General features: G+C 36.0%; 1 protein-coding gene across 1 annotated transcript; it reads left to right on the top strand.

The window, feature by feature from the left end:
* The first annotated feature begins 6,031 nt into the window (after positions 1 to 6,031).
* On the top strand, positions 6,032 to 48,300 carry SLC17A6 (solute carrier family 17 member 6). The gene is made up of 12 exons (XM_017525928.2): positions 6,032 to 6,996; positions 9,798 to 10,050; positions 11,520 to 11,638; positions 29,101 to 29,215; positions 31,635 to 31,722; positions 33,443 to 33,529; positions 36,224 to 36,366; positions 40,807 to 40,956; positions 45,904 to 46,036; positions 46,478 to 46,588; positions 47,046 to 47,173; positions 47,906 to 48,300. The coding sequence occupies exons 1-12, from the start codon at positions 6,911 to 6,913 to the stop codon at positions 48,239 to 48,241; spliced, it is 1,749 nt and encodes a 582-aa protein (XP_017381417.1). The 5' UTR covers positions 6,032 to 6,910; the 3' UTR covers positions 48,242 to 48,300.
* Positions 48,301 to 72,089: the final 23,789 nt, after the last annotated feature.

Consider the following 72,089-nt stretch of genomic DNA (forward strand, 5'->3'; position numbering starts at 1 on the left):
GAATTGGCAGTCAATATCAAAAGAGTTTAAATGAACAATCAAAAATTATTCATGCTACACAATAAGATCTCCACACTATGCTTCTCGCCACAGTATAGTGGTGTTTTTACCATTATTATAAGCCCACAAGCAGGCACAAAAGAATAAATGGTGGCACGCTTTTTCAATTATTTATCAGCAATCCTTTCTTCTTTATGCTAGGAAAAAAAGCCCACATATAATGTTAATATCATGGAAAGCATGTATACCCACAGACTTTCAAATAATTTAAATCAATGTTGTAGGTCTGCCTCTTAACTCAAATAAGTATTTTTCATTTTTACCACTAGTGGGCAGCAGCTAGAAAATATTAATAGTGACTACTGTTGTATTTTTTTTTTCCTTTTTCAAAATTATTATAAGCTTATGCTTACAGCAGTCAAATGTTCTGGACCTTAAATATTCTGTTCTATTATAAAACTATGTATTCAAATTTTTTGCTTTGGAAAATTTTACTCTAAATATTACAGAAGTAGAAACCATCCCACCCTCTGCCTCTGGTAGCTTAAGTAACTTAGAAAATAGTGTGAAATTAAACAGAAACTTCCTAGATACTAATAGCCAAATGGGAAATTTCAATAATTTTAGAAGTGTTCCCTCAAAGAAGATGATATTTCACAGTCTGTGATGAGAAAACGTGTGACAGCCAAAAGAAGACAATCAGTAACCTAGGATAATAAAAGTGAAATAGGATTCCTATGGGACTTAGATGAAGAGATATTTCAATTAGGTATGTTTTTTCATGTTATTCAATTTATTTATTTATCTGTAAAACACCGTAAGGCCTGGCAGTCTCCACTTGATCGCCTTCATATTGAAGTGTATATTTCTTGTATTCTCTTTACAGATTTGCATTTCTTTTCTTTTGTTACTTTTTTCCTCAATATTTCCTTATACAATTAAATCTTTTACTTTAAGAAATTTTTTTAGAGTTAAAGACGTCAATGCTTTCAAAGTCCTTCTGTATTTATCATGTTACTCGAGGTGTATATTGTAGAATTCAAATTAGAAATACTTCCCTGGCATTAGAGGAGCAGTATTTGGTCTCCATTTACTTTAAAAACTTAATTTTTCCCAAGGCACAATGGCCTTTAGTGAATTCAGACTTTTTCCCCCATGAATGCAGAAAGAAAAAGGTAGAATACATTTTTAAATGAGAAAAGATATGTACATTTTTTCTCATGGTAAATTATAAATACAGAGTATATGCACACAAAAAAGGAAGCATTGCATATATGACTACATAAGTATGTTTTACTACATACACGTGTAAATAAAATATGTGTTTAAGGTAACAACATAGGCTCATTTAAAACTTCCTATTTCTGGTTTTAATCAGAGAAATCAAAAGATATTTTATACTAGGCCACTAACTATAGCAGTGTAAAGCATTGGGATGTGTTCGCAGAAGTGGTTTTTAAGACAAACTGAATTATTTCTTCTATTTGCAGCTCTAAGGAAATTATATAATGATAATTTCTTAGAAATTGTCTCTGAGGCTAACACTGCCAAGTAAAATCAAATAAAGCTGAACTAAAAATTGTCTACTTAAAAACCCTTGGTAAGAAAAAAGTCACAGATGAATTCTAGAGCTTATTTGTATAGCTCTGACCTGAAAGAAGTGCGTAATTATTGGACTGAACATTTACTTAGGAATTCAAAGTCAAATAAAGCCATACTGTAAAAAAGCTTTTTGAAGCATTTTTATCTTTAGGAATGTGCACTCTCTACACATTATAAAAATATAATATAAATTTTTATATTAAAAAAGCTATAAAACTGTGTTGAGTTCACAGATTTACTATATCCCAGAAAAGGACCTAGCCCTCAGTATGTACAAATATCTGTTGAGTGAATATTTTTTGAAATAATAAACAGAAGATGTTGCATTCAAAATAGTCTCAGACTCAGTCATCTTAAAGGTTTTCTCTTTTTGAGGTGAGGTCTGGCTATGTTTCCCAGGCTAACTTCAAACTTCTGGGGTCCAGCAAATCCTCTTGCATCTGCCTTCCCAGTAACTGGAACTACAGAGGCATACCACCACCTTGAGTTATTTTTTGAAATAAATTTGCCCTAAAAATACTCCAGAAATAGTTTTCGAATGACCTTAAAGATAATGCCTTTAGAATATATTTGTATTTTTGGTAATAGCGAAATATCAAATTTATATTACTATTTCAAAATATTTATAAAATTATCACAATTGATTCTACTGGGATTAGAAAATGTATGCCATTTTTACCTGCGTGATTATCATACCATTATTCAATCTTAACCTGTGTGATTATCATACCATTATTCAATCTTAACCTGTGTGATTATCATACCATTATTCAATCTTAATACAGTAAAGCTTCCTTTAGTACTAGCTTTTTGGTTAACTGAGAGATTCTCAGATAATCAACTTATTTCTAAATATATTTTGTAGTAAAACAATGGCAAATGTGTTGCCCACAAAAAGACTTTATAGTTATAGATGTAGATTTAATTTAACAAATACTCAAAAGAGGAAAGAAAGAAAGAGAGAGAGAGAAAAGAAAGTGTAATTACGTAATTAAGGACCACAATTGTCTCTAAAATATTAACATATCCTTCCACCAGAGGGCAACATTTGCAAGATATTTAAATTATTTCTCAAAAGTATTTCCTCACACATTTGTTTATTTCCACACAGGGATATAAACAAATGGAAATCTATTACATTGCTGTTGGCTAATACCTTATGTGAATCTTAAAAAATACTATAACTTCAATTATTTAAACAATTGCATATAAAATTCAACATATACAGTAAAACAACAAAGTTTTATTTAAATATGTAAGAAGGTAGAACTTTCAGAAATGAGTACATTTCTCTATATTAGTATTTTTTCAGTTTATTATTAACCATTTAACTCAAATATAATAGAAAAACCTTAGGATGGAAGAAACAAAAGAAAAGTAGTTTTACATCAGTTAATAAAGTTATGAAAAGGCATAAAATTTTACAAGCAGAACGGATGATAGAAATCACCCAATACAAGCCTTCATTTGTGCCAGTAAGAAAACTGGTTTATTAGTGTTTGATGATTGATACAAAATTGGAGAGATGATAATCAGTAGAATCAGGGCCCACTCAGGTAAACTGATTTCACATTTCATACTCTGAACTGTTGATGTTCAAAGTGTGATTCTTGGGCAAGTAGTCCTGGAAACATGTTACAATTGCTGAATCTTGGGCTTTCGTCTAGACCTACTGAATCAGAACCTGTATTTTAACAAGACCTTAAACTGTGAGAAGCTACTCTAACCTGTGCTGTTTTCTCATCACCAGTTACATTGCTTCAGACAATTATTAAATCTCACTTTCTTCCTCAGTAACATGGAAATACAACTATTTTAGTCTAAGGAATAATTATAAGGAATAAATGAGATTATCGTGTAAATAAAAGCTACTCATAAATTATAATATGCTACCCTACATTAGTTATATTCAGTGAAAACCTCTCCTTTTATTGTTCACAGTTCTTGGCAAGAGGGACATTTCTTCCTCTAGAAATGAAGTTGTCTAATGATGCAATTTAGAGCTTGTTAAAATTGGGTATAAGGTATTGGGGATAAAGGAGGGTGTCAAGAGAAAGGAAGTCATTTTTGATATGCTTAAGTTAATATCCTACATATAACTACTAGTGCATCTTTACATAAAGATGAAACTGATTAATTTAGGGTTGCGAAAGTACATGTTCAGTGTTTCCAGTTCCATGAAGAAAATCTGTTGTGTTAGCAAATGGTGTCTGAATATATGTTTCATACATTGGGAGCTGCTATGAGTTTAAAGATAGCCTAAATGGCATTCTTAAGTCCCAGGTGGCCTAGTAACATTTCTTGTAATTTTCCACATGCAATATTTTTCATTGTTTATGGAAATACCATTAAATATACCCCTCTGGCTGTAGTGCTATCCAAATAACACCCCTCCACCCTGCCAAACTCCACTGGGCTGCCATTGTCTTTGTAGAACTACATTTCCTTTAACTATTAAGACAGACAAGAAAACATTGTCTCCTGAAATACATTCTGTACATTTTAACTCCCAGGATGAGTTATTTAACTTGTATAATTTCATTCATAATTATTTGTAATTGTATTTATGTGTCTATTTCCCATGTAGCTTGTGAGATTTCAGGGAGAATTCCCAGATCTAGTATTATTCTTGGCACTCAATGAATATTTTTAGAATGAATAAATCAATATTAGCAGTTATTCTGATTCGGTTGCTCATGCTATTTATTATCAAGAGAGTGGAAGACAGAGGCAGATGACATTCATTTCAATAAAAGTGAATGTAATTGTTTTACCCTAGAAACAATGCTTTTATGTTGGATTTATATTTCTTAGTTTCCCCTCATATTTGCATAATTGCGACCTAGCTATCATACTTATTGATGGTTTAGATACATCTCTAGTTATCCGAGGTTCAACTTAAGACGGAATGTTTAGGAAAATCATTTCTGCATTATCACCTGAGCTTCACAAACATTTGTTGTAAATTCTATTTTTTAAATAACTTTCCAAAATTTCAAAATCATTAATATCCCTAAATAAATATAATTTAATGAACTTAGTTACTAAAAATTTGAAAAATATGGATATTTAGAAAACACCTAGATAAGTCAAGTCCTGAGTAGCTTGAATCTTTTAATCTTTTTGTTTGTTTGTTTTTTAGCAAGGAAGTAGTTTCGTCTCTTTATACTTGATCTTGAGAAATAGATATTATTCTAAGCCATTCCAGAGTGCTAGAGAAAAACCAAATTCACTGTTTTACTGAGGATATATATTTTAGACAAATTTATCCAAAAGAAGAGAAAAATTTCTTTATTATCCTTTTCTTTATCATATTTCAAAATGGAATATAATTTGACAACTATCAAACTTAATAATGGTAGGCGGTTTTAGATATTTTTGAATTTTTTTTCCAGGTATCCATTCAGTGAATACAGAGCCATTATACCATTTGAACTATTCGGGGAATATTCTTACTTGATTCTGAATTTAGATCCCTACTTTTGAGATATTTTTCCAGCATCTTAATTAAAATCGACTCCCCCTGTTGACTTATATGACATCCAAGGTTTTGACCTTGAAAATCTGCTTCAAGGCCAATCTGTTTTATAAGCATTGGCCTGAATCATACATAAGAAGTTTGTGATTCATGTAAAAGAGATTAATAGTTTACCTTAATCTAGCACAGTTTGCTTGCTTTGCTTAATGAAATAAATTCATTGATACTGTACTTATATACATAAAACCAAAAGTATTACATGAATGTCTTTCAAAACGTATGCTTTAGGAGAAGGTGATACAAAGAAAAAATATATATATAAGTTTTGAATGGAATATATGTAAATTAAAATAAATCTTTAAATCATCATCATCATAATTTGTCGGCAAGCACAAGGTATAGACACATATTTCATCAGTATACTGGCATTTGAGTAGTGTACTGTAAATTCTTTAAACAAAGATGCTTAAAATTCCAAGGAATTTATCTTAAACTTCCTGTCTTTTATTTAACCTCGTTCACTGAGTTTACAGCTATTCTTTTATTTTCTCCTCTCCCTACCTCGCACCTCTTTTTCTTTATTCTTCCCTTCCTCCATTCTTCTTTCCTTCTCTCCCTTTCTTTTTTTATTTCTTTCATTCATCTTTTTCCTGTCAAGGGTTAAAACAAGCATATGAGTAATGTAATTATGCATTTTGTGTGCATAGATTTTACATTCAAGGGAGCCTAGGTGTCTTGGAACATCACAAGCATAAGTGAAATATGTTGAAATCTTTCTTCCCTGCAATATTGGCATCAGTGTGCTGGACAAAACGTAGCAAACTGGAAGTAACTTGTCAATTTTTAATAAAGTTGTCTTCCCTAGCAGAGTTAAATGCACCATTCTCCCTGCAAACTCTGGAGATGATGACATCTTCCTACATGGTTTCCATAGCATCCATTCCTGAAGAGCCCCAGTATGGTCCTTGGTCAGGGCGATCCGCCCAGCCCCCCCTAGAAAGTTGGCAACCTAGCTAGCCAAAAGAAGCTTCCCCTTTTCCTGAAACTTACTCTGTCCGTGGTGCTGAACCATTCTATCGAGACCCGCCCAGACGGGTGCTGTCAGCCGCTGAAAAAAAATCTTCCCTGAGGCTGCCCAAATCAGAACTGTGTATCTTTTATTTACTCACGTCCTCAAAGAGCAGCAAGCCTTCTCCATCTTAATTTGACTCTACCGCAAAGCACAGTTACGCTGGCGTGATGGGAGGAGATCATGGGCAGAGAGGAAAAACTAATAGCAGCACTGCTCACCTGAGACCTGAGGTGCTACCATGAGTTTTGAATATGCTCTGCTCTTTACAGCAAATACACCATTTTTAAAAGTACTATTCTTTTGACTTTGCTGTTACCCAAGGGTTCTGTGATATTCCGGCCCCTCCGTTTAAAAGCCAGCAGACTTGAGAGCAGTAAGTCTTCAAAACCGGGAATTTGCATTGTTTTTCAGCTGACCGACTTCCAGGACAAGGACTCAACCGCATCTACTCAAATACCATGGCACTGCTTGCACCCTTTGCCACCGGATCCTCCCCTTCCAATGAGACTTTCTGATTGTGTCTACCAACTCTCCTATTAGGAAACCCGTGGGTTGCATGCAGCTATTCTGTTGTATTCTCATTCTCACTCTCCCTCCCTTCTCTCACTCTCACTCTTGCTGGAGGCAAGCCACTACCATTCTGCTAAGAAGGAAAAGCCCACAACTGCCTTAAGAGATTAAGACAGTATGTGCAATCCTCGCCTTTCCTAGCAATCACTGTTTAAATCTGGCAAGAGCTGACAACAGTCTTTGAAAGAATGGAATCGGTAAAACAAAGGATTTTGGCCCCAGGAAAAGAGGGGCTAAAGAATTTTGCTGGAAAATCCCTCGGCCAGATCTACAGGTAAGACAAAGCAAATCCTTGCTTACCTGGGGCTCAGCATGAAAAAACCTGCAGGGCCATTTCCGCAAACCATGGTGGCTCAGGAACATTGTAATATGATCGGAAAGTCTTTTTGTTGCCCATTGCTTGGAGCAGGGGTGCTCTGGAAACCTGCTTATTAATGCAGGAATGTTGCACTAAATGAACCTGTCTGGGGTGTGTGTGTGTGTGTGTGTGTGTGTGTGTGTGTGTGTGATTTTGGTATCTGCAGAGTTTTATTCTTTACTACATAGGATTTATCTTCTTTACAATTTAGAAATGACCAGCACCTGCTCAAACAGTCATTCTTTTAGTGCTTATAGATAACCCGAATTAAACTCCTTTGATGCAGACAAACGAATATAAAGCACAACCCTCTAAAAATTAGCCAAGAAATTCCAAAGAATAATGGTTTTAATATATATACATACAAGTAAGAGAGAGAGATCTCAGCTTCAAAAGCATAGTAGAGAATCCCCTAGTGGAATCTTTCTTCTCTATTGAATAAAGAAGAATCAAAATATATCAATAATTGATAGTTGAAGCAATTCCTTTCTCTGAGCCTGAAACAATGTATATGCATTTTTAATTATTTTCAGTCTCCTAGAGTCTATTTCTTGCATAGGAAATGTCACAATGCCCGGAAGAACAGCCATAAAAATAACAAGCAACATTGCTTTGAAAGTCCTAGAAATGATTTAATTTTTTAATCCTTCTGTAGTCACTATACTAATTATGCTGCAATCTGCAAAACTTTAAATCATTTCAGGTATGCTACATGGATACAGCTTTTTAAAAATAATTAGAGCAAAATAAAGAAGACAGGGAAGACATAAAAGAAAAAACAATTCCAAAGGAGCATTAATTTTAATATTTGGGAAATTGAGGTCTCTGTAAATGCATGAGAAATATAAGGAAAATGACCAAACCACTCCCAAATTTTCCAAATCTTTTTAGGTTTGGCGGGCTTTATGTAGGCACGATTATGCACCTATGCGGCAGTAGATACCGCAAGGGCCCTGCAGTCCCACAGCTACCCTGTAAAGGGCTGTTCTTTCCCGGTACAACTGTCATCCTGTGCAGAGTTCAACGTTGTATATTTGGGCACACAAAGCCAATGCAAAAAAAAAAAAGAAGAAGAAAGAAAGAAAAGAAAGAGAGAAAGAAAAAACACATCAGCTGATTTTTTTCTCCCAGTGAAAATAAACTGCAATGTTTTCTAACATTATGATCAGGCTTTAAGAATAAACATTAACCTAGCCACAAATACCTTTAAGACCTATTGTCCAGGTACTATTTTATAGAATTCGGAAGTCTGACATTTTTTTCTGGTAGCCTCAAACTGCTTGACAGCAATATCCCAAGCTATGCATATTTGAAATTAAATTAAAATTTTCACTTGCTTCACCCTTGTGTGGTAAAACAATTGGGTGTGCACATAGCATTCAAAACGGCACAGGTCAAAATTACATGGTAGTTTGGAAAAATATTTGCAAATTGTAAACGGAGAGGCTCTTTGTTTAAATATCAAAAGTATCAATCCCAAGGGGCTACATACAGAGATGTTGCCGTATGCATTCCTTTTGTTTGTTTGGTTGGTTTTTGTTAATAGAAATTTCATGAACTTGTTGTAGACTAGAACACCACCAACTTTTAGTGAAACCATTCCTTTTCTCCGCGTTCCCCTTTTCGTTTGGCCCTTCTCCCAAGGACCAAAGCCAGAAATGAATTGATTCAAATGGGTGAAATCTTATGAAACAGTATGCAAAAACAAATTTTTACATGAGATCTTCCACTTTGATGTGGAATATCTTACAAAAGTTGATTTGGGGACTCGTTTGTATATCTGGGAGTCACATTTTGTGTCTCGGGAGATGGACTCTTGACATTTTTCGGTGTTTGTAAGAGAGAGAGTAATGACGCAAGATTGTGAATAATTAATTATTCATGTTCTGTCAGTAGGAAGCTTAGGTGTCGCCCATATGCTGTGGAGGTCTTTGTCTCCAACTCGAGTAAAAAGAAAAAAAAAAAATAGTATGAGGTGTAACGGGATTAAGCATTGAACCAGAGCCCTGGGGGCGGGATGAAGGGGAAGGAGAGTGTTTGACACTCTCAGCGAGAGTTCTCAGGCCTTCTCTTCAGGCACAGGCAATGGCCTAGAGAGGCCTTAGTCTCAGGGGTGCCCCAGGCTCAGCTGGGGGGTGGGGTGGGGAGGGGGTTTGGAATACTAGCATCCTCAACCTGCAAAGCTTCCGCTTGCCAAAAACGGAAAAGGCAGCACGGGTGGAAAAGGCTCTCTGGTTGGGCCCGCCTGCAGCGGAGCAGCCCTCGGGCGCTGGATTGCAGGAGCACAGGGTAGCCAGGGGAAAGCCCTGGGGAGCGCAGGTCGGCAGGGGAGGCGCCTACACAGGTGCGGAGGAGGCTCTGGTAACCCCTGTCCTCACAAAATGCAGACCCTGCAAGAAAGTTAGACCCAAGCAGCCCGTGTTTCTGAATCAAAGCTTCCAGAGGTGGATCCCGAGATGGGGACTCGCTGCCTTAGGCCTAAAGGTGTTAAAGTTGAAGGGACGCTGCCGCTGAGGCAAGGAGCAAGGGCAGAATGCGTGAGAGCCTGGGAGGTCTTGCAGTTTGGTGTCACGCCACCAGCCTAATACCTGAGGGAGGGCTGAGGTCGACGGCCCTCCTGCCAACCCCTATGGATCCTGAAATATGGGAATGGGTCAGAGTCAGGGGTGCCTGAGCTGCCACGCACGTCCTTGACTCGCCCCTGCTCTGCCGCGCAGGGTGCTGGAGAAGAAGCAAGACACCGGGGAGACTATCGAGCTGACAGAAGATGGGAAGCCCCTAGAGGTGCCTGAGAGGAAGGCGCCGCTGTGCGACTGCACGTGCTTTGGTCTGCCGCGCCGCTACATCATCGCCATCATGAGCGGCCTGGGCTTCTGCATCTCCTTCGGCATCCGCTGCAACCTGGGCGTGGCCATCGTGGACATGGTCAACAACAGCACCATCCACCGCGGGGGCAAGGTCATCAAGGAGGTGGGCAACGGGTGGCCACCCTGGCTCCCGCCCTTCAGCCATGTGGCCTTGCAAAGCTGCATCTCCTGTTTGAGCCCCATTTCCCCCCTCAATGGAAAGGAAGGCTTGGGTGCTCCCTAAGTTCCTCTCTAGCTCTGCCCTTCTAGAATGGACTCCAATAGTGTTATCACCTCCTTTTCCGCTCTGCGGTCCAGGCCTTCCCTTCCCCATCTGCAAAGTGGAAAAGAGCGTCTAGCTCACTAGGCTTTGTGAACTGTTGGTGACTAGCAATGTCCACTAAATCTAAATAGAAATGTATTTGTTTTATTTGAATGAATAGTGTAGCATATTAATTATAGTTTTCCCGTGACTTTATTCGGCCCCTCCGAAACATTCTTAATAATCAAAATGAAACAAACTAGAAAACAAATAAAATCAGCTGTGTTCATATTAGCAGGTTTGGCTGAGGAGTCTATCGGAAGGTTTATGTCTCCGCAGGAGGAGCTGCAACGCTGGAGGGTCCCAGGGTGGCAGGGAATCGAGCCCAGAGAGGGGAGGGTCACGTCAAGGTCACAGAACCCCTGGGTCCCTACTTAGAAACTCCAGCTGCGGTAGAGGAGACAAAGCAGGAATTGAGAGGAGAAACTGGGGAAGGATCTTGGAATCCGGGAGACCTTGAAAAAGTCCGCTGTGTGTCAAAATATTATTCGAAGGAGAAAAAGGGTTCCCAGTTACCTGACAGGAAAAGTAGACTCCTATCTTTCGGAACTTAACATTTGCGCCCCAGTTTACTTTGAGGCTCCCTTGGGGAGTCACCCAGGCTGACCAGGGCAGAATTAGACCTCTACCTTCAGAAATACCCCTGCCCCGTTTTATTGCAACCCCTGAGCAATGCCCCCCACTCCCTTTACTCCCCCCAATTCACGGATGACTCCAAACCCTTCAGGCCCATATCCGTCTCCATTTGTGAGGACACCCTTTCTCCTGGCCACTCTGAGCCCTGCACCTTTCATCCTTCGCTCCCCACCTTCCTTTCCCAGGACTTCCCTATTTACGTCTCCAGGGTTGGATTCCGTTCTTAAAGTCACTACACTACTGCATTCGCATTGGCCGGATCCGTTAAGTGGATCCCTGCCAGGAGTCTCCATCTGGCTAACAAATCTCTTCATGGGGAGTTCGAATTTCCAAGACTGGGGCCCTCTAGATTCCTAGCTCATTCAGAGGATCCGATCTGCCTACCATCAGTCGAGGAGGAAAGCCAGTGCTCCCGGTCTCACTGTTAATCACAAAATATTTCGTTAATGAGCAAGGTTTTTCCGTTGCAAGAGGCAATTTTGTTAGGAAACGAAAATGAAGCCACCCTTATCCCCAGAATGCGTGAAGTGTCCAAGCACTGGGGGCTGTTTGGCTTGTGAACCACTGAAAGTGAGCCTTTGGCACTGACTCTATCTACTCTTTCCCTTCACCCCTTTTTTTCCTACCCCCCATAGAAAGCCAAATTCAACTGGGACCCGGAAACCGTGGGGATGATCCACGGTTCCTTCTTTTGGGGCTACATCATCACCCAGATTCCGGGAGGCTACATCGCATCTCGGCTGGCAGCCAACAGGTAAAGCGCCAGGAGGGACTGGGGCTCGCGGAGTGGTGTTGGTTCCCTCCGAAGGGGCGGCAGAAGCTGGGAGCAGAGACTACAGCCCCAGGGGGTTTGAGGGCTCCCGGGAGAGATATTCTAGTCCCTTGACACTCCGTCTTAGGGCTGGAGCTGCTGGTGACTCCTTCCAGAATTAGTCGCCTAAATGGATGTAGGCTCTCTGGGACTGGCGCACGCGGCGTCCTTCCCTCTGCGGTGGCTGAACCGGCTTTCGGAGAAATGATCGACGTGCCTTTTGGCCTGACGGGAGCTGAGGGCAGGCGGGGAGCAGGCAGAGCAGGGAAAGTGCGGCAGTGTGCACAAAGGGGTGGGCGACGGCAGATGCTGCGCTCTCCCCTGCACTCCCCGCGGGCGCCCAGGCTCCCCGAGGGTCTGCCCCGGACCCTGCCCAGATGGTGCTCTGGGTCTAAAGGATTTGTTTCTAGAGGTGCTGGCACAAGGGAGGCAATTCCACCTGTTAATGAACTGCGCAGAGGCGGAGGTTGGGGAGCCCTCAGCTGCTTTCAGTGGCCTCCGGCCTCTCTGTGGAGTCCACAACCAAGGTCCTAGCGCCAGTTCCCAGAAGCGCCACCAGCAGCACCTGCAGAGACACCCCTAAAGCAAAAGATGTAAGGACTGATGGGATGGGGTGTCGAGGGTGACGGCCTGTCCACCAGAGGGTGAGGGGCAATTTCCTTTGCTTCATTGTGTGTATACTGAGAAACAAAACTAAATGTTCTTTACATCTGAATTGTTGAGCCGACATAGAACACAAGCACCATCTCTTCCTGTTCTTTCTGCTTAGATAGCGCGAATAAAGATTTCCAGTCTTTATTCAGATCTTGTACCTAAAACTTCACTTCTCTTCCTACACTTAAAAGTCATATTTTAACGAAAGAAGACTAGAACTTGTCACCTCCATAATCATGGTCATATGCAACTTAGCCCTTTGTAATTTGGGCACAGCTCATCTCTCAGGCCCCATCCGGGGGCTTTTGTCAATTACAATCCCTTTCACTAGCGGTGTCTTTTCTGCCCAAAGCTTCTCAGAGTCCTCAGAGCCTGGGGAGGAATTCTTGGAAATGTATTTTTGGCTTAAGAATCTCTAGAGTGAGGATTTGGGGACAGTGTTTTAAAACGTCGAGAGAAGAGTGCCATACATTAGGAATAATGCCTTTCGAGTATTGTCTTTACTTGACAACACGGATGGTCGACACTAAGACCAAGTAGTAGACAAATAGTTCCTTTAAAAAATCAATGTATTGCTTATATGTGGCACATTATTTTTATCCATTCATCTGCTGATGGACACTTGATGAAACTCACTATGTAGAGAACTCTTTTTTATAGATGTGATAAAGAAAACATTGATATTAGACAAAACATTAAATATTCTGTTAAATATTATTGATAATGAACACGTTACATTTTTTTGATTTTCAGATCCCCAATATATACAGTCTTCACTCCTTTTTTGTTTGTTTGTTTTCCTAAAAAGTATTTCCTAAAATAAAGCAACATATTTAGAAAGATACTCCAAACATACATGCATGAAATGTTTGCACTGCAGGGGGGGAAATATTCAACAATTCACCAAAAAGCAAAAATGATACAAGAACTCAATATGATGTCAAATGAAAATATAATGGTGGTGACTTTAAGGTTATTTTCGGAGTCAAAATATTCACCTTGCCAAATATGAAAATGCTAGCATTTGTCTGCCAGGAAAAGCCACCAGGGATGCTCCAGCTTTTCCTCTGTAACACTAGGAGGTCAGTAACTGGTTTTTCTGATTTAAAAACTGCAAACTCATGAATATCTGTGACATGTTTAGCAATGAAAACAGTGATGCTGACTCAGGTTCTAATTTATTTGGCAGATTTTCCTCAAAGAAATTTTTTTTTTTTTTTTTTTTTTTTTTTTTTTTTTAGACAGAATCTGGCTTCCTCTCCCAGGCTGGAGTGCAATGGCGCCATCTCGGCTCACTGCAGCCTTGGCCTCTGGGTTCAAGTGATTCTGCTGCCTCAGTTTCCCCAGTAGCTGGGACTACAGGCATGCACCATCATGCCCAGCTAAGTTTCATAGAGAAAAAATTTTAAATTCTGGAATTCTTATTTGGATCCAAATTTAATCTTGCCATTAAATGGGTATTCAAGAGAGAGGGCTTAATGTTTTCATATATAATATGCTATGTTCTATGAGACTCAGAAAATTAAAAAGGTATTGTAAAATATCATGGCCCTATAGAAAATTATATAGATCAACTTGCTTATCATGCCTGAAGATTCTGACATATTTGCTTCATTTTTAAAATATAGCAAAACATTGCAAAATGTAATTGAAGCCTTGCATGAAAATGGTTTTTAAACATGTATAATATTTTCTTTTGAGATTATAACAGTATTGCATATTAATTTAAAAATCGTAAAAACAACAAATAATTTAATCATCTTGATGTCCCTACTATTAACATGATAAATGTCCAACTTGTAATACAAATGCTACATAAAATTTTACCTTAGAAGGCTTTTAATAAATATAAAATGAGAGATTTTTATAAGTTGTTTGAAAGATATTCCTATTACGATCTCTTTTTCAAAAACAGTAAAAACAAAGCAGCAAGACCAATCTTTCACTTATAAGCATCGTGTACCCATTCAAATCAGCTTCTCTATATTGATCACTTAATAGTAGAATGAGATTTCCCTTGGGTAGGAGATTGGGGACAGATTCCTTTCCCTCCAGTGCAAAAGAGGCTTATTTTGGAAAGTGTTTGCCATCACTGTTGTGGGTGGAACTGAGGAAGAAAAACTGAGGCGTGTGGAGACAGAGCCTCAGGAGAGAAAGACTCCTGGCTACACCTCCTGGCAAATTTCTCAATGAAAAACAAAGAACAACTACTTGGCTTCTTCATTTTATTGATTAAGCAAAGAGAGCCCCACTCTTGGTCACAATGCAGACTCTTGGTTCTTATACCAGTCAGATTCTAAGTACATGTACTTTCCTGATCATGGAGAGGAGGAGTTGGAAGAGTCAGTGGGGGAGCATATCCAGTCTCAGAGGAGGGAGGGCTCTTGCATCACTTTTTCCTTTGTCTTCCCTTAAAGAGCTATTGCACATTATGGGTGGGAGAATTTAGTCTCCACCAGGAAAGGCCTTTGTGTGGGGGGGCGGGGTGTCAAAGGAGGATTTCTTACAAAATATTTAATGTTTTAACATGAGAACGTATTAATATAGTAATAAAAAGATGTGGGGAGTGCAAATTATTTTTGTCTTTAAATAATACAGGACATGGACTTATAGTAATCCATGTATTTACAAATATGAAATTTCTAAGGACTGGTTTACCCTGCATTTAAATTGCTCTGAGGTACTTGAAATGTTTAATAGCATAAATAACATACATATGTGAAATATATAAAAGTATATATAAGAAATATATAAAAGTATAAATATGAAATATATAAATATGTAATTTTTTTGGAAAAGACGTTACCATGGAAGATCAGATACAGCAAAGGGAGTTTGATGAACCTTATATCTTTAATGTATAGCACTCTATCACAAAAACTGTTTTTGCCTTTATTTAGGTGGTGATATTATTTAAACTCTATTTAATATTTTTAATACCCTGATCCTTTCCTCTTGATTTCTCAATGCTGCTTTAATTTTTTACATACTACTTATCACCACCTGTCATACCAATATTTTATTTATTATCTGTTTGTCTAACATCTTCCATTCTACCACAAAATGCAAGCTCCCCGAGTGATGGTAGTTTTGCCCATGGTTTTTTTTTTGTTTGTTTTTTTGTTTTGCTGTTGTATTACCAGAATCTCAGAGAGTACCTGACTCATGACACATATTTGTTGAATAAATGAAATAAATATCACAACAAGGCGTTTGGGAAAAAAACACACACACACACACACACACAAAAAAAAAAAAAGCCAACAGTAAGATTTAGGCTATAAAGCCAAACTGTAGGTACAGGCTCTTGAATGTGTTATTTAGTAACTGAATAATATACATTGTTATTTAACCCACCTCAGTATTTCTGTAAAAGAGGGCTAATTAAAGTACCTACCTCACATGGATTGTAACAGCTAAATATATGTAAAGGTTTTTGAAGCGCCTGGAACCAGGTAATTGCTGGCTGTTATCATTTATTATTTAAAAAATAATAAATGATATTTATTAAAAACTTCTGTGACTATTCAGCTTATTTTTGTCTAAATTTACCTTAAACATTAGTAATGTAAATGGTTTATTTCCAATGTCATAAAAATGCCTCTTTTCATGAGTCACATTTCTACATTTAAAATTGTTTTCCCATGTACATTATTCAAATTGAAATTATTGTTCAGTAAAAATTCCATAAATATTACTTGAAGGCTTTTAAAGAGCTGTCCTAAAAAATATTTTTAGCCAAGTGTATAAAGTGCTAGTAATTCAGTGTATGCAGTCTTTGAATTCTAGCCAAGCATAAATACACTTAGAGAAATCCATTTAAGCTTTAGGTTAGCCTTCTGTATTCAGAGTTATAGTTTATCTTCCCCTACAGTAATCCTGTATTTTTGTCTTTTCAGGTATTTCTTTAATTTCTAACTTGGCTTTTTCTAAGGAAAAATACTTCTTTATTTGAATAAGACACTTAGGATCACCCTTGGTTGTAGCATAGAGTGAACCCCCTATAACAGAAAGAACCCATATTATTGGTGGACAGAGCTCATCTAATCCAGCCCTTTCATTTTACAGAGCAGGAAATGAAATAGAGAATGAGGGAATAGTGATTTATCTGAGGTCACAAAGGGATTGTGACTAGAACTCAGGTGTCTGGTAATATATGATGGCAAGGTACCTCTACAATGAAATTGAACATCTCTGTCTGATGCTATGTGCTTCCTTGCAAAGTTAGCTTTCAGCAGTAGGTTGAGCCTTCTGCTCTCAGAATGAATGATTACAATCTATCATGCCCCAAATCCAGGGAAGAATTCCATGAATTAGAGAGAGAAGCCTTTAGCTGGCCCAAGGGATCCTTAGATTTTATTTTGGCAGGAGAAACATATTGTATATTTTGTGTGTGTGTACTGGCTCCCAAGCTGTTTGGCTGCAACATAGGCGATCCAGCCCTTTTCTTTGCAAAAGGCAAGCTTCACACTTGAGAATGACTAAAACAAAGAATGTGATATTCTACACCAGAAAACATGGCATTTATAACTTTTTCTGCCACTCAGACACTTTGGCAGTTTGGGCTCTTAGAACTAAGATTCCAGAGATTTGAACATGACTGGGTGTAGGTTAGACTTTGGTCTGCAAAAACAAAGGGATTTATCCTTGGGGTTTTGACTGATGCAACTCAATTTATATGCTGTATAAAATAGAAAGTAATTTATACTTAAAAGTGAGCAAATCCAAAAGCTTGGTTTTAAAATTTGCTAGTGCACATTTATATTTATAAAAATAAAATTTTATAAACTTTAGGTAAATATTCTGGCTGGCATAATTATAAAAATACTCTTGTTAGAGTAATTTTCTAAAAGAGAAGAAGACAGACATTTTAAACATAATATCTTCATGTGGTAAGCCCAGAAAGGAGCAATTTTACAGGTGCTATTCTTTTTTCTTCAGAAAGATAAAACAATAAGGATGTTATTTATTTATTTGTTGGAATAAGCATTTGAAATGAATTTCTAAGCACAATCACACACACACACACACACGCACACACATATACACAGTTACACACAAACACACTGTTGGTCTGTCTATATAATTTTTTTTTCCTCTCTACTTACCTATCCATTGCAACATCCATTGCAAGGAGGAGTTCCTCAACCCTTCTAGTGAGAAATAATTTGTGACTTCCTTATGTGTGAGAAAATAATTCAGACTATGAACTTAAATCCTGATGAAAGGGATCACCATCCCTTTCCGGTGGAAATGGTTTATAAGCATCCAGTCTTGTAGGGCCAGAGGTGACTTTCTCTAGCTCATGCATCTAGCTGCCAATCAAACATCTAGCCGCCTTCCTATTGTGTGTCCTATATGTTAGGTATCTGGGGTAATGCAGGAGAAGCCTGCACTCTCCTGACAAAAGAAAATACCCTTTACGATAAGATGTATAGATAGATTGAGGAGGGAGGGGGTCTCCAAGGGCTTGCAGGTGTTTTCATGATACGAGTTTCTCTTTCTCCCCTTTTTCATTCTCCAATCCCCTTACCCCTCACTAGCTCTGGCTTTTCCTGCTGCCACAGTATTCTGCTACTGCAGTGCAGAGGCAGCTTCTGGAGGGGAGGGACATGATTTGAGAAAGGAGAGAGTCAGGTGGGCAGCTGGTAGAGTGATGCTCCCGCTGCCATATGCTACCACTGGGGCTGTGTAATCTCTCTGTCGTGAGTGATGAAGTCATTTTTACAACTTAATGATGTATCAAGGGACCCAGAGGGTTGGCTCGTGCCTGTGTATTCCCTTTTTAATATGGGAGTGGGGGCATCAGATGTGACAAAGGGAGGCATCCAAGCCCTGATTTGATTAGATTAAATAGATTAAACAGCCTGAGTCAGTCTACTCCTGCAGACCCTCCAGGAAAGAATTAGTCCCACACCTGGAGTGAGGAACACTAGTTTCCTGTGAAGTGACAATCCCCTGCCCAAATGGAAGTGGATTGATTGATTCAGGGAAAACGAACATCATCTATAGAAGTGACAAGTCACCAGTGTTCCTGTTACCTCTTCTGGGCAAATCATTTTGGGGTGGACTTGTTATATGAGGGTGTTTGTGGCTGTGGGTCATAGAAAATATGACTAGCAATATCAAAGCTAACTCATTATGGACCCTATGGAATGCTAATCATCAGGCAGTTTGTGATGCAGGTTTTCAGCAGCTGCATTTGCCTTTCCAAACATTTCTATGTCATGATTACTATTACACCTCTTGATCCTGGCAATCTCTATAGTGGTATAGAGATTCCTGCCATTTAAGAACATTAGTGTTTATAAAATAATGGTACACGATCCTTTCATACTGTAAAAGAGGAAAGTGTACGTATGTAACAAGTAGAAGAAAAATAGAAATTAGGCTTTAATCTGAAAATAACCAGTAAATTTATTTAAGAATGTTATTTGCTGCAGAGGAAATCATGAAGAAAACAATTTTAACTGGTTTTCAAATGGTTTATTATTTTGAAAACAACTTTAATAAGCAAATGGGCCTTATTTTATTTCAGAGACTGTAACACTGTTCTTTGAAAAATTAGAAACACCCATCAATTTCTATGTCTTTTCTTAAGAAATTATAAAATTATTATTTTACACAGTAATTTGCACATTTCTTTCATTTTTTCCCCACCCTAATTATTAATGGCCTATCTCTGACTTATATTCACGCTAGGAGTGGGTTTTAAAATTAGCACCTTAGGTGTCAATTATAAGAAGGAAGACATTAAATGAAATGAAATACCAGATTGCCTGAGATTCAGCTTACTATTTAGCACTTTACATATATTTAGAACTATATATATGTATATAGCTAAAAATGATATATATATGTGTTTATTAGTATCTACAACATGATTATTTCTTCTGAGAAAGTCATGTTTTACTGAGTTTATTGCTAAAAATTGTGTAATTTGCTAGAGTATTTCACTGATAGTTTTAATATGTAGTAATGACATAAATATACTGCCTGATATTATACAAAACTAACTTTTACAATTTAAAAAATCAAAAAATTCAAAATATAAACAAGTATTTAGTTTGAAGAAATACATTTCTAGAAAATGCTTTTTCTAGAGTGGAAAGAGAGAAGATATGAATTATACTATAAAATTGTCTTCATAATTGCCTTAGTTTTCCATTTTGGGAGGGAGGTGAAATTAGAATTGAATAATATGCATATATATATATATATATATATATCACAAAATGTATAATGTACATTATCTTTATCCCTCACAGTGACTCTATAAGGCAGGCATTCTTTTTTAAAATTTTCTTTATTATACATTAAGTTCTGGGGTACATGTGTAGAACTTGTAGGTTTGTTACATAAATATACACTTGCCATGGTGGTTTGCTGCACCCACCAACTCATCATCTACATTTAGCATTTCTCCTAATGCTTTCCCTCCCCTACCCCCCTACCCACAAACAGACCCCAGTGTGTGATGTTCTCCTCCCCGTGTCCATGTGGTCTCATTGTTCAACTCACACTTATAAGTGAGAGCATATGGTGCTTGGTTTTCTATTCCTGTGTTAGTTAGCTGAGAATGATGGTTTCCAGCTTTATCCATGTCCCTGCAAAGGACATGAACTCATCATTTTTTATGGCTGCATAGTATTCCATGGTATATATGTGCCACATTTTCTTTATCCATTCTGTCATTGATGGACATTTGAGTTGGTTTCAAATCTTTGCTATTGTGAACAGTGCCACCATAAACATGTGTGTGTGTGTGTGTGTGTGTGTGTGTGTGTGTGTGTGTGTATGTGTCTTTATAGTAGAATGAATTATAATACTTAGGGTATATACCCAGTAATGGGATTGCTGGGTCAAATGGTATTTCTGGTTCTAGATCCTTGAATAATTGCCACATTGTCTTCCACAATGGTGGAACTAATTTACACTCCCATCAACAGTGTAAAAGCATTCCTATTTCTCCACATCCTTTCCAGCATCTGTTGTTTCCTGACTTTTTAATGATCACCATTCTAACTGGCGTGAGACGGTATCACACTGTGGTTTTGATTTGCATTTCTCTAATGACCAGTGATGATGAGCTTTTGTTCATATGTTTGTTGGCTGCATAAATGTCTTCTTTTGAGAAGTGTCTGTTTATATCCTTCTCCCACTTTTTGATGAGGTTGTTTGTTTTTTTCTTGTAAACTTATTTAAGTTATTTGTAGATTCTGGGTATTAGCCTTTTGTCAGAGGGATAGATTGCAAAAATTTTTCTCCCATTCTGTAGGTTGCCTTTTCACTTGGATGATAGTTTCTTTTGCTGTGAAGAAACTCTTTAGTTTAATTACATCCCATTTGTCAATTTTGGCTTCTGTTGCCATTGCTTTCAGTGTTTTAGTCAGGAAGTCTTTGCCCACGACTATGTCCTGAATGGTATTGCCTAGGTTTTCCTCTAAGGTTTTTATGTTTTAAGTCTTACATTTAATTCTTCTTCCATCTTGAGCTATTTTCTGTATAAGATGTAAGGAAAGGGTCCAGTTTCAGTTTTCTGTGTATGGATAGCCAGTTTTCCCAATTCCTTCTATTAAGTAGGGAATCCTTTCCCCATCGCTTGTTTTTGTCAGGTTTGTCAAAGACTAGATTGTTGCAGATGTGTGGCATTATTTCTGAGGCCTCTGTTCTGTTCCATTGGTCTATGTATCTGTTTTGGTACCAGTACTGTGCTGTTTTGATTACTGTAGTACAGTTTGTAGTATAGTTTGAAGTCAGGTAGCGTGATGCCTTTTCTTTTTTTTTTCCTTAGGATTGTCTTGGCTATGCAGGCTCCTTTTTGGTTCCATATGAAATTTAGAGTAGTTTTCCTAATTCTGTGAAGAAAGTCAATGGTAGCTTGACGGTGATAGCATTGAATGTATAGATTACTTTGGGCAATATGGCCATTTTCATGATGTTGATTCTTCCTATCCATGAGCATGGAATGTTTCTCTATTTGTTTGTGTCCTCTCTTATTTTCTGGAGCAGTGGTTTGTAGTTCTCCTTGAAGAGGTCCTTCACATCCCTTATAAGGTGTACTTTTAGATATTTTATTCTCTTTGTAGCAATTGTGAATAGGAGTTCACTCATAATTTGGCTCTCTGTTATTGGTGTATAGGAATGCTTGTGATTTTGGCACATTGATTTTTTTATCTGGAGACTTTGCTGAAGTTGCTTATCAGCTTAAGGAGATTTGGGGCTGAAACGATGGGGTTTTCTAAATATATGATCATGTTATCTGCAAACAGAGACAATTTGACATGTACAGGCTTGTCATGTAGATACATTGCGTAATGGTGAGGTTTAGGCTTCTACTGTACCCATCACCTAAATAGATAATTATACCTAAGAGATAATTTTTCAGCCTCACTCCCCCCACCCAGCACTTTCACGCTCCTCTTTTTAGAGTCCCCAGTGTCTATTACTTTTGTCTTTATGTCCAGGAAGGCAAGCAGACTGATGCTTCTTTTATTCATGAGGAAACTGAATACAGAATTGTTTTCCCAAATACCGCTAGATGGTATTAGGCAAAACTGTGTTATAGACCCCAGGATGTCTGATTTCAAATTATATCATTCTTTACTAAACACATTTCTTCTGTTAAATATCTTTACTTTTTTAAAATCGTATTTTACAGCTTTGTAAAAAAATCACTATATTATTTAGTGCTGGTCTAGGTCAATAGGAAAAGAACTTGCCTGTGGAACAATTTTAAGAATTGATTTACTTGTGTGGTTTTCATTGCTAGACAAGTCTTTCAATCAGAGAATAACTTTAAAAAGTTTTAATGATGACCATCATTTTCAGGGCAGTAGTGCTGTGAAACTCAATTATAAGTGTCAAAGTTAAGAGCAATCCTAGGGACAATAAAACTCACTTGAACATTAAATGTTTTTTGTTATATACTCTATTTCCTTCTGTCTGTTAATATACTGAAAATATATTTAATGCTTCTGAATTCTAGCATCAGACCAAACAAAAATGATGACTGTCAAGCATAATATAATATATATGACTACATTAAATATTAATAAATGGTGAGGTTCTTTAAGATGACACTATATCACCTCTGAAGCATTATTTCCTAATTTAATTTTAAAAGCAGAGCTTCAGAGGCAGTAGTTTCAGAGGCTGATGAGGATGCAGCGATGAACAGACACTGTGATGACTATTAGTTTCAGGGGAATCCAGTGTTCTTTGTAAGGCATAAGAATGAGGCCAGACTGGGCCATGTACTTGAACTCAGCAAGTATCTCAAGTGAGGATTTATCTACAGGAGTATTCTAAGTTATTGTCCGTAGCTGTCAACCTACAGTTATTCTGTGAAAATAACTCAGCTTCCTAGAATTGATAGGATACCCAGAAGAGCAGTCTGTCCCCATTAAAAGCTCAAGAACAAATAAATTGTCAGTTGCTTGAAATAAATATTAAAAGAAGAAATATCTGTTATCACCTACATATACATCAGAAAAGGAAGTTATGATTACCCTCAGTTGAGAGTCTTTACACAAAAGAATTGGATGCTCACTCCTAAGAACATGCCATATCAAAAGCATTCTGTTAGTGCCATAAGGTTTAAAGAAGTGGAGACCTGGACCCAATTCTCCAAGAGAAAAAACACTGGGAGGGCTTGGAGAACATATGACTTCATGATTTAAGTCTTATAAAAGAGATCTACAGTAGTTCAGCAATATCCGAGAGAGGAGACTAGTTGAAAAAGAGGTATACTTTTGAGGGTGGGGACGTAAGTGAGTATTGAAAGATAATGTGGAAGGATACTGAGACAGTTATTGATTTAAAGAAGACTGTGAATTTTCTTTTCTGGTTGTTTCCCATCAGATATTTTAGATGGACTATTGAGACACAGGCTAAGAGACTGATGCATTTCAATCAGTTCTGTGTGAATTCAGAGTGGGAGATAAAATTCCCACTACATGTATTCATGCACTTCACGAAAGCTGCTAGAATTTCAGCCTGATATGGAACAACCATGTGTTCATGGGAACAGAATTAACACTATTTAATCAGTGAAAAATCACTCTGGAGAAAGAGATGAAGAATAACCATTCTTTAAAAAGCCTATTAAAAGTTAGGAAATTTCTGTATAATAATAGCTAATCTTGACAAGCCATTTATTATGAACTAGACAGTGTCCCCTTTCATAATCGATTTAATCTTCATGATACTTTTTTTTTGAAGTATGGAAAGATTATTTCCATTATACAGACCAAGAAATGAAGCTAAGAGAACTTAGGGAATGACAACTTGCCCAAAGTTATACTTCACAAGAAACTGGAATTTGGATTTTTCACAGTGTAATTAAAAAAACCCTCTCATTCTCATTCTTAACTAATGCTGTATCATACTATTTAACTGTCTGCAAGAAACAGACAAATAAATGAGGCTAAAAGTTTAGTAATGACACCTTGCTCAAAGTCACACTTAGCAAGAAACTGGAGTTGAAATTTGGATTTTCACAGTGTAATTAAAAATATTCTCATATTCTTAACTAATACTATATCATGCTATTTAAATGTCCCGAAGAAAAATATGTCAGCTGCTCAGTCAACTTTGTCAATAAGAATGGTCAAAAGCGGGACAGAGAACTTCGATTTCATTTTTGAACTAACAATCTAATATAAAATTGTGTTTTTTAAAGGACATCTTCCCTTTTAGCAGTGGTTCTATTCTATCCTTGCCTCTCCTCTCTGTAATAAAAGGTAAACCCGTTGTTTCCACTATGTCCAGCTTATTCTCGGTCTGGTCTTCACCCCATATCTGTCCCTTTTGTGATGTCCTGGGGGAATACCTGGCATGGTACTGCTAAGCCAATGATTCTCAAAGCAAGACAAGCAATACCAGCACCACCTGGGAACTAGTTAGAAATACAAATTCTCAGGCCCCAAACACATCTACTGAGTGAGAAACTCCAACACCTACCAATCTGTATTTCAAAAAGCCCCTGGTTTACATGATGCATGTGAAAGTCAACAAACTACTGTGCTAAATGATTTTATATTCTTAAATTTCTTTTTCATATTTAGTTCCACTACTTCTTTCATTTCTTTATAGGACCCTAGACTTTGTTCAAGAAAATACAAAACTTTCATAAGTGAACCTCTCCTTTTAGTTACTTACTTCAAAACATACAAGAGATAGGGTAGAATTCTGGTTTCACTTCCCACTGCTGCTACCATCCATCTTTTCATAACGTTTTCATCTTTCAAAGTTTACGTTATTTTATATATTGCTGTTGGTATTGTTAATGCCAATACTAGTGTTGCTGCTATTGCAGTAAGTAGATCTTAGTGGCGAGACATCCAGGATCTACACCAGATAAGTAATAGAAACTGTAGTTCTCTACCTACTATCTTTATGACCTTGACAAGTTATTTTAATTCATTTGGACATAGTTACATCATCTGTGAAGTAAGGATAGCAGTAAGAGCTTTCTAATATTGTTGTTCTCTAAAAATGAGAATCTGGAAGTAATCTCCACACTAACAATTCCATAACCATTGACTAATGCTGTCTTTATCTGACCGGCTCACAGTTATGAATTTATTTTCATGTGTCAAGCATCAGACTAAGTCTTTTAGATTATTTTGTTTAGCCTTATAGCAGTCGTAAGAGAGAAAATACATTAGTACTGTTATCGTGCAAGTTCTAACATTCTTTAAATGCTGGAAGTGTGACAGTCATTCTTCTGGATTTTTTACTTCTAATAACTCATAGGTTCCCGTTAATACTCCCATTGCTTAGATGAGAAATGAGGCACAGAAAGCTACATAAAAAGCTCAAGGTTACTCAAGTAATAAGTGACAGATGAACTGTGAACCCAGGCAGTCTGGCTGAAGAATCCGTGCTCTGAACCGTTACCTACTGATGTCCTTTTTACAGACAAGGAAGTAGAAGTTTAGGGAAGTTAAACAACTTACCAGTTACATAATTATTAAGTGACAAAGCTGGGGTCCTACAAAAATTACTGTAGCATATTTACGTCAGCCTTTTCCCCCTCTCCTACTGTCAGTGACTTTGACCCCTTGCTCCTCTGCAAGCCATCATCCTGCCTGAACTTACATGCATTTTAACCACCTCCTGCTTCCTGCCTTTTAGATCCCTTTCTCCTCAATCCCAGTCAGCTTTATATTTACTTCACTTGAAGAGCATAATTGTCACTTACCCTCTGTGTTCACCCCAGACTCGATTGTCTCCAAGATGTCACAAACAGATGAATTTCAACCTTCAGCTTTTTGGATTATCTACACTTCCTCAAAGAGGATTTGATGTTCTTCCTTCTCCTAAGCACTTGAGCCACTATGTTCAGCCATTTTCAATACTGCCTTAGTTTCTGGTACATAAGGTAACCCCTTCCATTTGTGAGGCTTTGCTGAGCCATTCCTTCTTTTTGGAAAGTCTTTCTTCTTTTTGATATTAATCGTTCAAAGTTTCCCTACCAAAGGTTTGTGACTTGGTCAACTCAGCTGAAATGAGGATTTTCCTCCACTGTTTTCGATTTGTGCTTCTGTTGTGGCCTTTGGCATACATTGTTCCTGGACTACTTGTCTCTCTTTCCCTCTCCTACTACACTGAGGCCCATCCTCTTTTTTTTCTAAGTGCCTGCTGACATCATGTGAATGAAAGAGCACAGATTTTTAGGTCAGGGAGCACTGGATTTAAATCTGAGCTCTACTACTTGATTTTTTTCTTGGCCATACCACTTTATTTCAGTTTCCTTATTTATGAAATGAGAGGAAAGTCTAACAACTCAGAGAGTTGTTGTGAGGATTAAATGAGTCAATATAAATGGAGAAGCTACAGTAAGTGATCTCTAACTCTTACCTTCTCCTCCACACAAGACTCTCCTCTGAATACAGTCTAACAGAGGTTCGAAGTGTGAATGCATGAATGGATACTGAATGTGGAGGCTGCTTCAGTTTTGGCTGTGTGGCAAGACAAAGTATAAAGGGTTTCCATTTAGGGCAATAATTTTGATAATCAGAATTTTAATTACTTAGATATTAATTAGGATAACAATTCTATAAAATTAAGAAGATGAGATTTCTGAAGTTTGATAGATTCTATTCTCAACTAGATACAAGAAAAATCAGTGGATTTTGAGGTGCAGTGGTCACTAATAATAATAATAATAATAAAAAGGATAGATAAAGAAATTAAGAGGTCAGGCACAGTGGCTTACATCTCTAATCCCAGTACTTTTGGAGGCTGAAACAGGCAGATCACTTGAGGGCAGGAGTTCAAGACCAGCCTGGTCAACATGACAAAACCCCATCTCTACTAAAAATACAAAAAAATTAGCCGGGCATGGTGGCACAGGCCTGTAGCCCCAGCTACTCAGGAGGCTGAGGCCTGATAGTTGCTTGAACCCTGGAGGCAGAAGTGAGCAAAGTTAGTGCCGCTGCACTGCAGCCTGGGTGACAGAGTGAGACTCTAGAAATTAAGGAACTTAAAATTAAAACCATTTCAATTATGCCATGATACTGTATAATTAGAAACATTATTCAGGGCAAGAATGAAAAGTAAAAATTGAAGTGATCTATTGGCATTTTATTTCAGAAATCGTAGTGTAATTTCAAGTGGCTTTTTAAAGATTATTATTTAAATTTACAGTTAGAATGCTAAAGCATATTACTAACTACCTAATATATGTATAATCAGGTATAAATCCTTGTGGCAAAACTCAATGGGTTTTAAATAAAACAGAACTGTGTCTGAAAAAGGTATCCTCTATTTAAAACTAAACAACCTGAACTTGTGATTTTTCTTATCTTAGGTTTAGTTTCTTCATCTATAACATTGGTATATGGATAATACCCATGTCTCTGGGTTGTTAGGTGCTTGTGGAGTTTATGGCATGGGAAGTGTTAATATTGTATGTAGCAAGTCGAAAACACTCATTAAATTTAGTTCTGACTATAATGTGCACTCAACAAATAGTTCATACTTGATTCAGCTTTACTAAGGGAGTGATTTTTCTCACAGGGAACATTCAGCAATTGCTGGAGACATTTTTTGTTGTCGTAACTTAGAGGAGGGGTGTGTGCTACTGGCATCTAGCAAATAAATGCCAGAGATGGTGCCAATCATCATGTAGTACACAGGACAGCACCCCACAACAAAGGGTTATCTAGCCCCAAATCTCAATCACGAACAGGTTGAAAAACTCTAAGCTAAAGAGCGGATAATATTCATCTTTCACCAGCTTATCACAAGATAATCGTATTTGCAAACCCTTTAAAAAGGGAGAGAAAGTGATGATATAATGTTACATTAATAGAAAATAAAATTTATGGGTCATACCTCTAAAATAATTATAAGAAAATAAGGCACTCATATTACATAAACCTGGATTAAAAAGTTTTTCCTCAAACCTTAGCATACAAAATTATCTTTGGCTTACAACAAAAGGACATCTATTTTGAGCAAACAGCACAGAGGAAAAATGGAGCAGAATATTCACTTCATGAGTGACAGCTTACCTCAGCGGAGAGAAGCCACCAAGGGAGGGCGGGTACAGGCTACATATACTTTTGCACAAAATTATTTGACCAGTATATGATCTATAGAAAAAGAGTTGTTTTAATTAGCTCCTTTTGTGATATCATTTCTCACCTTTCTGTAGCAGATTAATAATTGTCATAGATGGCCCTTTGCAGAAATCCAGGTCTTAAACAGTAACATTTAAAAGTGCCCACAAGAAAGATCAGAACTTCTATGAGGGAACCAACATTGACTGAATTCAAGGCTCAGGTTTGACTCGATAAAATTTGCTTAAAACACATAGATTAGTTCATTGGAGATAGCATGTTCCAAAACATCTTTGCAAGAGAATAGTTATAAAGTAACCCAGTTAAAGGAATATTTTTCTTCCTCGGTATAAACATTATAGAAGTTTTTTTTTTTTTTTTTTTAACTATGGAATGGAATGGAATGGAATTTTTACTTGTACATGGATAAAAGCTTTAGCATTGTATTTCCAGCAATTTTTTCTTGAATTGTTGTGTGTAGGTGTGCTGCTAGAGATGTGTCTCAAACAGAATCTGCCCATTTACCCACTGAAAAAAGAAGGAAAATAGTGAAAAACTTGACAGCAATATATGAAGTATAGTTATTTTCATTATTTCAAGAACATGTGCTAAGTGATCTAATCATGAAGTTTTTGGGGACATTCAATATACAAGTTTGTTTATAAAATTTCTATGTATGTGCAGCTTCTAGGGAGGTTACAAATAGCTGCAAAATGTGAGGAACAAGTTCATTTATGCGTTCATTATTTTTAACAACTCTTCAGTTACTACCAACCGTGTGCCAGGCACTGTGCTAAGTGTCGAGGATACAATGGATGTGAAAAACAACTCTTACCCTAAGCAGTTTACATTGTAGGCTGAAATAGAGTCCAAAACTTATATTGATTTATTAAATATTTATGATTTGTAATTAAGTCTATAAAGAAAGTAACAGTATAACAAAATATATTGGCTCCTTTTATTTTCTGTGCATCAAATGTAGAATTTCTAGATGGCTCATGTATGTATTTACAATGGGTAGCCAGTTAAGTCCAGAAGACGTTTTAGAAAAAACAATCTATCCTAAAATTACTCGTAATTTTTTATTACTTTAAATGTTTAACTTCACATGAGAAATTTAAATGTATGTATGTAAGATGCTGAATCGTTTAAACAGTGTTCCCATTTTTTCTATTTCAGGGTGTTTGGAGCTGCCATACTTCTTACCTCTACCCTAAATATGCTAATTCCGTCAGCAGCCAGAGTACACTATGGATGTGTCATATTTGTTAGAATACTGCAGGGACTTGTTGAGGTATGAAACTTCAGGTTGATGTCATTTTAAGATTGGCAAGTAGTTGAGAACCCCAGTTTATCTTTGTCTTTATCTATAAATAAACATATTGTATTAGGTTGTACCTAAATAGAGTTAAAATAAAAAATGGAACTCTAGAAATGTTAGGCAATCATATATTTTGTCTATAAATGATACGAAACTATAAATGTCATGGCTTACCTCCTTCTCTGTAGAATTGAGCAGGATTGAAGAAATACTTTAATGCCTATTTGACTTTAAAAAAGAAAAAAAACAAGGATTTTTGTTAACATACCACGGTAAGTATTTTAGAATCTGTCTTTTGCTGGTAATATCATGAATTAATATCTTGAAAGTTTTATACTAAGTAAGTTCCTTTTGGCCTTGAATCATGATATGAGTTTTCACTGAAATATTTCATTGAATACATTTTTGGGGCATCTAATTCTAATGATCAACTCTTGCTCCATCAGCCTGCAAACTTTGCAAGAATTCCACTTAAAAACTTGAGTTTGGCTTACACATTTCCCATTCTCTTTCCATGGAGTATAATGGAAATAGACAAATAACAAAATATTAAGGCACTAAAAAAAAAAAACAAAAAACTTTTCTCATACTATGCAGCCATAAAAAGGAATAAGATCATGTCCTTTGCAGGGACATAGATGGAGCTGGAAGCCATCATTCTCAACAAACTAACGTGGAAACAGAAAACCAAACACTGCATGTTCTCAGTTATGAGTGGGAGCTGAACAATGAGGACACGTGGACACAGGGAGAGGAACAACCCACACTGCAGCCGAGTGGGGAAGGGTGGGGTGGGGAAAGCATGAGGGAAAAGAGCTAAAGAATGCTGGGCTTAATACCTAGGTGACGAGTTGATAGGTCCAGTTAACCACCATGGCACACGTCTACCTATGTAACAAACCTGCACATCCTGCACATGTTCCCCAGAACTTAAAAATTAAAATAATAAAAAACAAAAACAAAAATCCCTCTATCCCTCCAAAAATAAAAAATATGTATAGGCCCAAAATAATAGAAAAAGACCAATTATTTTAAAGGTCTTAAATTCTACACATTGCTTTAAGGAAGTGTGGGCTCCAAGGATCTAAACTTGACTTTTCTCTGAATAGATATTTATTTTGGGGATTTATTGAATTTAATGGCCTACAAAAAGATCTCCCTAATTTTTCAAACTGTTCAGAATTACAGATAAATTGATTAATATACAGTCTTTTCTTTTACCTTAATCAGAAAAAAAAAATGAGATGGAAAGATGTCTGAAGGGCGGGGAGGATTTGAACAGGATACTAAAAAGACTCTTTTTTTAAATTGCATTTTAGGTTTTGGGGTACATGTGAAGAACATGCAAGATTGTTGCATAGGTACACACGTGGCAGTGTGATTTGCTGCCTTCCTCCCCCTCACCTATATCTGGCATTTGTCCCCATGCCATCCCCCCCAACTCCCCACCCCCCACTGTCACTCCCCTATTTCCCTCCAACAGACCCCAGTGTGTGATGCTCCCCTCCTTGTATCCATGTGTTCTCATTGTTCAACATCTGCCTGTGAGTGAGAACATGCAGTGTTGATTTTCTGCTCCTGTGTCAGTTTGCTGAGAATGATGGCTTCCAGGTTCATCCATGTCCCTACAAAGGATACAAACTCCTCATTTTTGATGACTGTGTAATATTCCATGGTGTATATGTGCCACATTTTCCCTGTCCAGCCTATCATCGATGGGCATTTGGGTTGGTTCCAGGTCTTTGCTATTGTAAACTGTGCTGCAATGAACATTCGTGTGCATGTGTCCTTATAGTAGAACGATTTATAATCCTTTGGATATATACCCAGTAATGGGATTGCTGGGTCAAATGGAATTTCTATTTCTAGGTCCTTGAGGAATCGCCACACTGTCTTCCACAATGGTTGAACTAATGTACACTCCCACCAACAGTGTAAAAGCGTTCCTATTTCTCCACATCCTCTCCAGCATCTGTTGTCTCCAGATTTTTTAATGATCACCATTCTAACTGGCATGAGATGGTATCTCAATGTAGTTTTGATTTGCATTTCTCTAATGACCAGTGATGATGAGCATTTTTTCCATATGTTTGTTGGCCTCATGTATGTCTTCTTTTGTAAAGTGTCTGTTCATATCTTTTGCCCACCTTTGAATGGGCTTGTTTGTTTTTTTCTTGTAAATGTGTTTTAGTTCTTTGTAAATTCTGGATATTAGCCCTTTGTCAGATGTGTAAACTGCAATAATTTTTTCCCATTCTGTTGGTTGCCAATTCACTCTAATGACTGTTTCTTTTGCTGTGCAGAAGCTGTGGAGTTTGATTAGGTCCCATTTGTCTATTTTGGCTTTTTAAAAAGACTCTTGATCCTAAATGCATATCTTCCCCCAACACAGGGTGTTACCTACCCAGCATGTCATGGGATATGGAGCAAATGGGCCCCACCTCTAGAGAGGAGTAGACTGGCAACCACCTCCTTTTGTGGTGAGTACTGTGTGCAGATGCAGTTATGGTGGGTAAAAGTTTAGGAACAACTTAATTAGAAGTGAAAGTTTGGTCAACTCATCTGTAAAACCATCTGGGTTTTGTATGTGCACCTATGAGTGGTAAGGTTTTTGACCACCATTTCCATTTCTTTTGTTTTATTATTTTTCTTAATTCTATTTATTATTATGTTTGTATTTTTCTAGGAATTGATCCATTTCATCTAGAATTTCAAATATATTCATAGGTGGGGGTGTTTTTTATAATACTCATACTGCAGTACATATTTTTGAGAGCCTAAATGTTTTCTTTTTACTATACCTAGACACAGAGATACAAAAATACAAATTTTAAATACATTTACAGAGATTTAAAGAATATTATGTAATTATGTTTACAAATAAATATTACATTTACTTTGAATTCTGTCTGGTGCTAAAATCTAACAGTTTCTCAGAACTTGTATTTGATACAGCTATATGTTTGAATTATAGTGAATAAAATGCCTATAGAAAATAACTATTATAATTTAAATTAACAAGATCTTTAAGTATTCTCCTAAGTACTATGGCTATAATTTCCCATTCATTAGAATTTTTATTTTAGGTATCATAACTGACCTTACTGCTATTTTGGGAAATAGAATTAATGAACATGTATTAAAGCTTCAGCCCCAACTTTTAAAGTGTAGAGCTATTTCTGCTAATCTAAAGCTACTTTTTGTTCACTGCTAACTTTTAAAACATTTTAAGACAATCACTGTGATTTAAGATCATTTAATGCCTGCAGAATGCTCATGTTATTCTCTTTCTACCAAAGCAGTAAGGCAAAAAAGCAATTCCTTTTCCAAATCAGCTATTAGAACTGCTGTGAATCATCCTAATAATAGGAAATTAAGGCTGCTGTGATTTTGCTGTATATTTAAGCCATAAGATTAACAGTATTATTACCTATAGAGGTTGAATTTACATGCATTTGGGTCTAAATCACAGGGCATAAATATTGCCATTTCTGTCAATATGTCTAAGGATTTTTTTTTTACAATTGCCTTTAATAATCCACTGTATAAAAATCAAAGGGATATAAATTAGGTGATACTCACTAGAAAAGCTAATGAATGCTACCTATTATCATGAGAATTGCCAGTATGTTTTAAACTGTTTTATGGGACAGAAAAGAGAACAAATTTGCCATAGTGGAAAAACGTGATAACTTACCATGATGACATCTTCTGGCCATGCGTTGAGAACTGAAGCAATATGCCCTCAATCATGGATACTAATCAAGAGACCTTTGGCAGAAAAATAAAATAAAATGAAGTCAGAAAAAACTACACAAACTTGAAACCGCATGATTTTGAACATGCTTGTGGTAGCAAGAATAGATTTCGGGTGTCTGGTTTGTGTTGGCATACTCTGTCCCAAGTCCAGCACACACACCTGCACAACACATGTTAGTCAGCATGGCTCCATTGTTATCTTTCAATCTCTATTGTGTCTTGGGTTGGAAGTAGATGGTATCCACTTGTGTAATCCTGTGTTCCTGTGTACGTATGTAGACATATATGTGTTTGGTGGTGGTGGGTATGTGTATGGGTGTGAGGCACATGTACCTGAATGTGCAAGTGTCTGTCTGTGTGAATCAACCAAGGAACATGAGATGAAATCAAGAATTTCTACTGATTTCACTCACCTTTCTCCCATTCTTCCTTGCTCCTTAGGTTCCTATGCCGGAGCTGTGATTGCAATGCCTTTAGCTGGCATTCTTGTACAGTATACTGGCTGGTCTTCAGTATTTTATGTCTATGGTATGTTACATTTCTATACAATAGAGTTAAGTGAAATGTGCATAGGCTAAAAGAAAAGTGGTTGAAGACAATGAGATCAATCACTAAATATATTCCTGTGTTTACTTACTTATTTTCTTCTCTTATGAATCATTTCATTGTATTCTGAAGATTAGGAAAATATTTAATCTCTGTTATTTTTCTTAGATTGCCATTTCTTGTTTTAAAAAGCAAACACATTGCTGACAGGAACTTTGTCATGTAGTAAATCTATGTCCTTGATTATGAAAAAATATTAAATTAGCTCTTGATTAAAAGCTAATGAATAGGAAAGAGTAGGCTGCACCCACCTTTCTTTGCCATTACCTTCTTGGTCATTTTGCTGATTCTGCATCTTCAAGACTGAATGGGGGTGTGAAGCTGAAAGGCGGTGGTGCTGCTAGTGCAACAATTCAATTCTTTGATGAAGTATCAGCAGTTAGCTGCTGTGGCAGCACATCTGAGTCCTCATTTCCCCTGAAATAAAGGCAAGTAAGCCCCCACGTTGAAACAAAATATGTAATCCTAAGTCTAAAACACTCTTGATATTCACTTTCTAACCATTTCAAAATATCCCTACAGTCTTCCTTTCTAAGATGCACTTTTTAATAATGAGGAAAGGAAAAATATAAGAGAGCTGGATTCCAACCGATATTGTCACTGATTAATATCATCTTTGAACATTGCCATGAGAATCTGAAATATTAATGAAGTCATGTGGTAGAACAATATCTGGCTGCTTCCAAATTTGCAGTGATTCATTCCCATTTTGAAATGTTCTCATCAGAACAAATTATTCAGCTTGTAGAATGTCATTAAATGTCACTTATCATAGGGATTCTTTTTGTGGTTCAAAAGTCACGAATGGGTTTTGGACCCATGAATGTCCTAAATTGCAAGCCATGTATATATTTGTGAGTATTTTCCTTCTTAGGGAGATTTTTTGAAATCAGATTTTAATTTATACCCTTCATTAGATTTTCAAAAGAGTGCATAATTCAACGAAGTTTAACAGCACTTGATTTATAGGGTGTATTGTTCAAGCTGATATAGCTATCCGTTAAATACTTTAGTTTGTGCCTTAGTCCATTACTTCATTGAAGATGTGTGACCTTAAAGTAAGAATACAAATTTAAACAAGGCACTCATAAACAACTAGTATCATTATTTCAAGTTACATCTCATTTGATATTTATCATTGAATGATACAAAGTGTAAACAGATAGTCTGAAAATATCCTGTCATAATACTTGCTTACTTGCTGTGTGAAACAATAATTTGGTCTGGAGTCACATATTCAGTTTTCATATTTTAAATATTAAAGAGATAAGATCAGTATAGTGGAGTAAGTTAATAAAACACATGAAGTAATTAGCAGTGTGTCTGGCACTTTGGGTGAATTCAGTTAGCAGTAATGATAATTATTACAAAATTACAAGATTTCTCATTTTTGAGTGCTTATTTTGCACCATCCACTGTGTTTCTCGGTTTATACATTACCTCCTTTAACTTTTCCACAATTCCATAAAAATGAATTATTATATCATTTTATAGTGGAGGTTTAGAGAGATTCAGTTACTGATTGGATCACGTAGCGAATGAGTTACACAGTCAGGATTTGAATCTAGGAGTTATATTCTGTAACCACTATATTATACTAAATTGTTAAGCCCTATCTGAACCTAAATCATGTTTGCTGCAATATTTGGTAATTAAAAGGAACACAGCCCATCAGAAGCTATGTATGGTGTTAAGGATCACTTCTTAGAGATTGAATAGGCAAAAGAGAAAGTGTTGTAGGGATCAGTAGCATTTAGGTTGTTACCCAAGTGAAAGAGAACAGTGTGAGGGAAAAATGAAACGGCCAACTGCTGGGAAACCAGAATAAATCACTTGAAATTCTTGCTATTATTAATGCTTACAGATTTATATTGCACAAAAAGGACATGTTTTAATGGTGTGAGTGTTAAAGGAAGAAGAGGATGAAAAAGAATTTAGCTTATGGCCTTGGAATTTATAATTTTCGTCTTCCCAAAGAACAATCAATAGGCAATAGTATGTGCTGAAAATAATGTCATATACAGTCATGTAAACATTAAGTACAGAGGCCCACTTTTTATGTAATATAGCCACTGAAGCTAAAATAACTAGGTTTTGTTTAATAGTCTGTTTACTAGATCTGGAAGTGCTAACAGGAGAGGGAAATGAGCAATTATTTTCTCTGGAAATGCAACCAATTTTATATATTACAGGCAGGGAAGAAGGAAAGGGACTCAATCCCAGAAAAATTCTTTGAGAACAGGAATTTTGTTTTGTTCATTATATTTCTCTACCTTAACTAGAGTACCTAGAATACTAACTGCTCAGTATTGTTGGATGAATGAATACCTTCCAAACTACACCATTCAATAATTATTTACGGCTTGTTGTGTATCAGTGCTATTTAATATAGACAAAGAGATAAAACCACAGAACTAGCCTTTAAGAAGTTTGAAGCTTAATGGCAAAAGAGAAGAAAAGATAGCCAATGTCAGTTGAAGAAACATAAGCTTGAATTCTTCTTTCTAATAGAATATGTTTGTCATGAGATGATTGCAGTTTTATTCCAGCACATCACTGTTAAATTGAAGTATTTGTGGTAGATTTGACTTTCTCCCTCTGAACTGTTGCTTGCAGGAAGCTTTGGAATGGTCTGGTACATGTTTTGGCTTTTGGTGTCTTATGAAAGTCCTGCAAAGCATCCTACTATTACAGATGAAGAACGTAGGTACATAGAAGAAAGCATTGGAGAGAGTGCAAATCTTTTAGGTGCAATGGAAGTAAGAACTTTATTATGGTGTATATTCCTATCTTATTCCCACCTCGTTCCCCCTTGACCAACCAAACTATCTTACAACTTCTTCCTCAACAAAACTAATTTTATATCAATCATAACTTTTTTTGTGTCCATCCATATTCTCTGACTTAGGAATAATAGCTATTTCCTCCATCTGTCATTTAATTTTTCCTTTACCCTTTCTTAAGCCTTTTAAAATGTACACTGGATTATAACCATGACTGTAAATCTAAACAAGATTTTTAAACAGCTCAATATGGTCTATAATTTAAACAAATACAATAAATATTTGTCAATTTTAAATTTAAAAAAATATCCAAATCAGTCCATGAAAAGGGCAATTTTTGGTTTATTGAATACTGTAGTACCCCCTCATCCTCAACAGATCTATTACAAGACCCCCAGTGTTGCTTAAAACTGTGACTAGTACTGAACACTATATATAATGTTTTTCCTATACACACATACCTATGATAAAATTTAATGCATACATACACATACATACACATCCTATACACACATACCTATGATAAAATTTAATAAACTAGATATAGTAATGACTAACCACAGTGACTAATACAAAAACAGAAGAATGATAACAGTATACTGTAAGGAAACTTAACTGAATGTGCCCCTCCCTGCAAAATATCTTATTATACTGTTCAAGGAGTAACCAAAACCTCAGAAAATGAAACCGTGGTTAAGGGGGATCTACTATATTCCAAATGTAGGTTTAATACATGTGTATTTACGTTATATATGGTTTAGGAGATACTGAAGCATTAGAACACCAATAGTAGCTGACATAAAATAATTATTAACAACATTTATTTTATTCATGAAATGTCATTATCTTTCAGGATTATTATTATGAATATCAAGTATTATAAAGACAATGTTGTGAAGCCTTTTTTTCTGATGATTTGATTTCTTAGGATTTATCTAAAGAGAGAGAAAACATAGTTCTATTCCAATAATCCGAATATTTTATTCCACGTAACATTGATATGTTGTACATATTAATTAATACAAAGCCACCTTATATTATGTTTAAAAAAGCAGGCCAGGCGTGGTGGCTCACACCTGTAATCTCAGCACTTTGGGAGGCCAAGGTGGGTGGATTGTCTGAGGTCAGGAGTTTGAGACCAGTCTGGCCAACATGGTGAAACACCTTCTCTACTAAGAAAACAAAATAATATTAACCAGGCATGGTGGCCTATGCCGATAATCCTAGCTACTCCGGAGGCTGAGGCAGGGAAATGGCTTGAACCAGGAAGATGGAGGTTACAGTGAGCCGAGATTGCACTGCAGCCTGGGAGACAGAGTGAGATTCAATCTAAAAAAAAAAAAAAAAAAAAAAAAAAAAAAAACGGAAAACACTGGTTAGTAAAAGCAGTGTATTCAGAAAGATTCAGTCATTTGGTGATCTGATCTATGAATGCATTTTCCTTATGCTAAGAGTTGGAAAGTGTCAGACACTAGTTGTAGAATCAATGACTCTTGCATATTATGCATGTGTTCTTTTAAAACACACCTCCCTCTCCTTATTCGAGGTGTGTTTGATTCCAGCTTAGATTCTCTGCTTCATTTGTTAAAGAATGCCTTTCTTTGACATCTCATCCTAAGTTAAAAATAAAAAATTCTATCACCCATTATTACTGAGCTATATTGGCCCTTAATGAATAAGAAAAATCCCATATCATGTATAATTTCAGAAGTTAAACTTTCAAAGTTTAAAAAAGTCTTTACATTGTAGTGGTTCCATGAGTTAACTTGGTATTAGAATGTTCCCCTTCGTGTTTCCTTCTGTAAATATACGAATAATTTCTTATGGTGGCTACTGAGAAATGAGAGGTGATATGGGAGTGGATGGAAGATTGGTAGTATGCACTGGTGCCCATTAGCTGCAGTTATTTTGAGCAGAAGGTAATAGAGGCTGATTTATGGCAAATTCTGAGGTTAGCCTGGATTTCTAGTTCCAACATAATCTGATCAGCCTATATCCTATTTATTCATTATGTTCTATTATTTGCCAGTTCTTGAGAGGTCATATGTCGAGATTAGAAATAAATTCAAAACAAAATCAGAAATTATGTCTAAGTAAAAACTAATTCCAACAAATGACCCCAGAAAGAACAACAGGAGGATGGAAAAAAACAGCATAATCTTCAGCTCCCCACTTCCTATACTTCACTGCTTTTCTAAACACAGTATTTTACTTTTTACTGATGTTTCACATGTTCCTGTAGCTTCAAAGTAAATTTAAAAATGAGATTATGTGGGAATAGAATTTGTATTTTAGCTAATTTGAACTTTTTTATTGTGAAAGAAATTTAATATATGGCAAAAGAGGAAGAATCAGGAATATCATATACCCACCACATAGGTGTAACAATTTTCATCTTGCCATATTTATTTCACTTTTGTCTTGATGAACTATTTCAAAGTAAATGAAACCTCAAAACAATTTATCCATGAATACTTCATATGTATCTCTAGAAAACTAATATTCTTCTTCACATTCTCAGGGCTACTATTATACCTAATTACAAACAATCCTCTATTATCATTTAACACCCACATCATATTCAAATTTCTGTTACCATCTATATTCTAATATCTAACCTATATTCAAATTTATTTCTAACTATTTGTTTTGAATCTGAATCTGATTAAGAATCACACATTGCAACTGACTGCAATGTCTTTTAAATGTATTTTTTAAAATATATATATTTAAATATAATGTATGTACAGAAAAATTTGCAAATAATAAATATTCTGCTTCTTTAATTTGTATAAACTAAACATAAACAGCCAATTCAATAAATAGAACATTATCAGAATACCATAAACTCCCCTTTAATACCTCAGCAATTTTTTAAAGATATGAAATGAGATATTTTTCTCTTGCATTTGATGAAGTATTTTAGCATCAGAATAAAGAATAAAGTTCTTAGTAAAGATGATCCTGGTATGAATGAAAGGATCTTTGCCCAGCAGGGAAAAGTTTTGTTTTTTTTTTTTTTTTTACTTCTAATAATATTCTGGAGTCATTTCTTATGCTAACATAACACCATAATGCAGACATTTCTGTCTTCTGGCATTTTTATTATCTGTGAAATAACTGTACTCATCTAGAATCATTTTCCTAGAACATATTGATTACTTTTTAAAAACTGCATTTTTAAACCCATTTATGATGCCGCCACTAAATTTTTTGTCCAAAGCCACAGTATTCATTACATATTATCAGGGCAGATTTTTGTTTTCGTTTTCTTTCTTTTTTGTCTTTCATATATTTATGATCACCACATCATAACTTCCTACTGTGTTGCATTTAAAGTGATCTTTAAAAGGCTTAATTACAGCCACAACCAATACTAGCAATTATGAGGTTTTACACTCAGGAATAATTGTTAAATCCATGTGAAATATGTTTGCCTTCTCTTTCAGTAATTTAGTTAGGTCAAGGATCCCAAGTTAGCTTTTAACAAAGTTATTTTAGGCTACTGTTTCCTCACCAAGCAGTATTTTGGTGTTCCAAACAACGTAATTGAGAAATAATTGGAGAATATGAGGGCTATTTTAAGGTCTAAAAATATTAGTCTTGAGGGTGAATACATACTTGGTTACATTTGGGCATATACAGAAACTTTAAGTACAATTAGGTTTAATTTTATAAAGGGGTCATATACACAGCTGATCATATTTGTGTTGTTAATTTTGAATGCTTTAAATATTGTAAGTAGCTAGTTGTATGCCTAAGGTATGCTAGGGAAATGGACAAATGCTTTCACCCAGCTGTTCTGAGTTTCATAGAACCTTGAACTCCAATGTCACAGAATTCATAGTTATAGCTACTATCTCTCAAGAGAATTTATAGATTGATTGATAGCAGAATAATTGACTTAGATTGATTAATAGTAGAATAATTGACATCAGGTAGGGTCTAGAATACTGTACTCTTCCGTTTTTGTAGCTTTCTCTTCATGAATACATTGAATTTTCAATGTTGTAAATAAAATATTTTGGCTATCACAAGCCCACTGATGTGGTAGAGAGTTTTAGCTGAGATATGATCTATCACTACTAAAAAGGAAAAGAAAGAAACCTTAAAAGTAGGATCTATGCTTTTTGAATCAATTTTCTATAATTGATTCAAAAATTATTGAAATTTTTGTATATTCCTAAAGCTAGAATAATTGAATCAGTAGCAGTGATTGAGATCTTTCATTTTCTCTTTCAATGATTATTTATGTAGTTAAGGTTAGCTTTGTGGTTATAATTAATGCTTCACTACATCTTCCTACATCCAACTTATGACCTGTTATATACACCCTTAAAATGCAAAGCACTGGTTATTCCCATTTAAGTTTGAAAATATGTAAAATGGTCATAATATCTGTTTTTGGAATTTCAGAAATTCAAGACTCCATGGAGGAAATTTTTTACATCCATGCCAGTCTATGCAATAATTGTTGCAAACTTCTGCAGAAGCTGGACTTTTTATTTATTGCTCATTAGTCAGCCAGCATATTTCGAGGAAGTCTTTGGATTTGAAATTAGCAAGGTACGTGAAATTTATTCTTATATAAATTGTGGATTACCTATGTATTTAAGTGAATATTAACTTCATTTGCAAAAATTGTTACCTTTGAATTTCCAGAGCTTATTCATTTATTCATTAAAGAAATAACTGCCAGGGATTAGAAGCAAATTAAAATGTTTCAGTATCTACTGTATTCTATTGCCAGCTAGAATTGCTCTCTGGTACTGAGAATACAAGCAAAACAAACCTAGTATCTGCCTTCATGGAACTTACAGCCCAATTGGGGCGAGCAGCAGTGTAATCTTTTCCCTGTAAATATGCATAATTTGCTGTAAGGGTCAGGTCACAGACAATGTAAATGCAAAAAAAAGGTATTCCATTCAAATAGAATTCTACTTACTAATTGCCTAATTATTCTTCAGTGATCCTAGAACTCTTGAACAGCTAAAATATATGAGAATTGTAAAAAGAAAATCTGCAAACACCCTTGTATTTTGTCCATACAATTTATTAATTTAACTATTTATTGCACACAATGTGCAGAACTTTATGTTAGATGCAGAAATAAAAATATGGTTTTGAGCCTCAAAGTGTTCACAGCTTAGTGGTATAAACATGAAAGTAAGTTACCAATTACAACACAGCATGCTAAATTCCACAGACATTTGTTCATAGTTATGGGAATATAATCATTTTGAGATTTTCTATAAGAGTAAAATGAACACAAAAATACTATACTATATTTATATAGGAACTCAAAATTTAGAAAATATTCTCATATTCATTAACAACCTTTGCTAGTTGACCTTTGGAACAACAACCATCATTTCTGTTGAAACAATGGGAAGGCCAGGACAGTGGCTCACGCCTGTAACCCTAGCACTTTGGGAGGCCGAGATGGGTGGATCACTTGAGGTCAGGAGTTTGAGACCAGCTTGGCCAAAATGGTGAAACCCCATCTTTACTAAAAATACAAAAATTAGCTACTCAGGAGGCTGAGACAGGAGAATTACTTGAACCTGGGAGGCTGAGGTTGCAGTGAGCCAAAATCACACCGTGGCACTCCAGCCTGGGTGACAGAGGCAAGACTCCGTCTAAAAAAAGTAATAATAAAATAAAATAAAATTTTAAAATGATGGGAAAACAGAAACTAGGGAAAATATTTAAATTGCTTAAAGCCATGCTAGTAATGCATAACAAAATCAAGTTCAGACAAAGACTCTTTGATTTCCGTTCAATTATCTTTACTATGCCATTCAAATTCAGGTAAATCATGTATCCATTCAAGCATTTAGTGAGTATCTGCTCAATGCCATCTCTATGCCAAGCCCTTTGCTGAGTCCTGAATGCATTGTCTGTGCTGGCAATGGTCTTGCTATCTCTCTTCATGTCATTACATAAGTCCAGCTGGGCTCGCTATTCATATTCTGTCTCTACTTGAAAGACTATCTGAGACCTGGGACTTAAGAAAACCTCAGTTTAGGAGTAGCTATTCTAAGAGCTCTTTTGTAATTCCTGTTTCTAAGGAAACTGTTTCCTCCATCCCTGAGAAGAATGGCTGCTTTAGTCAGAGCTCTTGTCTCTGGAGCTGATCAAATATTCCAGGGTAGCCTTTGGGAACTCTGAGAGGTGTTATACATCTCAACAAAGACTGCTGGAGGTGTGAGTCCATTTTCATAATCTAGGACAAATATGACACTGAGAGGCTATTAATAAAGCCAGGTCTCAGAGGGGAGAGCGAGGAAGCCAACTGATGTTAATGAAACTGTGATCATTTTGCTCCTGTACGTCCGATAATTGAGAATGCTTAAGTAAAAGCAATGGTATTTTGCAAAAACTAATTATAAATTAACCAGATGGGTTGATTTATTTTCTTTATTAGTTATATTTTTAACTAAAATTGTGGATAAATTCACACACCACAGATTGGTCCTCAGATATGAATTAGATTGGTTTAAAAAATTCTGACTTAGCTGAAAAATTTGTATAGGAGATGCTGGAGAACAGAGAGAATTTGCTTTGGGTCTAGGCTGTCATGGTTTCAAATACAAGCTCTACAGCAAAGTATTGGTATATAATCTTGAGCAGACTTTTGAATAATTATCAGCTTCAATTTTCTTATCTCTAAATAATGGTATTAATACCATCTTTAAGAAGTGCAGCCAAATTTAGGTAAAGTAAATAAAATATTTACATGGAAGGTCATTCTCTGCAACTTTAGTTAAATTGGGTATCCTACAGAAAAAGAAACACAAGTGCAATGGCTTCATCTTTGTTCTAAGTATACTGACTTAGTTAAGATAGTAACATATATATAAATAAAATTATAACATATATTTTATATCAGCTAAGTATATAAGTTAATTATATTAGTTAACCGATACATATATATATAGTAATATATATTTATATTAGCATAGGCCAATACAATATATGTCAAGTATATATATTATTTATTTATTTTTTAATCAAGTGTGTGTGTGTGTGTGTATATATATATATATATAAAATTTAATATATTATATTAGCCTGTGCTTATATGCAACATTTTCAGGACCTCGAAAATGGCATATCAGTAGGTCAGTGCTAGGGTTAACCAGCACTTTGAAAGGTGAGGTTATGGGGACAAGCCAAATGAGAATAGATATCCATTCCTTTTGAGCTTCCTACTTAGGGGAGGAGAATAATACTGTTGGCTGGCTGTGCTTTGCTGCTATTTCTGAACAGAACATGGATCAGATAGGAAGAGATACGATCTAGACTGTGACCCAGAAAAGCAAAAAGAAGGATGGGCAAAAATCTAGTTACCTGGAGTTTCTATGAAGATTAAAGCAGTACTAATCTCAAAAACATCTAGCCTATCCTGCAAAACCTTAAAATAATAAGCAAACTTTTATGCGATTGACATAAATGATCCTTAGGAAGGTTCTGATCATTTTGATCATGTGGCAAGTTATTACTCATGATAAGTCACCAAAAGCCAAGAAGATCGCTGAATAACTCATAAACTTTTGAAACCTCTTTGGCCCTTTTGAGGTCAAACACAGAGAATATCTACATATTGTTTAAGAAGCTAGGATATTCAATACCCTCAGCTGTTAAATAATACGCCAAAATAGTCTAAAACTTCTGTCTCATTAACCCTCTAGATTGTTAACACCTTGCATTTTCCATAGAGCTTTGAACACCCTTTGCTGAAAGTGTTAAAAAATAACCATAGCTTTGTTCTTTCCTTATCCAAAGTAATCAAGATGATTGTTTGAATAGATAGCAAATAACAGAGAGTTTTCAATTAAAAAACTTTTCACGTGTATCAAATACTGCGTCAAAATGCAAGTTGTTTATGTGGACTTAGGCAATGTGGTTACTCCCAAGCTTTTAGCCTGCCTTTAAAAATGCCAAACCATGCCATGTAATTCTATACAAATCCTAACATAGAGTGTTCCATAATTTTTTTTTTATTCAAAGCTTTCTTTCTATACATTGACTGCTTGAAATATATCTACTCCCTATGAAGAATAAAAATCCCTGTACTTTTCTCAAGGTGCTGGTCTCAAAGCAATAATTTTTTTTTCTAATGTCAGTTTATCTGACATCTTTATTTAGCTCACTGTTGAACCCCTGCTACATACCAAGTTTTGTACTAGACTAAGTGCATTAACATATATTGTCTGATTGTATTTGATTTTTCCTTCTAGCGGTAGTGGTGCTAAACATAGTGGCTAAGATCCCAGTGTTTGGACTCAGGTAGAACTGATTTAATATTTAGCTCTCACAATTGCTTAAGACTTCTGAGTCTCAATTTCTTTATTTAAGAGGAATATTAAAATCTTCCATATGGGATGGGAGAGATCATTAAATAGCCTGAACGTTTACGCTATCATGGAATATTTACTCTCACAAGTAATCATTATGACAACTCAAATCCGTGATTGTGATACCATACTATATACCAGTAAAATAAAATAGAATCTTTGTCTCAAACTTTCAATAATCTAATTGAAAAGACATACTTAAACATAAATAATAAACACTATCTGCCAGGAATTGTTCTTCAATATATACTTAGTAAGAAAATAAACAAAACAAAAAACAAAAAATCTTCCTTATATGTTTCCATTCAAAGTTTATTAAGTCCACGTATGTGGTAATACATAATTTAAATGCATTTTATTTATACTTCTGGTCCCCAAAATGCTTAGAACACAGTGCTTTGTGTGTAATTAATAGTTAAAAATGTGTGTTTAACTGATCCTGGTGGGTAAAGTTTTAAATTAGGCACGAAATTAATGAAAAAACTATATGCAATTACTAAGTGTGATAATATCAATACCTGATCACATTTTTGTATGGTCAAATGTATTTTTTTTCATTAATTTCATATAAAAATGTGATCAAGTATTGATATTTGATGTAGAAAATACTTAAACCTGAAGAACTTATCTGCATTATCTGGGATCTTACTCTATAGAAATTATGTCTGTGCTATAAAACTCATAAGAGATATATATTTAAAATGCAAATATGCATTTGTCCCATATGAATTAAAAATGAATTTTAAATACAGGCTCTTTGAGATGTGTCAAATGTATTTTTCCTCACTCTGCCTCTCTCTCTATTGCCACTTTCCCTCTCTTTCACTAAGGATGTATTTGTGCCAACACATTTAATGATGTCAGAATAGTTGATTCATACTCAAAATTTACTGACTCGTAACATAGCAAAAAAAAAAAAAAATTACCTTCTCATAGAAGGTAGAAAGGGGTCAAAGTAAATTCGCTTAGCTTTTCTCATTTATTCTGTGGAAGGCATTACTTATTCTAGAAATGAGTAAGTGGTCATTTGGAAACAGCATTTTCCTTCCTTTGTTCGTAAAGATTTGATGACAGATTCAGAAAACCAAGGCCATTAAACTGCTCACATTATTCATGGCTATGTCTATTTCTCCCCTTTCTTGTTTTTCATCAGGTTGGCATGCTATCTGCTGTGCCACACTTAGTAATGACAATTATTGTGCCTATTGGAGGGCAAATTGCAGATTTTCTAAGAAGCAAGCAGATTCTTTCAACTACTACAGTGAGAAAGATCATGAATTGTGGTGGTAAGTACATAAGTGGCACTAAGGTCATATTTTTAGTTCAATCAGTTTAACCTACATGAGTGAATAACTTTTTCTACATGTATCAAATTACTCAGATGCAGTTACATTTGTGCCTTCATTGTTCATTTAAAACAACTTTTTCATCTTCAAACTTTTTGTAACTCCTAGTTTTAAGTAATTGCTTAATAATACCATTTGTAGTTTTTGTAACTAACTTACCTCTTCCCATTATTGAAACTATAGGATGTTTTGGATGTCTTAACTAAAACATAAGGAAATCTTCACAAATCTCTAGGATAAATTATTACTATTACTATTTTTGAAGATAGGCTCTCTGAAGTGGAATTTCTAGGTCAACAAGTTGGAACATTTTTAGCAATTTTGGCTCATTGGTAAAATTTCAAAAATTTCTGAAGAATTTCTATGTGTTTGCTTCTAAAGGTTTTGGCATGGAAGCCACACTGCTCCTGGTCGTTGGCTATTCTCATACTAGAGGGGTAGCAATCTCATTCTTGGTACTTGCAGTGGGGTTCAGTGGATTTGCTATATCTGGTAAGATATAATTTTGTTTTTCTTTGTTCTTGTGACATTCTGATCTTGACTGCTGATAACAGATACATACGTGTATCTTTTTATAGACATCTTCATATACATCTTTGATACATTGAATAATAGTCAAATATTTCCACTGGAAAATGAAGACAATAAAATATTTAGAAAACATTTAGATTTGTTAATACTCAATTTCCTCCTGACCTGCCTTTGTTGTTGTTGTTGTTAAGAGAACATTACCTCCTCTCTGTGGACTTAGCATCACATATTAAGGATTGGATAAGAATTCAGACATCATTCCATTCTCATTATATCCCCAAGAGAAAATATCACAAAGTAATTAAGGGCGTCCTCTGTACCCAATATATTTTAAGAAGCCGTGATTTGTGGTTCTGTAGGTTCTTACTTCTAAGAAGTTTAGAATTCCCTGATTCAAAACTTATGTGTGTTATTTCAGGTTTCAATGTTAACCACTTGGATATTGCTCCAAGATATGCCAGTATCTTAATGGGCATTTCGAATGGTGTCGGCACATTGTCAGGAATGGTTTGTCCTATCATTGTTGGTGCAATGACAAAGAATAAGGTAAGATGGTCAAAACAGGTGTTTGGTCATAGAAGACAGTTTCTCAAAATGATAAATTTTTTTTGGAAAAAGAGTTAAAATATTATCCTTGGCATTCTCTTTCTGGACCACTCATCACTTCTCTGAGTGGGAAAGATAAATGAGGCTCAGAATAAAATACCTTTTTGGGAATTCCAAGAAAGTCCATTTCCCAAACCATAAACAATATGTTTCTCAACACTTTTTGATAGTTCTAATATCCCTGATGTGACAAAAACCCCTTTTGTCTCTAGCTTTTTAAAATAGTCAAGCAGATGTCTTCTTAGGTTTGTTTGTAAACCTCAATTCAGAGTCCTCTGCAGTTGTCCAAAGAAGAATATTATCATCAGCTATTTGTACTTATATGTTTATGCAGAGCTTCAAAAATCAGGTTTACTAGAAGTAAAGAAACAAAAGAAATGTAATAAAAAGACAAGTCGATCAACGGACATGAAAAGAGATTATGAATATTTTAAAAATCATCAGGCTGTAGATATATTTGGAATTTTATTTCTAAACTTTTAGATGTAAAAAATTAAATAATAAAAGTAATAGTATTACAGAAGTGTTATATAGAGTGTTTGCTTTACATAATCAGGACATGGACCAAAGATAGTGTTTTATGAAGTCTAAGTAGTGGTGCATTCAGAAAAGTTGTTAGGCGCTTAAATCATGGGGAGTCTCTTCTCACAGTGCTGCTTTTTGTCACTGCAGTCACGTGAAGAGTGGCAGTATGTCTTCCTGATCGCTGCCCTAGTCCACTATGGTGGAGTTATATTTTATGCAATATTTGCCTCGGGAGAGAAACAACCCTGGGCAGACCCTGAGGAAACAAGTGAAGAAAAATGTGGATTTATTCATGAAGATGAACTTGATGAAGAAACAGGGGACATTACTCAAAATTATATAAATTATGGTACCACCAAGTCTTATGGTGCCACAACACAGGCCAATGGAGGTTGGCCCAATGGTTGGGAAAAGAAAGAGGAATTTGTACAAGGAGAAGTACAAGACTCATACAGCTATAAGGACCGAGATGATTATTCATAACAAAACCAATTACTGGATTTATTTTTAGTGTTTGTGATTAAATTCATTGTGATTGCACACACACAAAAAAAAACACATGATGTAAACATGTAAACATAACAACCAGGCAAGTCTTGCTGTAAAAATGAAATGAAAACAAACTCATGAGGCTACCATCAAGTGCAATCTGTAAAATTATGAAGTTCCATCATTTCCATTCAAGTCATTCATTCTTGCGTTTGTGACTTACAGGTTAACTGGTCAAAATTGTAGAAACAAGTAGTTACCCATTGGATTTGTATGAGCTAAAACTCATCACTGTTTAATAAAGCACAACTAAAACAGTTGGCACATCTCATCCTACAAAAGTTAGGAAGCCAAAGCTACTTGATCATGCAAAATGCACTTATATATTTGTTACACTGCATTGCAAGATAGCACAAAGAAGTCCTGTTTTTTGAAAAAAACCGGGAAACTGTCAAGTTGGCTGCATCAGGTTGTAGCAACATTTATTAAGGAAAATCATGGAGTTGGGATATCTCTCAATTAAAGAAGTACATTGTGAACCAGCAGCTACAGTTGTACTGAATAATTGTTAGAATTGCATAATGTGGGATATTTTGTTAGCCCTAAAGAGGAATATCTTGCAATGTTTTCTATGAAATGCTTGGGCATGAACACTTATTTCTGTGAAAGAGAACATGTAAATTGAGGGGTATGCTTCATGTTCTTCCATCCATTTACCTAACAGTATGAAAAACTTCGCATTTCAATAAAATCAAACTTTTCATGTAGCATATCACATAACTATTTTGCAAAAAATATAAAAAGAAATAAACTTCAATGTATTTTTTATTACAACTTTGTACTGGTTGTAACTTAGAAAAAAAGAGATATATACACCATAAAGAATCTAATAAGAAATTTACTATGGAGATGTAGCCCTTAAAATGCAATATTAACAACAAAGAAATAGAGAATCGTTTAGATATCCTTCTTCCTTCATAATTAAATACTATATGAAACTTGTGCCACAGAGCTATATATAATATGGAAAGATACACTTCATAGAGATATTGTAAGTAGAAAATTTTATTATTTAAAGTCCTATTAAGAAATATTTGTCTTAAATATATAGGACAATAAATTATATTAAAATTGTCTCTCTCTATATATCTNAGAGGTTTGGGTTTAAGTATTTGTGTAGTAGTGCAATATTTTGCATGTTAAACATCTAGGGCAGTGTCAACTGAATACACAGAAACATAACAAAAAAAATCACACAAAACCAAAAATAACATACACCTAATGTTGGATTAGGGAATTGCAATTTCTACTTTCATAGAGTCATAGAATTTTAGATGGGGAAGAGGCATTTTGCTTGTCGTTTCTTAATATAACTCAACAAGAATTGTAACATTTGTGTACCAAGCAATAAGTGCAATGCATAAAATTTCCTGTCTGTATATTACCTTCATTTTGCTTGTAGTAGCTGTTTGGGTGGTTCAAATGATTTTTTTTTTCTCTTAAAAAGCTAACATCAGACCTCTTTATGATGCCCTAAAATTATGACAATGCATTTCCCAATTCAACTCAAAATATTCTTGGTGTATTTTGTCTATTCTGGATATTTGATCTGTTCATTGTATTGTGCTAGTGACTGGAGGCCATGCTACTGCGAATATAAAACATAAAGGTTGTTTAAAAATGCAAATTATTCTTTACCTTAAGAAAATAAAAATACCCTTTGCTTTGTGCCTCAAAGTGATGTAATGTGATCACAGCTTTTGTTGTGTTGAATGAAAATCTGTGGACTGTCATTTTGTTGCAGCAAAAAAAGTGTTAATAAAATGCTCTATTTATCCTTTTCTAAAAAGCAGTGCATTAATCATATATTAATTTGGATTTGTTTTGTTTAGTTTTTAGCTTTAATGTGAATTTAGCTGGTGGAGGTTCCAATGAAGCCAAACCTAGGCTCAAGAACAACAAACTTTTAGCCACTGGAGACTTAATGAAAGAACATGGCATTGTTTTATTTTTTAATTGTACTTTACATTCTGGGGTACATGTGCAGATCATGGAAGATTGTTGCATAGGTACGTTCATGGCAAGGTGGTTTGTTGCCACCATCCCCCAATCACCTATACCTGACATTTCTCCCCACGTCATCCCTCCCTCATCCTCCCTCCCATTATCCCTCCCGTAGCCACCCCCAAGGGAGGCCAGTGTGCGATGCTCCCCTCTTTGTGTCCAAGTGTTTTCATTGTTCAACACCCACCTATGAGTGAGAACATGCAGTGTTTGATTGTCTGTTCTTGTGTCAGTTTGCTGAGAATGATGGTTTCCAGGTTCATCCATGTCCCTACAAAGGACACAAACTCATCGTTTTTATGGCTGCATAGTATTCCATGGTGTATATGTGCCACATTTTCTTTGTCCAGTCTATCATCAAGGGGCACTTGGGTTGGTTCCAGGTCTTTGCTATTGTGAAGAGTGCCACAGTGAACATTCCTGTGCGTGTGTCTTTATAATAGAATAATTCATAGTCCTTTGGGTAAATACCCAGTAATGGGATTGCTGGGTCAAATGGAATTTCTATTTCTAGATCTTTGTGGAATTGCCACACTGTCTTCCACAATTGTTGCACTAATTTACACTCTTACCAACAGTGTAAAAGTGTTCTTATTTCTCCACATTCTTTCTAGTATCTGTTGTCTCCATATTTTTTAATAATCACCATTCTAACTGGTAGATGGTATATCAATGTGGTTTTGATTTGCATTTCTCTAATGACCAGTGATGATGAGCATTTTTTCATATGTTTGTTGGCTTCATATATGTCTTCTTTTGAAATGTGTCTGTTCATATCCTTGGCCCACTTTTGGATGGGTTTGTTTTTTTCTTATAAGTCTATTTTAGTTCTTTGTAGATTCTGGATATTAGCCCTTTGTCAGATGGGTAGATTGCAAAATTTTTTTCCCATTCTGTTGGTTGCCTGTTCGTTCTAGTGATTGTTTCCTTTGCTGTACAGAAGCTCTGGAGTTTAATTAGATCATATTTGTCTGTTTTGGCTTTTGCTGCCATTGCTTTTGGTGTTTTAGTCATGAAGTCCTTGCCTATGCCTATGTCCTGAATGGTTTTACCTAGGTTTTCTTCTAGGGTTTTTATGATGTTAGGTCTTATGTTTAAGTCTTTAACTCTGGAGTTAATTTTATTGTAAGGTGTCAGGAAGGGGCCCAGTTTCTACTTCTGCACATTACCAGCCAATTTTCCCAACACCGTTTATTAAACAGGGGATCCTTTCCCCATTGCTTGTTTTTGTCAGGTTTGTCAAAGATCAGATGGTTGTAGATGTGTGGTGTTGCTCCGGAGGCCTCTGTTCTGTTCCATTGGTCTATGTCTCTGTTTTGATACCAGTACCATGCTGTTTTGATTACTGTTGCCTTGTAGTATAGCTTGAAGTCTGGCAGCATGATGCTGCCAGCTTTGTTCTTTTTGCTTAGGACTGTCTCGGCTATGAAGGCTCTTTTTTGGTTCCATATGAAGCTTAAAGTGTTTTTTTCCAGTTCTGTGAAAAAGGTCATTGGTAGTTTGATGGGGCTAGTGTTAAGTCTATAAATTACTTTGGGCAGTATGGCCATTTTCACAATATTGAGTCTTCCTAACCTTCCTAATGAGCATGGAATGTTTTTCCATCTGTTTGTGTCTTCTCTTATTTCCTTGAGTAGTGGTTTGTAGTTCTCCTTGAAGAGGTCCTTTACCTCCTTTGTTAGTTGTATTCCTAGGTATTTTTTATTCTTCTTGTAGCAATTGTGAGTGGGAGTTCACTCTTGATTTAGCTCTCTGTTTGTCTGTTATTGGTGTATAGGAATACTTGTGATTTCTGCACATTGATTTTGTATCCTGAGACTTTGCTGAAATTGCTTATCAGCTTAAGGAGAGTTTTGGCTGAGGTGATAGGGTCTTCTAAATATACAATCATGTCATCTGTGAATAGGCAAAATTTGACTTCCTCCTTTCCTAATTGAATACCCTTTATTTCTTTTTCTTGCCTGATTGCTCTGGCTAAAACTCCCCATACTATATTGAATAAGAGTGGAGGGAGAGTGCATCCTTGTCTAGTGCCAGATTTCAAAGGGAATCTTTCCAGTTTTTGCCCGTTCAGTATGATATTGGAAGTGGGTTTGTCATAAATAGCTTTTATTATTTCGTGATTGATTCCATCAATATCTAGTTTATTGAGAGTTTTTAGCATAAAGCACTGTTGAATTTTGTCAAAGGCCCTCTCTGCATCTATTGAGATAGTCATGTGATTTTTGTCTTTGGTTCTATTTATATGGTGGATTACGTTTATGGACTTGCACATGTTGAGCCTGCCTTGCATCCCCTGGATGAAGCCTACTTGATCATGATAGATAAGCTTTTTGAAGTGCTGTTGCAACCATTTGCCACTATTTTATTGAAGATTTTGTATCTATGTTCATCATGGAGATTGGCCTGAAGTTTTCTTTTTTTGTTGCATCTCTTCCGGGTTTTGGTATCAGGATGATGTTGGTCTCATAAAATGAGTTGGGGAGGAATCTCTCTTTTTGTATTGCTTGAAATAGTTTCAGAATGATCGGTACCATCTCCTCTTTGTATGTCAGGTAGAATTCGGCTGTGAACCCTTCTGGACCTGGACTTTTTTTGGTTGGTAGGCTGTTAATTGCTGCCTCAACTTAAGTCCTTGTTATTGGCCTATTCAGGGTTTCAACTTCTTGGTTTAGTTTCAGGAGGGTGCAAGTGTCCGTGAATTTATCCATTTCTTCCAGGTTTACTGGTTTCTATACATAGAGTTGTTTGTAGTAATCCCTGATGGTAGTTTGTATTTCTGTGGGATTGGTGGTGATATCCTGTTTATTGTTTTTTATTGCATCTATTTGATTATTCTCTCTTTTCTTTTTTATTAATCTGGCTAACGGTCTATTTTGTTGATCTTTTCAAAAAACCAGTTCCTGGATTTACTGATTTTTTGAAGGGTTTTGTCTCTTTCTCCTTCTGCTATGATCTTAGTTATTTCTTGTCTTCTGCTAGCTTTTGAGTTTTTTGTTTGTTTGTTTGTTTTATCTTGCTTCTCTAGCTCTTTCAATTTTGATAACAGAGTGTCGATTTTAGATCTTTCCTCATTTCTCATGTGGGCATTTATTGCTATAAATTTCCCTCTAGACACTGCTTTAAATGTGTCCCAGGGATTCTGGTATGTTGTGTCCTCGTTCTCATTTGTTTCAAAGAACATCTTTATTCTTGCCTTCATTTAATCATTTATCCAGTCAACATTCAGGAGCCAGTTAGAACATGATATTCTTTAGATTATGCAGGATTTGGTTCCATAGAGTTTTAAACCAAGAAATGGGTCTCCGAGTCAAACTCCAGGTTTCAGTGAGTCTTCTCATAACTGCTGCTAAGTTTAAAGAAATATCCAGGAAAAACTCAAAACGTGTTGCCTCAATATTACAGCATAACTTTAATTGCACACCTACCCTGTGCTAAGAAACTGTCTTAGTCATTTTTTGGTATTGTATCTCATGTAACTACACAGTGACCATTCAAAGTAGGTACTCTTTTTATTCCCAGCTTGCAAATAAAGAAGTAGAAATGCAGGTTTGGATAGCTTTATCAAGCTAAAATGGTATAATGAGATTATATTATAATGTTTTAGCCAAACCAATTAGTAGTAAGCAAGGTTAATCAAGGAAGCCAAAAGAATGTCTTTGTCACTAGAATGACAATAGTTTAGCTCAATTTCTCTACCTTACAGATAAGTAAAAGATGAGAGGGATAAATACATATGGATTCTACCTATGGTATCCATAAAGTCTAAGACTCATAGAACTTTACTGCTCAGAGGACTTAGGAGATGATTTATCTGATACCTGTAGTTTAATGAATGAGAACGCTGAAGGCCAGTAAAGGAAACAGACTTGATCAAGGAGACACAGAGATTGTTATGAAATTGGAGAGAAATTGTGATCATTAGCTATGCATTTATTTTTATTTTCTCTTTAAGGCAGGTATCTATTTGAGTTAATTAAATGACTATTTATTGCTTCCACCACTACTCTCATGTCCACCACTCACATCTTCCAATCTTTCACATAAAGTACAATGGTCAGAGACCCAACCTAATTTTTAAGGAGACTCACAGGCCATTCTCTCCAGAACTTGATAGCAGGAATAAAAGTGACTTGAATTTAATTATTTAGTATATGATTTCTTGAATTCCATAATAAAAAGTTTACATTTCTCATTAGAAAACTATTCTTACCTGTTAACAGAGGTGTAACATGCCTGTACTTCCAGCTACTCCTGAGGCTGAGATAGAAGAATCACTGGAGCCCAGGAAGTAGAGACTTTAGTTCACTGTGATTGTGTCTGTGAATAGCCACTGCACTCCAGCCTGTATATCAGAGTGACAGCCATCTCTAAAAAAATTGTTCTAATGATGTCTCCAAATATTACCACTAGCCACATTCATTTTCTCATCTCTCAACCCTAAAAAGTCATTGTCTCCTTCACCTCTTTCTCTGCCCTTTTTTTCTCATTTTCCTCCTCATTATCATGTGTCTTTTTTTGCAGTTTGCAAAATGCTTTCCCATGCATTGCCACAATTTTTTTTACATCTGTCTTGTAAAATTAAAAGGCCAAGTATCATTATTGGTATTTCTGTTTCCCAGGTAAGGAGAGCAGGTCTAAGAGACTGCAGTAAACTTCCTAAAGATTCCCCAAATTCCTAAAAATTCCCTCTAATTCCCTCTATTCAGAGGTAGAACTAGAATACCGACGACCTGGCCACAGCAAGAGAGCATTTTATTTTTACTTTTAAACCATTTTATTACCTTTCTGATTATAAATGTAGTACTTGGGGACTAGGGGAGCTTCATTAGGTGTTAGACAGAATTAAAAACAATGAAAATATAGGTAATCAATAATTATTCTACCCAGGGATAAGCACTGTTAACATTTCAACAGTCCTTTCTATGAAAAACCCACAAAAACTTGCATTCTATTAATTAAATAATATGTAATTATTTATAAATTATTTATAAACTATATATAAATTAAATAATTTACAAGTTCAAAATTATACTTGATTTACTATTGCTACCTAATACTTCTTTAACAGTAAAGCATGTGTATTTTTCTGAATAATAAAGTTCTATAATCTAATATTCTATTATATAATATGAACTATATTTCTTCTATGTATCCCACACCTTATTTGTGAACATTTTAGTTATTTCCAATATTTGGCTGCTATAATCATTGATGCAATGAATATCTTTGTGTTTTCATCTTTGCACCCTTTCCCTTTATCTTTATAATATATGAACCCTTTTGGCAAATGCAAGTGACATATACACATCTTCAACCTCTATAACCATGATGGATAATCAAGTTACCATTCATGGTTTATTATTTCCTTGTTTATCTACAGGAAATACTACTGGCAAATTGTATTTTCTGGGTTTCATTTACTAACTCATTTGTTCAACTCAATAAATATTTATTAATCACTCATACTATGTGAGGCACTGAGGATTCACAGGTGAGAAGACAGATCCAGTCCTTGAGGTATTTATTTACATGGCCCCCAGTTGCCCAGCAAGATCACACAAATAAGACTGAGAGAAGCTTCTGCACGCAGGTCCCTAAGTAACAACTCTGAAAAAAAGGAATTTTGTTAAACTTCCAAACACCTGCAGATGAAATGCCTTCAAGTTGCTCCCCATATCAAACTGACTGACTGATTGATTGATTGTTGTTTCAAGTGAGGAAGCTTCTCTTAGCCTCAGAAAGCCTCATGCTACAGGGAGTCTAGGTCCTGGGAAATATTAGCATCTAATGTCTCCAATACCTGAATCTCTGTAGAAGAGATGATCTAAACTTTTAAGTGCGTTTTCCAGTTCACCTTCAAATTTCTTTCTGTTGCACTCCTTTTCTGGGCTTCTCGTGAGCTGTAAATCTTCGCTTTCCATTTTTTCCTTCATCTGCTCTCAGCTTTAACCACAAATAGAGATTATTAAGATTTAATTCTTTTGGTAGTGATATGATTAGCAAGGTTTAATTTTTTTCTTTCTATCTTTATTCAAGAACTCCAACCTAAATTTTCATTCAGCTACTGTCAAAAACACTTTATTTGTAAAGGTTTGTCTAACACTGCTCAGTCCCTTAAAGTGTTCAAGCTCCTCCAACATTTTCCCTAAATACAGCCAGGCAACTACAAATTGCATTATCTGGATATATCATCCTGACCTCTGCCCATATTCAGCATCATTATTGAATGAAACCCTCAGCTTTCACCAAGAACTAGCAAAACAAAGAAACCTCTCTAGTTTTGTTAAACTACGTTTGAGGACGTGTTTTATTATTTTGGTCAATATGCATTAGATAAAGATCCTTGCTTTTCTAAGAGTTTGAGGAATGCTTTTTGTGATGCACTCATGTGCTGTCAACAATCAGACATAAAAGACATGAAGCCCATCATGTTTCCTTCTTTGTCTCCTCTAGGGAGCTCCAAGACACACTTTTTGACTCAGCTATTATTTGTTATGGCCCTTCCTCATTTACATTTGGTTTCTGTCTTTTATAGTTTGCTTGTTTAGATGGTATTTACCTTTGGTTTAATTTTAAAGACCAAGTGAATGAGGGATTCAAGAATGATTATAATAATAATAATAGAAATAATTGTATAGGGCTTTTGAACTGCTAGCCACTGTTCTCAGTTACACACACACACACACACACACACACACACACACACACACACTCACTCATATATATACTCGCTTACTCTTTACAAAAACCCTTTGTGGTAGGTATTAGTGTAAACTTCATTTTCTAAATAAGGGAACTTAGGCACAGAGAAGTTAAGGTACTTGTTCAAGGTCACAGAGCTAAAATGTAAATTTGGAATGTGAACCCCAGCCATCTAGCTCATATCCTAAACTCTTTATCACTATAGTCCATTGCCTCTGAATAGTTGTGTGCCTTTTAGAAATTCCTTAATTTATCTGAGCCTTGCTTTTTCATCTATAATATGGTACTTTAATACCTAATTAGTAGTCAGTTTGTGATTAAAGCAAAAGGTATGAAATGTTTAACACAGTACCCTATGTATTAATACAGTGTAACAAATGTTTAATGTATATAAACATGTAAATGTTTAATCAATGTCATTTATTTCTCTGCACCCTTTTCTTATGATGCTAAGTAAGTGTTTAACCAATGTCATTTATTTCTCTGCACCCTTTCCTTGTGATGCTAAGTAAATATAGGGTATTAACTCTTTAAGTATGACTACAATATCAGATCCATCACAATGGACCATTTTGAAAATTATCTTGATGTATTTTTTTTATTTTTAACACTACTAACTTACTCAGATTGGTTACATAAATTGCTTTTCTATTTATATTTTATAAATATTATATGACATAAAACATTGAACAATAGACACTATAAAACACTACACTGATTTTACACTAACACTATAAAATGCTACATTAATTTTGCGTGTGTGTGGCTGAAAAAAGAAAGCATGAAAGAAATTTCAAATTTGGCCTTTTTTCAATTTGAAAGAAAATCTGAAGCAAAGAATAAAATATCAATATTTCTTCATTCTGGGAATCCACATATCTATTTTTATTATATTTTATACTGCTTTTATGTATTTAAAATACAAAAACCAGCTAACCAGATATAATCTTATTGCTCTTCAGTCTTTTTTTTAAAACTCTATGTTGTCAATGAAGACATTGCCATGATCTTTAAAGACATTTGACAGTTTTCTGAAGTCATAAATTTTAAAGCATTGACAGAATGTTTTCATTTTATTTTTTTTAAAAAGGTTAAAAAAAGGAATTATACACATTAATGAACAGGTTTATGAATCCAAATGAAGTTCTTTTGCACAAAGCCAACAAAAGTGTGCATAAGAATAAATGTCATTGATAAAAGCCATCTTTGTCACAGATCTCATCAGAGTCTACTGGACTGCTTCTTGAGGATTAAATAAAAAAGGTGTATTGTGAGTGGGGGGGTGGGGAGAATGTGTCTCTCTCCATGAGTGGAAGATGGAAATTAGTATGTCACCGTTAGGCTAAAGGTGCATTAATTGTCTCAATTCCAGTTGCAATGGGGAGAGCAGAAGAAACAGAACTGTTTGGGTTTGAACCCTGAAGCTGCCATTTCCCTTCCGTAAATACAAAGCATGTCATACCAGATCTCTGAGCCTCAGCTTCTCCATCTGAAAAATAAGGAATTGATCTGCTTCAATGGTTCATAAAATTTCAGTTCCAAAATTTTCTGACTTTAATCTCTTTGACAAATTACTGAGCTCCTCAGGTCAACTTGAAGAAATACAATAAATTGTTCTCAGAATTCCATCAAATATGAAACAACGTTTACTTTCTGCTTATATTTCTATCAACTGTTTTAAAAAATTAGCCACTCATTTTGATAACTAATAAGACAGACATTATGAGAGAGAGAGGCTTTGTTCCACCTGACAGGCTTCTTTGTGTGATCTCCCTACTCCCTTACTTGTCTGGGGGTATCTTATATGTTTTTATAGAATTTTGAATTTTAGAATTTCGGTAAACTCTTTACTAATTAAATCTGTTCCTAGGAGTTGGAATGTTTGTGCAAAAATCATGAGTCTAAGTTCCAATAACTGGTCACACTCAACTTTTACTAGTTTAGTGTTATATAATATAGCACACTAGCTTGCTGGAAAGAATGAAAATAATGGCGGGGCATGGTGGCTCACTCCAGTAATCCCAGCACCTTGGGAGGCTGAGGTGGGCGGATCAAGAGGTCAAGATATTGAGACCATCCTGGCCAACATGGTGAAACATTGTCTCTACTAAAAATGCAAAAGTTAGCTGGGCATTGTGGCGCATGCCTGTGGTTCCAGCTACTTGGGAGGCTGAGGCAGGAGAATCACTTGAACCTGGGAAGCTGAAGTTGCAGTGAACTGAGATCATGCCACTGAACTGCAGCCTGGTGACAGAGTGAGACTCCATCTCAAAAAAAAAATCCTTTATTTTATAAATGGAAAGGCTGAAGTCAGAAAGGTGAAGTGATTGTTCAAATCACCCAGCTAGTTAGTTAGTGACAGAAGGATAATTCAAATCTACATTGCAGGATTCACAACAGTGGTTCTGATATAACTAAAATCCAATTTTTTATTCAGTAAGTCCATCAGTTTGCCAAACAACAAATATTTTTTAAGAATGCATTATGTGACATGTACCAGTAATATGCTGGAGGGAAAAGACTAAGTGGACCCTGCCTCCACAGAACTCTTGATGCAGTCAGTGTAGGTTACAGATAATAAAGAAATAACCAGAAAAAATCTATTATGATTCTGGTAGATTCTATAAAAGAGAAGTTAGATGCTTTAAGAAGGTTAAACAGGACACTTGATCCAGTCTATAAGTTGAGGAAAATCTCCTCAGGGATGTGACACATACCATGAGACCTCAAAGATAGATATGAGTAAGCCTGGCATAGCATGACAGGAAGAGAGCTTCAGAATCAAGAAATGGCATATGAAAAACGCCCAAAGGTGTCAAGAGTTTGGTATGTATTTGGTAGTTTAGTGTTAGCACTACTCAAATGATAGCGAGTGTGTATATAGAGCAAGTAGCATTTATTTAATAGGTAGAAATGCCAAACAACTGAACTTAAAACACTATTTCTAGAGCTCTACACTCTGCCTAGTCATTACTTCATTCAACATCTATTGAGCTATATGCTGGCCTGTTACTGTACTATGGGGATACAAAAATGAATGAAACATGGTTTTTGTTCTTGAAAAGTTCATAATTTAGGGGAGAAGAATGTAAACAGAGGTAGGAATAGAATGTCATCAGCACAAATGTAAGAGAACTTTTTTATACAGTATCTCCTATTTGGGCAGCAAATTTCACATATCAACAGATAAATAATTTCTTATATGACTGTACCAGTGTATAGTTTTCAGAGTATTTTAACACATTGTTTATCATAATATGCAACTAGGTATTTGTTTGCTTAGGAATTTAACATCTTTGTCCTACTAACCCATAAAACTCATATGGCAGATCTTTTATTCTCAATGATGTATACAGGGTCTAACATAGATTAGGAGCTCAACAAAAACATTATGAATGAAATAATACATGGTTATGTTTGATTTGGCCAGCAAATTATAGAGGTAGAGAGAATGATATTATCTTCCTCATTAAATTAATTTTTAGGAAAAAAGAAACATTAAATTGGACTTTGAAAGTGAAATAGATGTTTGTCCATCTTATAAGTGGAGGAAAGCCATAAAGGTAGAGACCACATCATTAACAAATTGTGGAGGCGTGTCAACCATACTGTTGGGAGATAAGTGAGAAGATGGTGTGGTTGGAAAATCAAGTATGGTTAGGAGCAAAAGTGAGGCTGGATAGGACTATTAAGCTCCTTGTACAGTGCTTTAGATGCCAGACTAAGTTGTTCAAATTTTACCTTATAATTGAAGGGATTTTAGGTGGGGACTAAGATGATCAGATGTGTCATAGAACATTACATAGAGGTGAAGAGAGACTGGAGGCGGCTTCTGTATTACAGTGCCAAGGAAGACATGGAGGGGGAAGATGGTGTATCCTGGGGATGCTGGCATGTTTCCAGATGTCAAGACAAAACTTGACATATTTATTCCTTCCTTATTCACCCACTTGCGACTCAAATCCCAGAGCAGGATGTAGATAACTGAAATAGACTTACAAAGGCATAATTCATGCTTTCTGCATCTTGCATCATGATTCAAAGGCAGAGTGATCCACTTGTTCCTGACTTCCATAACTCTGGACAAAAAAACACACACACAATATTTGTTATGAAAATACTTCTATTTTTCTCTTTCTCGTCTCTGAAATCTGGTCTAATACATTAAGACTATACACAAGGAGAAGAGAAAGTGTATCAGTATAGTCTTTGTTTTCTGTCTCATACCTAGAGACTTATTTATGCTAATGGTATCTCCAGCTTAGTCTCTTTACAAAAAAAAAAAAAAAACACACACACACACACACACAAAAAAACAATGTCTCAACCCAGGGAACAAGAAACTCATCTTAATGCTAGATTCAACTTAAGCTTCTGACCGTATCCCCATTATTTTTGTGCTTTCAAAACAATTTCTTTCTTTCTTTACTCCTGACAGCATAGTTCTTTATGATGTGCCTAAAAACATCTATAAAAACTTTATGTATCATTGGAGGGCTTTCAAAGTCAAAATCTCATTCTTCATCTGTAATAATGAACATTACTCTTGCCTTTATTACGGATTTATTCTAAAAAACATAGAAAGGATGGGATAATACAAAATACCCTCTCACTAGGGGTTCCAAATGCAATATGAAGAGCATTGTATTTGACTTCACATCACAACCTCTGGGCACTTATGAACAAACTACATAATGCCTCTGAGATCCATTACACTCATCTGCAAAACAGGTATGACAATGCATAACTCACTGAATTGTGGTAAAAATTAAATAAGATTATTTGGCTTTCAAGCTTTGTAAATCTTTTTAAGGTACCAAACAAATGTAGAAATTTCAAATTATTCCATTTGGTTGAAGGTGGTAGGTCTCCCAGTGACTTTCAGTAAGAGAGAAATGTTTAATTGTATGTTAACATATTAAGATAATTGCAACTATGAATATTTTATAATATATTTCGGGTTTTCATAATACCTTCAGTCTTTCTTTTTTATTTGATCCTTGTTCCAATGCCTTGACATATAATGGAGAAGAGTCATTATTTTCACTTTTCCAAATGAAAAAGGAAATCGAGATGCAGGGAGATTCTATGATTTGTACAATTTGGGACTAGAAAACAATACTAGTGCTCATTCAGATACAACACAGTACTCAGTAGGTGTCCTAGGAACACCCTTTGTGGAGGGCAGGAGCAGTCACATGACTGCATGGAAACCCTGGGTAGGGTAGGGAGAAAGGCAACACTAAGGAGGCGAATGGGTCTGGAGGGCTTGTCTGTCATGCTTTTTTTCTGTTCACTGACAGCAAGTTCTTATTTTTATTTCCATATAGCTCTTACTTATTATTGCTTTATTATTTTTGCTCCCCAGCAAATTTAGTGAAGGTAGGAACCATGTTTTATGTCTCTCATAATTTTCCCATGGTTCCCAAAACTGTAACTCCTATGCAATTAATACACAATTGTGTAAAAGAGAATAGTGTCCAATCCAAAATCCTCAAACTCAGAATACCTCTCTATTAGTTTCCTAGAGCTATTTTAACAAAATACCAGAGCCTAGATGTCCTAGAACAACAGAAATTTACTGTCCTAAAGCCCTGGAGGCCAGAAGTCTGGAATGAAGATGCCAACAGCGTTGTGCTCCTGCTGAAGGTGCTGCAGAAGGACATGTTCCAGGCTTGACTCCTAGCTTCTGGTAGTCCCTTGGCTTATGGAAACATAACTCTAATCTTGATATGTGTTCTGCCTGTGTGTATGTCTGTCTCTTCACATGAATTTCTTTTTGTAAGGTTACCAGTCATATTGAATTACTTACCACTCTACTTCAGTATGACCCCATCTTAACTAATTACATCTGCAATGACCTTATTCCAGATAAGGTAACATTCTGAGGTGGTAAGAGTAAAGGCTTAATATATGAAGTTTTAAGGATGCAGTCCAGCACATAGAAACCTCCTCCTGGTCTTAGGAGAATCTATCACGCTCTCAGTTTTTAAGATCTTGTTCAGTTAGTGACCACAAACAGCTACTCTTTGTAATCTCTTCATTTCTCTCTCCTCTACTACGGGTAATAAGATTCTTGACCAATACTCTTATACTTGGCGTAGTATGGGCATTGGTTTTCTAGCATTGTCTCCAAGATATGCATGAGTGTGAACATTCTGATTTCACCATTAATACCATCTGGAATGCAGAATGTGGAATGCTAGTCAGCAATGGAAAAGCTAACATGAATGCTTGATGGTAAGGAAGACATCATAGAGACACTGCACTGCCATTCTTCTGACAAGAAGTCTGTCTGACAAGACACGTTTGGTTCCCTAAGGATCAAATGGCAGAAGTGCTATGTCAAAGGGCAATAAATAAAATGAGCACTGGAGACAAGGGCATAAAGCAAATGTACTTGGCTGTGTGACTGGCATCTTAAATGACTCAAGAGTCTGCTTTCTTTCACTTGGCAGTTTGTGTCATAGTCTACACTTAACTTCACTCAGAAAATTCAGTAAAACTATTCAGTATAATAGCAACATCAGTCATGCAGAAGCCAGAGCTATTATTGGGGGTCATGTATTTATTTGAAAACAAATAACTGTATATACCTCAATGTGAGATCTGCAGAGTATATGAAACTGAAAAGTTTCCTGAAAAGCAAAACCAGAATCCCCGTGGATCATTCTGCTTCTGGGATCTAATGTGGTTACTTAACAGTTTAACCTGAAGCCTACCCCTATTCAATGTCCAGTTTTCCTTTAGGGAAGCTTCCCTTGGGCTTTCATGTCTATCTGAGCCACTGCCTGGGCCTTTGCTGCACTAGGTACTTGAGATCTGATCCCCAGCCACAGGCCACTTTTTGTACAACTACTAAGGGTTTCAGCAGGGATACTTTGTGCTACTCTTATGCTGTCCTAAGGGGTCATTGGTCCTTTCCTGCTACACGGGACTCACAATTGGCCAATGAATTACAAAGAGGCAGATGATTTTTGAAAAGGACATTCCTTCTGGTTGAGGCTGTCTCATGCTGGGGTACATGTCTTGGCATGTGGAATTCCAGCTGAGTTTACACTCTCAACAGACCTCTTCTCCTAGTTCCTTTGTGCAGGGTACACCTTACATCAAGATACGGCGTACTTCTATAATCTCCTGTTTAGCGCTCAAATTTTCCCTTTTGTTACTCACAGTATAGTTTAAGCTTTAAACATAGGTTATTCCCCAAAAGAATACGGGATTGAAGAAGATTTAAATACAGTGATTTTTAACTGTCACTATGAGGATTACAAACTTAGAGTCCTACAGGGACCAAGTATATTATGCAATAAAACAAGAAGAATGGCTTGCACTCCAGCCTGGGCAATAAGAGCAAAACTCTGTCTCAGGAAGAAAAAAAAAAGAAGAAAAAGAAGAATGGCTAGGACTATGGTAACATTGAAAACACACACCCAGTAGAACAGGGGTAGTAGCACCTCAGTCCCAGCAGATTGTGCCCATGTGGGAATGATACCACTTATTTTCAAAAGAGGCTAAAAATCTAGATGTTTATATGACATTTCACATTTATTTAAATGCCTCCAGGCCAATTTCACCCTCAGATTTGAACTCACTCTCTGGGCTGGTACATGATTTGGGCCCTCCTCAGGCATCTCATAGAATATGCCAGGCTGATTTCCTCACAAGGTTCAGGGCTAATGTCATGCCTTCTTCTTGGTTTATGTCCCTGTAGTAGAGATCATCTTTTTCTTCTTTACCTGCAGCTATATTAAAAACATCTACCTACCTCAGAGACCAGGAAGAAGGGATTGAAGTCCAGGGAGAGAAAGCCTTTTGCTCTTCATCCATATTTAAAGTCTGCATTCCTTCCATTCAATAGACATTGACTGTGTGACCACAAATAAAGAGGCACTATTCCAAGCATATGTGTGTATGTCACTTATGTATGTACATCAAGACATGCAAAGTTTATTGCATGTCTTGGAGGCAGATTTTTTAAAGTAAATAAATAAGAAAAAGTCTCAAATGGTATATATTTGAGAAATAATAAAAGGATCATTTGATAGGATGGTAGTAGCTTGAGTTTAGATTGGGTTGTCAATAATGCCTCTCTAAGGAGGTATAATGATTAATATTGAATGTCAGCTTGATTGGGTTGAAGGATGCAAAATATTGTTCCTGGGTGTGTCTCTGAAGGTGTTGCCAAAGGAGATTAACATTTGAGTCAGTGGACTAACCTGGGTAGGCACTATTCCCTCAGCTGCCAACATGGCTAGAAAAAGCAGGCAGAAGAACCTGGAAGGAGCTGACTTGCTGAGTCTTCCAGCCTTCATCTTCCTCCTCTGCTGAATGCTTCCTACCTTCGAATGTCAGACTCCAAGTTCTTCAGCTTTTGGATTCTTGGACTTACAATAATGATTTGCCAGAAGCTCTCAGGCTTTCAGCCCTAGACTGAAGGCTGCACTGTCAGCTTCCTTGTTTTTGAGGTTTTGGAATTCAGACTGCTTTCCTTGCTCCTCAGCTTGCAGAGGCCTATGGTGGGACCTCGCTTTGTAATCATGTGAATCAATACTTCTAATAAGCTTCCTTTCGTATATACATATATCCTATTAGTTCTATCCCTCTAGAGAACCCTGATTAATACAGGAGGAATCTTGAGTTTCTGAGAAGCAGAGCCCAAGATGGGGATTCCTATGAGTGATTTGTTGAAGGTGTGCTCTCAGGAGAAGGGCAACCAGGGAGAAAAGAGGGCAGGGGAAGAAAGAAAAGCAGGTATGTGGTCCCAGCTGTGGCTCCTTTCAGGCTGGTCTCACCAAGAGATCTAGAACATGAATGGCACCACATGTTGGTCACCTGTAGCAAGAAGGCTGGCTTTTGTATATCCATATCAGTCATTGACTGCATTCCATCTGTGGTCGGGGGATTACTACCTCTTAGGTAAAAGGGATGAGGACAACTCTTTGAAACAGGTGGCAGCTGTGAGCTGTTAATAACAATATACCCAACAGCAGGAGATGGAAACACCAGAGAGCAAAAGGGAAATGGATGGGAACCATATCCACTACAGGGGGTGGTGTTTGATCTGAGATATGAAAGTGAGAGTCAGCCATGCAAATATCTGGAGAAAAGGTGCTTCAAAAATAAGGGAAGGCAAGTGTTCCTATCTGTTAGGAATGATCTTGGCTAATGCTCATGAGGCTCAGTGGGAATGTGGAACATGAGATAAAATTTAATTGGAGGAGTAGATAGCAAACAAAGACTTGTACGGATTTTCTTATCAGTGTTATGCGAAGCCAGTATAAGCAGACTGTGATGATATATGAAATTTTAGAAACAGTTTTGAAGTTTCCTTGTTGGGGACCTATTATAAGGGAAGTAAGAATAGAAGCAGGAGGCCAGTTGTGTTACTTCAGTGTTCAGTTGACAGACAATAGGGACTGGACTAGGAAAGTAACCACAGAAAAGATGAGAAGCTATCAGAGTCGCAAAATGTTTTGAATACGAAGCAGACAGGATTTCCCAATGAACTGATTTATGAAGTAAGGGGAAAAGAGAATCAGGGATAATCATCAGAACTTTTGGCATTGTTAGGTGACAGTGTTATTAGCTAACTTGAGTTAATAGAGTAAGTGAGGGAAGGAGAAAACTTAATGTTGGGAAAGGAATACTTTTTGGACATGCTACATAGGAGATGCTTATTAGAATTCAAATAAAAATGTTATGTAAAAAGTTGGATACATGAGTTTAAAGTTCAAGAGTCAGGTCAGGACTACAGTCATAAATTTGAGAGTCATTTACCAATAGATAATATTTAAAGTCAATGAAAAAGTGATATCAATCAAGGAAAAAGTATAGAGAAGAGAAGAGGGCCCAGATTCAAGCTCTGGAACATCCAGTATGTACAGCTTCAATGGAGGAGAGCCAGTCATGAGCACTATGAGAGAGATGTGTGGTTTTACCAAAATTTCAATACACCTTCTATTTCACTATCTTCTATTTCATTCCTTTTTCCTGGTGTGGTATCTGTGGAATTTGTATGGGATTGATCCTATTCCATCTACAAAAAATGTCCCAATTAGTGTGAATCTGTCAGGATAATATTATCCCCCTTGAATCATAGTTCTTTTTGGTAGCCCTGGCTTAACTCATATAATGCATATCATTAATCTTGACTATACAATTCTTTTCTAAGCTATTTAAATCAATATAAAACTCAGGGTTTTACTTTTCCGCAATTAAAGAAAAGCTATCCTTTCTTCCAGTTGTAGGTGAGAAAGCAATTTGCCCTAGATTTGGCTGTAAGCTATCTTGAAATTATAAAGAACACAGTCATGGATGAAATTGACTCTTGGAGGAAGGGAAGAACTCAAAGGACAGTATGTAAATGAAGCTAGAGCCCAGAACAAATTCTATCTGAAGGCATTCTATTTTACTTCTGATCTTTCCATATTTGTGTTTTGTCAATTAACTGATAAAATCCCTTTATTTTTTAAGCCAGGTAGTCTAGAGCTCAGTAACTTGCAATCCAGGCCTTTACATGGATGCAAAATTCAGGAAGAAAAGGGTGGCCACAGTGTCAAATGCTGCTGAGACTTATTTTAAAGAAGAAAGAAATTAATGCTTGTATTTTACAACACGGATATTGCCAGTGACATTGACAAATGGCATTTCTCTTGTGACAAAGTAGTTCAAAGGAAGCACATACAATTTTACAAGATACTTGGTATTTTGAAGGCAGATCACTCTAAATCCATATTTGGAAGTTAGATGAGAACTTATCTGGAAGAAACACGGTATGCAGATATGTGGGTCTGCCCAACATCAACAAACATTCAGACTAGCACATCAAGCAGTTGAGCACCTGAATTTCACAGCTTCTGAGACACTTCATTTCTGATAATCATCTCCATAAAACACTTGCACAAGTAAATGCCTGATTTGTGTGATTTTCCAAGAAACAAGAATAATATCCCACAAAGGTATATTTAATTGTCATAATAATTTTTCAAGATTTTAACAGTGCCATTAAGATTTAAAGGGTCTAAGAGGTAGTACTGGTTAGATTTTAGGTGTAAGCTACCATGTATTCATCCAGAAATCTGTATAAAAAGAAAATCTTTCTTGAGTTCATGATGCAGGAATGCCTCTAGCCTCTGAGATTACAGCAATGGAGAATCCATTTTGCCTTTCCAAATCTTTCTCTAGAGAATCACTGCCTTTTCCCTGGGTATTTGTTTGCTGACCTTTTTGCCAAGTTTACGCCCAATCTGTACTCAAGTTGAGCTAAAACACTGTTAAACTTTTTTTTTTTCATAACATGAGATATGAAATTTATTCCTTACAAAAATGGGCTACGTTAACTTGAAACTTTAGGCTACGCTCCTGTTTTTGTTGGTGAAGCTTACCTAGCAATGTGAAAGAAGGGATACCAGGACAACCATGACAAACACTCAATATTCTTGGAACTAATTACTGAACCAGCTTTCAAACTTTATCTTTTCTACAATGGACTTGTTGTGACACTCTGTTTGTTATTTTATTCTTCTTTTGCTGTACTACTCTATTTTACTGATTTGTTCTTTAAGAGTCCTTTTTTTTTTATTTTAGATATGTTCTGTTGCTTCTTGGATATCACTTTTTTCCCCTGGGGTGACATTTCAATGAAGTGATAAAACCTGAATCACTCCCCACGTTTTCACGCTTATTATTAGTTAGAACTATTTGGTGAAAGAGAAAGAAGTCTAACCCAAATTAGAATGTAATCGTTTATATAAAACTGAAAAAAGAATCAATTGATATACAGATGTCAGGACAAGATGTATCTAATCTCTCAAATGTTGAAATTAGGTATGTATCGACTTTTCTTTCTTCTAAGTTTCAGCCACTCTCAGGGAGACTTTACTTTCCTTGAAATAATCTTGGAAAGGAAATTTGATATTTTAATCATCTGGACAGGGGTTTAATTCCTATCCCTGGTATTAAGGGTGGAGTCAGTTCCATTTGAAGTTCATGATCTGAGAGCAATGGAGGGGATGAATTCCCCTCCCTTTCCAAAATTGGGAGCTATTAACAGACAACTAAAAGTGAATGATTGGCAGTTTCCAAGTGTCATTTTTGCCACCTATTATTCCACGTACACATCAACTTTTGGGAAATAATTAGGTTTTTTAAGGCTCAAGTTTAGAGTGGAAAACTCCTCACTAACATTATAGTGAGATGCTGAAGGAACAAGAGAGAACAGAAGCAAGAAATGAATAGAAAAACAAATGGAAATTTAATGAGATCCTTCCAAAAACAGACATGGATGCTGGGCTATACAGTCAGGAATCAGAACCAGGAATGTGAATATTATAGTAGGCAAAAATCATCTATATAATCATTTAAAATTACATTTTCAAAGATATGTATTGACATGAGAACATGCAAAGATAATATAGACACTCCCCAAAACTGTTACCTTTCAACTTGCTGAGCACACAGCTAAATTGCACTTCCCAGCCTCTTGCATTTAGGTGTCCCCATATGACTGAATGTTGGTCAATAGTGTGAAAGCAGAGGTCGTAGGTATCCCTTTCAAACATGACTTCTGAAATCTTCTATGATATTCTTCATGTCTCCATACTAAGCCTTGTCTTATCTGTTAGCCAGATCCAGAGAATCCAATAATTGACTTAGAAGTACCAGAAGATGGCATTGCCACTTAGAAGGATTGACGGTCTCTGAATGACTGAGCACAAAACAAAAATCCCTATTAAATTTTCTCAACTGTGGTTTCAATGAGAAATACATCTTAGTTATGTTAAGCATTGCAGCTGGGGTTGTTTGTTACAACAGTTGGCATTCACGTTTGATTATACATAATATAAAGTTGAGTTAGTTTTTAAAAGTGAAAAGTGTGTATTATAATGTTTATTTTAAGAAATAAAGCAAGAAAACACAAATCAAAACAGTAAAAATTGTTAACTCCAAGTGCTGGGCTTACTAGCAATTTAAAATGATTTTGTCTGAGAATTAAAGAAATTTTTAAAAGGAAAATAAACTAATATGCTGCAAACACAATTTTAAGAAAAAACTAAATGGGAATGGTGTTGAGAATTTGTTCAAATTTCATGTTCTGTATTGGTTTGATTTTGGGAGTGTAATCTAGAGCACAGAACGTAAGCTGGGTGATTAAGTTTTAAAGAGATTGCACAGACAAATACTTCCCGAAGAATCTCCATTTGAACATTCAGAGAACTTTTATCTCTGCAAGCTGCTCTCCCAGCAGATCTATAACAACAAAGAAAGATTATTCCCAATATATAAAAGATATTTCAGCAGGTGCATTGGAATGAAGAAAATCTTGTTTAAATATGGTTAATGGCAACTCTAAAGCACAAACTTTGGGTACTGACAAATCAAGAGCCTGATTAGTAGTAAAGAATGTTGGTATATAGAGTAACCAATCCAGTGAAAAGTGATGTGGACAAGGATACAACACAGTACTTAGGATGCAGGCTTGCTTGTTTTAAGAGTAAGGCCTCCAAACATAATGGTTTGCTTGACTTAAATAGGATCAAAGTTTGTCTTATTCGTCTCCTAGAAGGGAGTCCAAGGTTGGTAGAATTATTTGACAGAACTGAAGACGAAAGCCTGCTCATTTTGTTGCTCTCCCATCTTGAGTGTGTTGCCCTAATCTGCATGTTTGTAAGTGGCTCTCCTCAACTTCCATATTCCAGTCTATGAAGAGAGGCATAATATAGAAATTAAACACATTGCTCTGCTCATTTGCATTGACCCAAACCTAAACAAAGCTGTACATATCCTCGAGGGATGCTGAATAATCTTTACATGGTGACCATAAATACTACGAAAATTCTCTCATTTTAAAAAAGAAAGCAAGCCTGAGTATTGGGTGTTAACTAGCATTGTACAAAATACAGAGAAGAATCCTGCGCAGTTAGAGCAGAGGAAAAATTAGAAAGAATTAGGCCCAGAATTAAGAGTAGTGATGAAGAAAGAAAAATTGAAATTCAATCTGTACTGTTTATTACTAATATTTTATTGTATATAATTGTGTTAAAATGATCCTCTTTGTTATAAAAATGTTCACAGGGTGCATTAATTGTTTTAAACTTCTGAGTGAGTGAAAGAAATCTTTGAAATCTTCAGGTTATTGCTGTACATTGATAAATAGGATCAACTGGAATACACTGACTTTCATCATGACTTCTGGGCTTGTTACTTACTAAGCAAAAAGAGTTTTGGACAAGTACAGAAGCTGACATGGTTCTGGTCAAAATCTCTGAGCTAGGAGACTCAGAGAAACAAATAAATAAAAGAAAAGGTAGCCAAGGAAGGTAAAATAAAGAAAAGAATCTGACACCAAGACTGCAGCTTCCCAGCCTCAGTGGTCTTTATTCAAATCACCTCACCCTGAAAAGATGCAGTTCCCTCCAGATAAGACCTTGTCAGCTATGTGAGAGATAGGGCTTGTGAGGAGGATTCAGACTGTTCTTAAGCCCTTTCCTCCACTCTAAGAAAGCCTGCTTTGGAGGGATTGGGCTTTGGATCTGCTTTTCTCACTCTTACAAATATGGGCATTTATAGAAATTAGATGACTTTCTTTCTCATATTCATCAACCTTGACTGTCCGTAACTGATCGAAGTATCTTCCTGCTGGGCCTGCTATTTCCCTCTGCTACAAATCTTTACTCCATTGCCATGCCATTTCTCCCCTTTTCCACTTATAATTTATCTTAGCGTGACCTTTGGATAAGCTTAAGAACCACAGCAATATGTGCTCTTTAAATACAAGAGAAGAGCATATACTTAAAAGAAAGGTTTGATTAAGACAGACAGTTTAAAATTCAGCCACTTCTATTTTTCAAACCCACTTGATGTGAATTGTATTGCCAGTAAAATCATGATCAAGAAAAATTTCACAATTTATTCTTTGGCTTACAAGGTGCTTTGGCTCTTTCTTACAAAGACAACTGGAATGACAAAGAGATAACCAGGCCCATTGGTACAGAGTATTCTCTAGCTGAACATGTCCACTGATTTCTCATTAGGATGAACTGGTAGTTGATATTCCAATTTATGTATTAAA

This window comes from Cebus imitator, unplaced genomic scaffold (assembly GCF_001604975.1).
Source record: "Cebus imitator isolate Cc_AM_T3 unplaced genomic scaffold, Cebus_imitator-1.0 Scaffold39, whole genome shotgun sequence".
NCBI lineage: Eukaryota > Metazoa > Chordata > Mammalia > Primates > Cebidae > Cebus > Cebus imitator.

What these genes read in the sequence shown, in the direction of transcription:
- SLC17A6 (XM_017525928.2), top strand. Translation starts at nt 6,911, where the DNA reads ATGGAATCGGTAAAACAAAGGATTTTGGCCCCAGGAAAAGAGGGGCTA. An exon ending in TCTCGGCTGGCAGCCAACAG is followed by an intron (nt 11,639 to 29,100) that starts GTAAAGCGCCAG and finishes TTTCTATTTCAG; the next exon opens with GGTGTTTGGAGCTGCCATAC. An exon ending in GGCAACCACCTCCTTTTGTG is followed by an intron (nt 31,723 to 33,442) that starts GTGAGTACTGTG and finishes CTTGCTCCTTAG; the next exon opens with GTTCCTATGCCGGAGCTGTG.